Source organism: Brachyhypopomus gauderio, chromosome 5, assembly GCF_052324685.1.
Source record: "Brachyhypopomus gauderio isolate BG-103 chromosome 5, BGAUD_0.2, whole genome shotgun sequence".
NCBI classification, from domain to species: domain Eukaryota; kingdom Metazoa; phylum Chordata; class Actinopteri; order Gymnotiformes; family Hypopomidae; genus Brachyhypopomus; species Brachyhypopomus gauderio.
The window spans coordinates 27467111-27539199 of record NC_135215.1 but is presented as its reverse complement, the minus strand read 5'-3'; the positions used below and the strand labels follow the sequence as shown (position 1 = coordinate 27539199).

The window sequence follows — 72089 nt, the reverse complement described above, 5'->3', positions numbered from 1 at the left end:
CTATATGCACCTATGACACAGGTCCTTGACCTGCACCATCATATGTCCAATATGGCCGCCGCTATCGACCAATAAGCTTTCAGTACACCTTTCACAAGCTTTTCATATGCCAATTTTTTTTCTGCCTTAAAACTCGTTGTGCAGCCTAAACCGTAAGACCTACAGACTTCTCCTTTGGCCAACTTGTAGTACTCCTCTCCGCTACTCAGGCGCAACACGCCAGCCCGATCCGACCATAGGTGGCGCTATAGCGCACAAAAACGCATGAAAAAGTTTAAACTGGTGTTTCTCCTAAACCGTATGTCCTAGAGACAAAATGTAAACTTCACCTGATCAGGCATGTGCTCATCTAAAAAAAGTTCCATTGAAGCCATATGCTCCGCCCCTTACATGTCGAGCTAATTTGCATAATATGCAAATTTGCACACATATTTGAGCGCGTACTAGTCCCTGGATTTTTCACATACATGCACATATGTGGTATCCAGGCGCTCACAAGAGTCTGAACTTTAATTGTTATGGAGCCAAAGTGCACATTTCTGCACATGGGCGTGGCCACATGCATCACAAGTCAAGCGTAGAAAATTTCTTCGCCAAAAATCCACATATTCTGCTGTATCTCAGGCATACTTTCATGTATTCACTCCAAATTTCACACACATGTACCTATTGGGTGTCTAGACCGGTACATACATTTTGGCAGACATGCACACCTAGGTGGCGCTATAACGGCCAAAAAACTCTCCTGCCCACACCGATTGGCCAAATAACTCCAAACTTGGTACGCATCATCTATATGCACCTATGACACAGGTCCTTGACCTGCACCATCATATGTCCAATATGGCCGCCGCTATCGACCAATCAGCTTTCAGTTCACATTTCACAAGCTTATCATATGCCAATCAACATGAAACTCACATATTATGTTCATCTACACACTCTCTAAGACATGCTCAAGTATGACGGGAATTGCACCACTAGGTGGCGCTATACTAGAATTTCCTGAATTACTCCTACATCTTTCTTACACATGCACACACATGCAATGGCCTACCTATAGGTTTCATATACACATTGCTTCACCCATACCTACCCAGTGATTACACACACATGCTTACGCATCTCAGGCGTGCCAGATGGTGCCCATACCCTGCGCTTGGACCCCGTAATTGCCGCTTGCGGCTATATTTAGGGGTCCAAGCACCACCGGTGCTGGAACCCTATTGTAATTGTTCCGATTTTTAGGGGTCCAAGCACCAGTGGTGCTGGAACCCTATTGTATTTGTTCCGATTATTATTATTATTATTATTATTATTATTATTATTAGGGGTCCAAGCACCAGTGGTGCTGGAACCCTATTGTATTTGTTCCGATTATTATTATTATTATTATTATTATTATTATTATTATTCTTTTTCTCCGCTAAAACGCGTTGTACAGCCTAAACCGTAAGACCTACAGACTTCTCCTTTGGCCAACTTGTAGTACTCCTCTCCGCTACTCAGGCGCAACACGCCAGCCCGATCCGACCATAGGTGGCGCTATAGCGCACACAAACGCATGAAAAAGTTTAAACAGGTGTTTCTCCTAAACCGTATGTCCTAGAGACAAAATGTAAACTTCATCTGATCAGGCATGTGCTCATCTAAAAAAAGTTTCATTGAAGCCATATGCTCCGCCCCTTACATGTCGAGCTAATTTGCATAACATGCAAATACGCACACATTTTTGAGCGCGAACTAGTCCCTGGATTTTTCACATACATGCACATATGTGGTATCCAGGCGCTCACAAGACTCTGAACTTTGATTCTAGCAGAGCAAAAGTGCACATTTCTGCACATGGGCGTGGCCACATACCTCAAAAGTCAAAGGTCAAAAAATCCTTCGCCAAAAATACACATATTCTGTTATATCTCAGGCATGCTTTCACGTATTCACACCAAATTTCACATACATGCACCTATTGGGTGTCTAGACCTGCACATACATTTTGGCAGACATGCACACCTAGGTGGCGCTATAACGGCCAAAAAACTCTCCTGCCCACACCGATTGGCCAAATAACTCCAAACTTGGTACACATCATCTATATGCACCTACAGCACAGGTCCTTGACCTGCACCATCATATGTCCAATATGGCCGCCGCTATCGACCAATCAGCTTTCAGTCCGCTAAAATGCATCGTGCAGCCTAATCCGTAACACCTACAGACTTCTCCTTTGGCCAACTTGTAGTACTCCTCTCTGCTACTCAGGCGCAACACGCCAGCTCGATCCGCCCATAGGTGGCGCTATAGAGCGCAAAAAATTGTCACGCCTACACCGTATGTCATAAACAAAAAATTCCAATTGCATCTGATCAGTCATCTTCCATTCTACAAAAAATAAATTTGAAGCTATTAGCTCCGCCCCTTACATTTCGAGCTAATTTGCATAATATGCAAATACACACACATTTTTGAGCGCGAACTAGTCCCTGGATTTTTCACATACATGCACATATGTGGTGTCAAAATGTTCAGAAGAGTCTGAACTTTGATTCTAGCAGAGCAAAAGTGCACATTTCCACACATGGGCGTGGCCACATGCCTTACAAGTCAAAGGTAAAAAATTCTTCGCCACAAATCCACATATTCTGCTGTATCTCAGGCATGCTTTCACGTATTCACTCCAAATTTCACACACATGTACCTATTGGGTGTCTAGACCGGTACATACATTTTGGCAGACATGCACACCTAGGTGGCGCTATAACGGCCAAAAAACTCTCCTGCCCACACCGATTGCCCAAATAACTCCAAACTTGGTACAAACCACCACAAATGGTTGTACTGTGAATATTTTCATTTTCCATGATGAACATGCATGTTGATCAAAGGTCATTCTTTTCCTCAAAAGAGCTAGAGTTGAGCCTGTAATCTGGTCAGGGCCATTAGCTCAATGGGTAGAGCAAGGTGCTCCCAGCTACAATGCATGTGGACAATGGCGGTTCGAATCCCATGTCGGGCAGCACACCACCATAAGTTTAAAAAGCTGCAATTTAGATTCTGTTTTTTTAGCAGGCACTTCATTCACGAACATGCTTCATATACTTTCATATACATTTCATATACCTTTACATGATGTACCAGTGGGTGCGCAAATCTTGCCAAACCTCAGCTTGGACCCCGTAATTGCCGCTTGCGGCTATATTTATTATTATTCTTTTTCTCCGCTAAAACGCGTTGTGCAGCCTAAACCGTAAGACCTACAGACTTCTCCTTTGGCCAACTTGTAGTACTCCTCTCCGCTACTCAGGCGCAACACGCCAGCCCGATCCGACCATAGGTGGCGCTATAGCGCACACAAACGCATGAAAAAGTTTAAACAGGTGTTTCTCCTAAACCGTATGTCCTAGAGACAAAATGTAAACTTCATCTGATCAGGCATGTGCTCATCTAAAAAAAGTTCCATTGAAGCCATATGCTCCGCCCCTTACATGTCGAGCTAATTTGCATAACATGCAAATACGCACACATTTTTGAGCGCGAACTAGTCCCTGGATTTTTCACATACATGCACATATGTGGTATCCAGGCGCTCACAAGAGTCTGAACTTTGATTCTAGCAGAGCAAAAGTGCACATTTCTGCACATGGGCGTGGCCACATACCTCACAAGTCAAAGGTCAAAAAATCCTTCGCCAAAAATACACATATTCTGCTATATCTCAGGCATGCTTTCACGTATTCACACCAAATTTCACATACATGCACCTATTGGGTGTCTAGACCTGCACATACATTTTGGCAGACATGCACACCTAGGTGGCGCTATAACGGCCAAAAAACTCTCCTGCCCACACCGATTGGCCAAATAACTCCAAACTTGGTACGCATCATCTATATGCACCTACGGCACAGGTCCTTGACCTGCACCATCATATGTCCAATATGGCCGCCGCTATCGACCAATCAGCTTTCAGTCCGCTAAAATGCATCGTGCAGCCTAATCCGTAACACCTACAGACTTCTCCTTTGGCCAACTTGTAGTACTCCTCTCTGCTACTCAGGCGCAACACGCCAGCTCGATCCGCCCATAGGTGGCGCTATAGAGCGCAAAAAATTGTCACGCCTACACCGTATGTCATAAACAAAAAATTCCAATTGCATCTGATCAGTCATCTTCCATTCTACAAAAAATAAATTTGAAGCCATTAGCTCCGCCCCTTCCATTTCGAGCTAATTTGCATAATATGCAAATACACACACATTTTTGAGCGCAAACTAGTCCCTGGATTTTTCACATACATGCACATATGTGGTATCAAAATGTTCAGAAGAGTCTGAACTTTGATTCTAGCAGAGCAAAAGTGCACATTTCCACACATGGGCGTGGCTACATGCCTCACAAGTCAAAGGTAAAAAAATTCTTCGCCAAAAATCCACATATTCTGCTGTATCTCAGGCATGCTTTCACGTATTCACTCCAAATTTCACACACATGTACCTATTGGGTGTCTAGACCTGCACATACATTTTGGCAGACATGCACACCTAGGTGGCGCTATAACGGCCAAAAAACTCTCCTGCCCACACCGATTGCCCAAATAACTCCAAACTTGGTACAAACCACCACAAATGGTTGTACTGTGAATATTTTCATTTTCCATGCTGAACATGCATGCTGATGCAAAGGTCATTCTTTTCCTCAAAAGAGCTAGAGTTGAGCCTGTAATCGGGTCAGGCCCATTAGCTCAATGGGTAGAGCAAGGTGCTCCCAGCCACAATGCATGTGGACAATGGCGGTTCGAATCCCGCGTCGGGCAGCACACCACCATAAGTTTAAAAAGCTGCAATTTAGATTCTGTTTTTTTAGCAGGCACTTCATTCACGAACATGCTTCATATACTTTCATATACATTTCAAATACCTTTACATAATGTACCAGTGGGTGCGCAAATCTTGCCAAACCTCAGCTTGGACCCCGTAATTGCCGCTTGCGGCTATATTTAGGGGTCCAAGCACTGAAGGTGCTGGAACCCTATTGTAATTGTTCCGATTATTATTAGGGTTCACACACGTAGTGTGGGAAACCTATTGTTATTGTTAGGTTTTTTCTTCTTTCTTATTATTATTATTATTATTATTATTTTTCTCCGCATAAAACGCATACTGCAGCCTAAACCGTAAGGCCCAGGGAGACCAAACTTGGCAGACTGGTGTAGTCTGTTTGCGGGACCGTGCTAAAGTACAGAGACCCACATTGGCCTGATGGTGGCGCTATAGCGCAGCATTTTGCGTTTTGGTCCATATCTCCCACCCCGTAGGTCCTAGAAACAAAATTCCACTTCAGGTGCATTCCTTGGCTCTAGACAAACAAAAAAGCCTCAAGAACCATTAAGCTCCGCCTACTTAGATTTTTTGCTAATTTGCATAATATGCAAAACCTACTTTTTTATACTAGTCCCTGGTTTTTCATCGGATTTCTTCAATCTTGGTGTCAAAATATTCAGAAGAATCTCATTATCAATAAATTTGAACAAAATTGTTACATTTGCATACATTGTCGTTGTGACATGTCAATCAATAGCTCTGAGGCGTGGCCAAATTTACTTCAGCAGCTATATCTCAACAATGCTTTGACCTATCTTTATGAAAATTTATCAGTTGTTAGGGCACATGACTCAGAGGTCACAGGTCAAAGCTGGCCACGATTGTCCAATAGGGGGCGCTATAACATGGGGAAATTTGTTTCTCAGAAACCATTAGTCACATCAAGCCCAAACTTTACAGGCATCATCAGGGGCCCAAGTGGTATCAAGGCACACAATGATGACCTCATCACTCAAAAAACATGGCCGCCATGAGCCAATTAATTTTTATTTGAATTAATTGGCCATTTGACAGACTTACCATTGGCCAATCAACATGAAACCTCATCACTGTACATATCCCAGGACTATGTGTCATACTGTGCAGTGTTGAAACATTTGGCCACTAGGTGGCGCTATTTGTGAAAATCATACATAACTCCTCCAAATTTTCACTTAGGAACATGCAACTTGTTTCATTTAATACCTTGCAGTAGACCTGACAACTTTGCAATTACAAGTCCTATTAAAAAATGCATACTTTTGTCACATTCATCAATTGTTTGAAAATAGCTCTTTAAGAACTAGTCCTAGGAATTTGATCCAATGATGGCAAAAATGGCATAGGCATAATCTGTAGACACTGTAGTTAACTAAATAAGGAAAAAATGTTGCATTTTTATTTGTCTGATTGGTCAATTTTTCCATTATATCCTTCTGGCCATGCCATAAATGACCTTTATTGCTATCACTCATAAACCATGTAAGTGATCAACTCCCAATTTGAAAGGCTTTTATAGACTGAGGTCCTTGTGAGGTAGGCCAAGTTTGGTTCAAATTGGCCTGTCGGAGGCGCTACAGTACCCAAAAACCTGAGAAATCATAAAAACTCACGCAGCAATCTTGTTATGCAGAATACAGACAAGTAATGGGGCTTGTATGATTCAGATCAATGAGGTCTATAACATTGCAATTACATCTCATAACAAAAAGTGCACTGCCTGACCAGAAATGAACCTTTTAATTCACCAAAATGTCATTGCATTACTGAGATTAATGAGATATCAGTATGATAGTACTTGGGCTCCATCTAGTGGCCAAACACCGAAACTGACTGAAAACAATTGCTCACATGAAACACCACAAAAACGCACACAAAGCTGATCTCAGCATGTGATTTAGTTCTGTGATCTGAATAATTTTGCCAATACACATTATTTTGATCCTTTTGGGCCTTTAGTGCCTCAGTTGAATTGAATGTTTTGTCACATTGATTTACTTATGCATTTTTTCCACTCAAACAGCTTCTATTCACTTTTGGGTCTAAAGGACCTATTGGGCTTCTTTTTGCCTATTGAGGCCAAGAGGCCAATTTGTTGGTCTAAAAGACCCTTTGGGCTTTTTTGCCTTTTTGTGTGTGAACCCGCCAATCGCCGCTTGCGGCTATATTTATTATTCTTCTTTTTCTGCCCTAAAACGCGTTGTGCAGACCAAACCGTAACACCTACAGACTTCTCCTTTGGCCAACTTGTAGTACTCCTCTCCGCTACTCAGGCGCAACACGCCAGCCCGATCCGACCATAGGTGGCGCTATAGAGCGCAAAAAATTGTCACGCCTACACCGTATGTCATAAACAAAAAATTCCAATTGCATCTGATCAGTCATCTTCCATTCTACAAAAAATACATTTGAACCCATAAGCTCCGCCCCTTACATGTCGAGCTAATTTGCATAATATGCAAATTTGCACACATTTTTGAGCGCGTACTAGTCCCTGGATTTTTCACATACATGCACATATGTGGTATCAAAACGTTCAGAAGAGTCTGAACTTTAATTATTATGGAGCCAAAGTGCACATTTCTGCACATGGGCGTGGCCACATGCATCACAAGTCAAGCGTAGAAAATTCCTTCGCCAAAAATGCACATATTCTGCTATATCTCAGGCATTCTTTCACGTATTCATACCAAATTTCACATACATGTACCTATTGGGTGTCTAGACCTGCACATGCATTTTGGCAGACATGCACACCTAGGTGGCGCTATAACGGCCAAAAAACTCTCCTGCCCACACCGATTGGCCAAATAACTCCAAACTTGGTACGCATCATCTATATGCACCTATGACACAGGTCCTTGATCTGCACCATCATATGTCCAATATGGCCACCGCTATCGACCAATCAGCTTTCAGTACACCTTTCACAAGCTTTGCATATGCCAATTTTTTTTCAGCCTTAAAACGCGTTGTGCAGCCTAAACCGTAAGACCTACAGACTTCTCCTTTGGCCAACTTGTAGTACTCCTCTCCGCTACTCAGGCGCAACACGCCAGCCCGATCCGACCATAGGTGGCGCTATAGCGCACACAAACGCATGAAAAAGTTTAAACTGGTGTTTCTCCTAAACCGTATGTCCTAGAGACAAAATGTAAACTTCACCTGATCAGGCATGTGCTCATCTAAAAAAAGTTCCATTGAAGCCATATGCTCCGCCCCTTACATGTCGAGCTAATTTGCATAATATGCAAATTTGCACAAATTTTTGAGCACGTACTAGTCCCTGGATTTTTCACATACATGCACATATGTGGTATCCAGGTGCTCACAAGAGTCTGAACTTTAATTGTTATGGAGCCAAAGTGCACATTTCTGCACATGGGTGTGGCCACATGCATCACAAGTCAAGCGTAGAAAATTCCTTCGCCAAAAATCCACATATTCTGCTGTATCTCAGGCATACTTTCATGTATTCACTCCAAATTTCACACACATGTACCTATTGGGTGTCTAGACCGGTACATACATTTTGGCAGACATGCACACCTAGGTGGCGCTATAACGGCCAAAAAACTCTCCTGCCCACACCGATTGGCCAAATAACTCCAAACTTGGTACGCATCATCTATATGCACCTATGACACAGGTCCTTGACCTGCACCATCATATGTCCAATATGGCCGCCGCTATCGACCAATCAGCTTTCAGTTCACATTTCACAAGCTTATCATAAGCCAATCAACATGAAACTCACATATTATGTTCATCTACACACCCTCTAAGACATACTCAAGTATGACGGGAATTGCACCACTAGGTGGCGCTATACTAGAATTTCCTGAATTACCCCTACATCTTTCTTACACATGCACACACATGCAATGGCCTACCTATAGGTTTCATATACACATTGCTTCACCCATACCTACCCAGTGATTACACACACATGCTTACGCATCTCAGGCGTGCCAGATGGTGCCCATACCCTGCGCTTGGACCCCGTAATTGCCGCTTGCGGCTATATTTAGGGTTCACACACACAGTGTGGGAAACCTATTGTTATTGTCGGGTTTTTTCTTTCTTTCTTTCTTATTATTATTATTTTTCTACTGATAAAACGCATACTGCAGCCTAGACCGTAAGGCCCAGGGAGACCAAACTTGGCAGGATGGTGTAGTCTCTTTGCGAGACCGTGCTAAAGCACAGAGACCCACATTGGCCTGATGGTGGCGCTATAGCGCACCATTTTGCGTTTTGGTCCATATCTCCCAAACCGTAGGGCCTAGAAACAAAATTCCACTTCTGATGGATTCCTTGGCTCAATCCAAACAAAAAAGCCTCAAGAACCATTAAGCTCCGCCTACTTAGATTTTTTGCTAATTTGCATAATATGCAAAACCTACTTTTTTATACTAGTCCCTGGTTTTTCATCGGATCACCACAACCTTGGTGTCAAAATATTCAGGAGAATCTCATTATCAACGTTGCTTAAAAACATTTTGAGATTTGCATACAGTCTGGCTGTCACATGTCAATCAATAGCTCCGAGGCGTGGCCAAATTTACTTAAACAGCCATATCTCAGGAACGCTTTGACCGATCTTCATAAAATTTTAACAGTTGTTAGGGCACATGACTCCGAGGTCACAGGTCAAAGCTGGCCACGATTGTCCAATAGGGGGCGCTATAACATGGGAAAAACTGTTTCTCAGAAACCATTAGTCACATCAAGCCAAAACTTTACAGGCATCATCAGGGCCCCAAGTGATATCAAGACACACAATGATGACATCATCACTCAAAAAACATGGCCGCCATGAGCCAATTAATTTTTATTTGAAATAATTGGCCATTTGACAAACTTACCATTGGCCAAACAACATCAAACCTCACCACTGTGCATATCTCAGGACTATGTGTCATGCTGTGCAGTTTTGAAACATTTGGCCACTAGTTGGCGCTATTTGTGAAAATCATGCATAACTCCTCCAAATTTTCACTTAGGAACATGCAGCTTGTTTCATTTTATTCCTTGCAGTAGACCTGACAACTTTGCAATTACAAGTCCTATTAAAAAATGCATACTTTTGTCACATTCATCTATTGTTTGAAAATAGCTATTTACAAACTAGTCATAGGAATTTGATCCAATTATGGAAAAATTGCTATAAGCATAATCAGTAGACTCTGTAGGTAAAAACTGAGTAAAAAAATGTTGGATTTTTATTTTTCTGATTGGTCCATTTTCCCATTATATCATTGTGGCCATGCCATATATGACCTATATTGCTATAACTCATAAACCATGTATGCAATCAATTCCCAATTTGAAAGGCTTTTATATCCTGAAGTCCTTGTGAGGTACGCCAAGTTTGGTTCAAATTGGCCTGTCGGGGGCGCTACAGTACCCAAAAACCTAAGAAAACATAAAAACTCATGCTGCAATCTTGTTATGCAGAATACAGACAAGTAATTGGTCTTGTATGATCCAGATCAATAAGTTCTATAACATTGCAATTGCATCTTATAACAAAAAGTGCACTGCCTGACCAGAAATGAACCTTTAATTCACCAAAATGTCATATTGCATTACTGAGATTAATGAGATATCAGTATGGTAGTACTTGGGCTCCATCTAGTGGCCATACATTGAAACGAACTGAAAACTATTGCTCACATGAAACACCACACAAAAACACACACAAAGCTGATCTCAGCATGTGATTTAGTTCTGTGATTTGAATCATTTTGCCAATACACATTATTTTGATCCTTTTGGGCCTTTAGTGCCCCAATTGAACATTTTTTTGCACATTGATTTATTTGTGCATTTTTTCCACTCAAACAGCTTCTTTTGGGTCTAAAGGACCTATTGGGTCTATTGCCTATTGAAGCCAAGTGGCCTATTCGTGTGTGAACCCGCCAATTGCCGCTTGCGGCTATATTTTTAGGGTTCACACACGTAGTGTGGGAAACCTATTGTAATTGTCGGGTTTTTTCTTTCTTATTATTATTATTATTATTATTTTTCTCCGCATAAAACGCATACTGCAGCCTAGACCGTAAGGCCCAGAGACACCAAACTTGGCAGAATGGTGTAGTCTCTTTGCGAGACCGTGCCAAAGCACAGAGACCCACATTGGCCTGATGGTGGCGCTATAGCGCACCATTTTGCGTTTTGGTCCATATCTCCCAAACCGTAGGGCCTAGACACAAAATTCCACTTCAGGTGCATTCCTTGGCTCAAATCTTCTTATTATTATTATTTTTCTCCGCATAAAACGCATACTGCAGCCTAGACCGTAAGGCCCAGAGACACCAAACTTGGCAGAATGGTGTAGTCTCTTTGCGAGACCGTGCTAAAGTACAGAGACCCACATTGGCCTGATGGTGGCGCTATAGCGCACCATTTTGCGTTTTGGTCCATATCTCCCACCCCGTAGGTCTTAGAAACAAAATTCCACTTCAGGTGCATTCCTTGGCTCCAGGCAAACAAAAAAGCCTCAAGAACCATTAAGCTCCGCCTACTTAGATTTTTTGCTAATTTGCATAATATGCAAAACCTACTTTTTTATACTAGTCCCTGGTTTTTCATCGGATCACCACAACCTTGGTGTCAAAATATTCAGGAGAATCTCATTATCAAAGTTGCTTAAAAACATTTTGAGATTTGCATACAGTCTGGTTGTCACATGTCAATCAATAGCTCCGAGGCGTGGCCAAATTTACTTAAACAGCCATATCTCAGCAACGCTTTGACGGATCTTCATAAAATTTTAACAGTTGTTAGGGCACATGACTCCGAGGTCATAGGTCAAAGCTGGCCTCGATTGTCCAATAGGGGGCGCTATAACATGGGAAAAACTGTATCTCAGAAACCATTAGTCACATCAAGCCAAAACTTTACAGGCATCATCAGGGGCCCAAGTGATATCAAGACACACAATGATGACATCATCACTCAAAAAACATGGCCGCCATGAGCCAATTAATTTTTATTTGAAATAATTGGCCATTTGACAGACTTACCATTGGCCAAACAACATGAAACCTCACCACTGTGCATATCTCAGGACTATCTGTCATGCTGTGCAGTTTTAAAACTTATGGCCACTAGGTGGCGCTATTTGTGAAAATCATGCATAACTCCTCCAAATTTTCACTTACGAACATGCAGCTTGTTTCATTTTATTCCTTGCAGTAGACCTGACAACTTTGCAATTACAAGTCCTTTAAAAAAATGCATACTTTTGTCACATTCATCTATTGTTTGAAAATAGCTATTTACAAACTAGTCATAGGAATTTGATCCAATTATGGAAAAATTGCTATGAGCATAATCAGTAGACTCTGTAGGTAAAAACTGAGTAAAAAAATGTTGGATTTTTATTTTTCTGATTGGTCCATTTTCCCATTATATCATTGTGGCCATGCCATATATGACCTATATTGCTATAACTCATAAACCATGTATGCAATCAATTCCCAATTTGAAAGCCTTTTATATCCTGAAGTCCTTGTGAGGTACGCCAAGTTTGGTTCAAATTGGCCTGTCGGGGGCGCTACAGTACCCAAAAACCTAAGAAAACATAAAAACTCATGCTGCAATCTTGTTATGCAGAATACAGACAAGTAATTGGTCTTGTATTGTCCAGATCAATAAGTTCTATAACATTGCAATTGCATCTTATAACAAAAAGTGCACTGCCTGACCAGAAATGAACCTTTTAATTCACCAAAATGTCATATTGCATTACTGAGATTAATGAGATATCAGTATGGTAGTACTTGGGCTCCATCTAGTGGCCAAACATCGGAACAGACTGAAAACTATTTCTCACATGAAATACCACACAAACACACACACAAAGCTGATCTCAGCATGTGATTTAGTTCTGTGATTTGAATCATTTTGCCAATACACATTATTTTGATCCTTTTGGGCCTTTAGTGCCCCAATTGAACATTTTTTTGCACATTGATTTATTTGTGCATTTTTTCCACTCAAACAGCTTCTTTTGGGTCTAAAGGACCTATTGGGTCTATTGCCTATTGAAGCCAAGTGGCCTATTCGTGTGTGAACCCGCCAATTGCCGCTTGCGGCTATATTTAGGGTTCACACACATAGTGTGGGAACCCTATTGTAATTGTTAGGATTTTTCTTTCTTCTTATTATTATTATTCTTTTGCCCATTTTTTGACCTAAAACGCATTGTGCAGCCTAGACCGTAAGGCCTAGAAACACCAAACTTGGCAAATTGATAATGTATGGTCCAAGGACCAGACTCAAGTACAGAGACCCACATTGGCCTGATGGTGGCGCTATAGCACACCATTTTGTCTTTTGGTCCATATCTCCCAATCCGTAAGTCATAGAAACAAAATTCCACTTTTTATGGATTCCTTGGCAAAATTCAATAGGACTATTCATATACAACCATTAAGCTCCGCCTACTTAGATTTTTTGCTAATTTGCATAATATGCAAAACCTATTTTTTTATACTAGTCCCTGGTTTTTTATCTGATCACCACAATCTTGGTGTCAAAATATTCACAAGAATCTCATTGTCAATGAATATCAACAAAACTGTGACATTGGTATACAGTCTGACTGTCACATGTCAATCAATAGCTCTGAGGCGTGGCTAAATTTACTTCAGCAGCTATATCTCAGCAATGCTTTGACCAATCTTCATGAAAATTTATCAGTTGTTAGGGCACATGACTCAGAGGTCACAGGTCAAAGCTGGCCACGATTGTCCAATAGGGGGCGCTATAACATGGGGAAATTTGTTTCTCAGAAACCATTAGTCACATCAAGCCCAAACTTTACAGACGTCATCAGGGGCCCAAGTGGTATCAAGGCACACAATGATGACCTCATCACTCAAAAAACATGGCCGCCATAAGCCAATTAATTTAAATTTTAATTAATTGGCCATTTGACAGACTTACCATAGGTACATACACATGAAACTGACATGGTATGTTCATGTACACACCCTCTAAGACATACTCATGTTAGAAGGGAATTGCACCACTAGGTGGCGCTATACTAGAAAATCCAGAATTTCTCCTACATATTTTCACTTATCAAGAAATGCTTGCACTCATATGATTGTATGCAGAATTCCTAGCAACTTTCTAATTACATGTGCTTTGCAAAAATGTACCACTTTTTCACTATTATCAAATATATATAACTTGTCATTTTCATACTAGTCCTAGCATTTTAACTCCATCACCTTTAAATCACACCTTGTAATACTCAGCAGACTCTGAAATGCTAAGATTAGCAAGAAAATCCTAAGGTTTTCACAAATTAATATTTTTCATATACATCACAATGCTACCATCGTAACACATCAAATTCACAGTTCAATAACTACGCCATAGTATGTCTGATTGTTATGAAAACTGACATCCACATTCACATGACCATTGTGGTGAAGTGTGCCAAGTTTGAGCCAAATCCGCCTGCAAACGGCTCTACAGTGAATATTTTCATTTTCCATACTGACCAGTGCAGGGAGGCATAGACAGCTGCTAAGACACGCACGTTCTCACACACGCTGCCCCCCTCCTCCACTCCCCCATCCTTCTAACACTACAACCCTTGGGCTCTCCCTCCCCCTCTCTCTCTTTCACATGCACTCACACAAACAAAGGCCTCTCTGGCCTATAGGTTTTACATACACACTAATTCTAGCCATTACTACCAATTACCCAGTGACTAATATACAGATATTTAGCTTCTTTTTTTCCACACACCCTCACACAGGACTTCCTATATGCTTCATATATACATCTCTCTAGCCATTTCCAACACACTAACTGATATTTAGCTTCATTTTTCCATCCACACTCTCAACTCATGCCCTCTATACATCCTGAAATGACATAAGAGAGGACAGAGATATGTAATTCACATTTCACACACAACCTCTATATAACTGCATGCTTTACTTATCATCAAAGTCTTGTTAGATACACATTCCTAGTGGCCTCCCTACTATGGGCACAACAGTGAGAACATGTCAGAGTAGGGATGAGAACATCATGAACAGGCAAAGATAAGAATATTTGTGTTATTTTATTGTATAGTAACCCATCACTCTGGTTTGTTTGAGAATCACATGTGACATATTTTGTCAGCTAAATGAAAAGGGTTAAAGAGTGGTGTTTACATGTGGGGCATTAACCAGAGCTCTCCTGCTGCTATGTTCACAACATCAGTCAAATTCAGCCAAAGGTATATTTATTTGACTAGGCCCCTGGGTCAGTGTGTCAGTACTTTTAACCTAATCTCAGCATTTGATTTAGTTGTATTGTCTGAATCATTTTGCTAATATCTTCCACACTGTATGGCCTAGAAACAAAATTGTACTTCAGCTGTATTCCTTTGCTCAAGCCAACCAAAAAAGCCTCAAGAAGCCCTTACTGCATACATGAAAAAACACACACACACATACAAAGCTAATCACAGCATTTGATTAACTTCTATGATCTGAATCATTTTGCCAATACATTTTGTTTTGATCTTTTGGGCCTTTATTGCCTCAGTTGAATAAGACACGCACGTTTGCCATTCTCACACACGCTGCCCCCCTCCTCCACTCCCCCATGCTTCTAACACTTTACAACCCTTGGGCTCTCCCTCCCCCTCTCTCTCTTTCACATGCACTCACAAAAACAAAGGCCTCTCTGGCCTATAGGTTTCACATACACACTAATTCTAGCCATTACTATCAATTACCCAGTGACTAATATACAGATATTTAGTTTCTTTTTTCCACACACCCTCACACAGGACTTCCTATATGCTTCATATATACATTTCTCTAGCCATTTCCAACACACTAACTGATATTTAGCTTCATTTTTCCATCCACACTCTCAACTCGTGCCCTCTATACATCCTGAAATGACATGAGAGGACAGAGATATGTAATTCACATTTCACACACAACCTCTATATAACTGCATGCTTTACTTATCATCAAAGTCTTGTTAGATACACATTCCTAGTGGCCTCCCTACTATGGGCACAACAGTGAGAACATGTCAGAGTAGGGATGAGAACATCATGAACAGGCAAAGATAAGAATATTTGTGTTATTTTATTGTATAGTAAGCCATCACTCTTTGGTTTGTTTGAGATTCACATGTGACAGATTTTGTCAGCTAAATGAAAAGGGTTAAATAGTGGGGTTTACATGTGGGGCATTAACAAGAGCTCTCCTGCTGCTATGTTCACAACTTCTGACAAATTCAGCCAAAGGTATATTTATTTGACTAGGCCCCTGGGTCAGTGTGTCAGTGCTTTTAACCTAATCTCAGCATTTGATTTAGTTGTATGGTCTGAATCATTTTGCTAATATCTTCCACACTGTATGGCCTAGAAACAAAATTCTACTTCAGCTGTATTCCTTTGCTCAAGCCAACCAAAAAAGCCTCAAGAAGCCCTTACTGCATACATGAAAAAACACACAAACACACACATACAAAGCTAATCACAGCACTGATTAACTTCTATGATCTGAATCATTTTGCCATTACATTTTGTTTTGATCTTTTGGGCCTTTATTGCCCCAGTTGAATATTTTTTTGCAAATTAATTTATCTGTCCATTTTTTGGACTGAAGTAGCTTCATATCACTTGTTGGTCTAAAAGACCCTTTGGGCTTTTGTGCCTTTTTTTGTGTGAACCCGCCAATCGCCGCTTGCGGCTATATTTAGAGTTCACACACATAGTGTGGGAACCCTATTGTAATTGTTAGGATTTTTCTTTCTTCTTATTATTATTATTCTTTTGCCCATTTTTTGACCTAAAACGCATTGTGCAGCCTAGACCGTAAGGCCTAGAAACACCAAACTTGGCAAATTGATAATGTATGGTCCAAGGACCAGACTCAAGTACAGAGACCCACATTGGCCTGATGGTGGCGCTATAGCACACCATTTTGTCGTTTGGTCCATATCTCCCAATCCGTAAGTCATAGAAACAAAATTCCACTTTTTATGGATTCCTTGGCAAAATTCAATAGGACTATTCATATACAACCATTAAGCTCCGCCTACTTAGATTTTTTGCTAATTTGCATAATATGCAAAACCTATTTTTTTATACTAGTCCCTGGTTTTTTATCTGATCACCACAATCTTGGTGTCAAAATATTCACAAGAATCTCATTGTCAATGAATATCAACAAAACTGTGACATTGGTATACAGTCTGACTGTCACATGTCAATCAATAGCTCTGAGGCGTGGCTAAATTGACTTCAGCAGCTATATCTCAGCAATGCTTTGACCAATCTTCATGAAAATTTATCAGTTGTTAGGGCACATGACTCAGAGGTCACAGGTCAAAGCTGGCCATGATTGTTCAATAGGGGGCGCTATAACATGGGAAAAACGGTTTCTCAGAAACCATTAGTCACATCAAGCCAAAACTTTACAGCCATCATCAGGGGCCCAAGTGGTATCAAGGCACACAATGATGACATCATCACTCAAAAAACATGGCCGCCATATGCCAATTAATTTTAATTTGAATTAATTGGCCATTTGACAGACTTACCATAGGTACATACACATGAAACTGACATGGTATGTTCATGTACACACCCTCTAAGACATACTCATGTTAGAAGGGAATTGCACCACTAGGTGGCGCTATACTAGAAAATCCAGAATTTCTCCTACATATTTTCACTTATCAAGAAATGCTTGCACTCATATGATTGTATGCAGAATTCCTAGCAACTTTGTAATTACATGTGCTTTGCAAAAATGTACCACTTTTTCACTATTATCAAATATATATAACTTGTCATTTTCATACTAGTCCTAGCATTTTAACTCCATCACCTTTAAATCACACCTTGTAATACTCAGCAGACTCTGAAATGCTAAGATTAGGGAGAAAATCCTAAGGTTTTCACAAATTAATATTTTTCATATGCATCACAATGCTACCATCGTAACACATCAAATTCACAGTTCAATAACTACGCCATAGTATGTCTGATTGTTATGAAAATTGACATCCACATTCACATGACCATTGTGGTGTGATGTGCCAATTTTGAGCCAAATCCGTCCACAAACAGCTCTACAGTGAATATTTTCATTTTCCATACTGAGCTGTGCAGGGAGAAGACGAGAGCTGCTCAGCCCACACGCAGGTGCCATTCTCGCACACGCTGCCCCCCCCTCCTCCACTCCCCCACCCTTCTAACACTTTACAACCCTTGGGCTCTCCCTCCTCCCTCTCTTTCACATGCACTCACAAAAACAAAGGCCTCTCTGGCCTATAGGTTTTACATACACACTAATTCTAGCCATTACTACCAATTACCCAGTGACTAATATACAGATATTTAGCTTCTTTTTTTCCACACACCCTCACACAGGACTTCCTATATGCTTCATATATACATTTCTCTAGCCATTTCCAACACACTAACTGATATTTAGCTTCACTTTTCCATCCACACTCTCAACTCATGCCATCTATACATCCTGAAATGACATAAGAGAGGACAGAGATATGTAATTCACATTTCACACACAACCTCTATATAACTGCATGCTTTACTTATCATCAAAGTCTTGTTATATACACATTCCTAGTGGCCTCCCTACTATGGGCACAACAGTGAGAACATGTCAGAGTAGGGATGAGAACATCATGAACAGGCAAAGATAAGAATATTTGTGTTATTTTATTGTATAGTAAGCCATCACTCTTTGGTTTGTTTGAGGTTCACATGTGACAGATTTTGTCAGCTAAATGAAAAGGGTTAAAGAGTGGGGTTTACATGTGGGGCATTAACAAGAGCTCTCCTGCTGCTATGTTCACAACTTCTGACAAATTCAGCCAAAGGTATATTTATTTGAGTAGGCCCCTGGGTCAGTGTGTCAGTGCTTTTAACCTAATCTCAGCATTTGATTTAGTTGTATGGTCTGAATCATTTTGCTAATATCTTCCACACTGTATGGCCTAGAAACAAAATTCTACTTCAGCTGTATTCCTTTGCTCAAGCTAACCAAAAAAGCCTCAAGAAGCCCTTACTGCATACATGAAAAAACACACAAACACACACATACAAAGCTAATCACAGCATTTGATTAACTTCTATGATCTGAATCATTTTGCCAATACATTTTATTTTGATCTTTTGGGCCTTTATTGCCTCAGTTGAATAAGACACGCACGTTTGCCATTCTCACACACGCTGCCCCCCTCCTCCACTCCCCCATGCTTCTAACATTTTAAAACCCTTGGGCTCTCCCTCCTCCCTCTCTCTCTTTCACATGCACTCACAAAAACAAAGGCCTCTCTGGCCTATAGGTTTCACATACACACTAATTCTAGCCATTACTACCAATTACCCAGTGACTAATATACAGATATTTAACTTCTTTTTTTCCACACACCCTCACACAGGACTTCCTATATGCTACATATATACATTTCTCTAGCCATTTCCAACACACTATCTGATATTTAGCTTCATTTTTCCATCCACACTCTCAACACATGCCCTCTATACATCCTGAAATGACATAAGAGAGGACAGAGACATGTAATTCACATTTCACACACAACCTCTAAATAACTGCATGCTTTACTTATCATCAAAGTCTTGTTAGATACACATTCCTAGTGGCCTCCCTACTAAGGGCACAACAGTGAGAACATGTCAGAGTAGGGATGAGAACATCATGAACAGGCAAAGATAAGAATATTTGTGTTATTTTATTGTATACTAAGCCATCACTCTTTGGTTTGTTTGAGATTCACATGTGACAGATTTTGTCAGCTAAATGAAAAGGGTTAAAGAGTGGGGTTTACATGTGGGGCATTAAGAAGAGCTCTCCTGCTGCTATGATCACAACTTCAGTCAAATTCAGCCAAAGGTATATTTATTTGACTAGGCCCCTGGGTCAGTGCTTTTAACCTAATCTCAGCATTTGATTTAGTTGTATGGTCTGAATTATTTTGCATATATCTTCCACACTGTATGGCCTAGAAACAAAATTCTACTTCAGCTGTATTCATTGGCTCAAGCCAACCAACAAAGCCCTTAATGCATACATGAAAAAACACACAAACACACACATACAAAGCTAATCACAGCATTTGATTAACTTCTATGATCTGAATCATTTTGCCAATACATTTTGTTTTGATCTTTTGGGCCTTTATTGCCCCAGTTGAATAATTTTTTGCAAATTACATTATCTGTCCATTTTTTGGACTGAAGTAGCTTCATATCACTTGTTGGTCTAAAAGACCCTTTGGGCTTTTTTGCCTTTTTTTGTGTGAACCCGCCAATCGCCGCTTGCGGCTATATTTAGGGTTCATTATTATTATTTTTCTCCGCATAAAACGCATACTGCAGCCTAGACCGTAAGGCCCAGGGAGACCAAACTTGGCAGAATGGTGTAGTCTGTTTGCGGGACCGAGCACAAGTACAGAGACCCATATTGGCCTGATGGTGGCGCTATAGCGCACCATTTTACGTTTTGATCCATATCTCCCACACCGTAGGTCCTAGAAACAAAATTCCACTTCAGTTGCATTCCTTGGCTCAAGCCAAACAAAAAAGCCTCAAGAACCATTAAGCTCCGCCTACTTAGATTTTTTGCTATTTTGCATAATATGCAAAACCTACTTTTTCATACTAGTCCCTGGTTTTTCATCTGATCCACACAATCTTGGTGGCAAAAGATTCAGAAGAATCTCCTTATCAATAGTTATTGTGAAAAAATTGTCATTTGCATACAGTGTCGTTGTGACATGTCAATCAATAGCTCTGAGGCGTGGCCAAATTTACTTAAACAGCCATATCTCAGCAACGCTTTGACGGATCTTCATAAAATTTTAACAGTTGTTAGGGCACATGACTCCGAGGTCATAGGTCAAAGCTGGCCTCGATTGTCCAATAGGGGGCGCTATAACATGGGAAAAACTGTATCTCAGAAACCATTAGTCACATCAAGCCAAAACTTTACAGGCATCATCAGGGCCCCAAGTGATATCAAGACACACAATGATGACATCATCAGTCAAAAAACATGGCCGCCATGAGCCAATTAATTTTTATTTGACTTAATTGGCCATTTGACAGACTTACCATTGGCCAAACAACATGAAACCTCACCACTGTGCATATCTCAGGACTATGTGTCATGCTGTGCAGTTTTAAAACATATGGCCACTAGGTGGCGCTATTTGTGAAAATCATGCATAACTCCTCCAAATTTTCACTTAGGAACATGCAACTTGTTTCTTTTTATTCCTTGCAGTAGACCTGACAACTTTGCAATTACAAGTCCTATTAAAAAATGCATACTTTTGTCACATTCATCTATTGTTTGAAAATAGCTATTTACAAACTAGTCATAGGAATTTGATCCAATTATGGAAAAATTGCTATGAGCATAATCAGTAGACTCTGTAGGTAAAAACTGAGTAAAAAAATGTTGGATTTTTATTTTTCTGATTGGTCCATTTTCCCATTATATCATTGTGGCCATGCCATATATGACCTATATTGCTATAACTCATAAACCATGTATGCAATCAATTCCCAATTTGAAAGGCTTTTATATCCTGAAGTCCTTGTGAGGTACGCCAAGTTTGTTTCAAATTGGCCTGTCGGGGGCGCTACAGTACCCAAAAACCTAAGAAAACATAAAAACTCATGCTGCAATCTTGTTATGCAGAATACAGACAAGTAATTGGTCTTGTATGATCCACATCAATTACTTCTATAACATTGCAATTGCATCTTATAACAAAAAGTGCACTGCCTGACCAGAAATGAACCTTTTAATTCACCAAAATGTCATATTGCATTACTGAGATTAATGAGATATCAGTATGGTAGTACTTGGGCTCCATCTAGTGGCCATACATTGAAACGAACTGAAAACTATTTCTCACATGAAATACCACACAAAAACACACACAAAGCTGATCTCAGCATGTGATTATTTCTGTGATTTAAATCATTTTGCCAATACACATTATTTTGATCCTTTTGGGCCTTTAGTGCCCCAATTGAACATTTTTTTGCACATTGATTTATTTGTGCATTTTTTCCACTCAAACAGCTTCTTTTGGGTCTAAAGGACCTATTGGGTCTATTGCCTATTGAAGCCAAGTGGCCTATTCGTGTGTGAACCCGCCAATTGCCGCTTGCGGCTATATTTATTATTAAACCTTTATTTTACCAGGCAAGACATTAAGAACAAATTCTTATTTACAATGGCGGCCTGGCATAATAATATATATATAATATAACAAGAGAGACCCTGGACTGTTGAGCTACTGAAGTTGCATATCAAGCAATAATGGGAAAGAATTCCACCTACAAAGCTTCAACAATTAGTCCTCAGTTCCCAAACGCTTATGGAGTGTTGTTAACAGGGAAGGGGATGTATCAGTGGAAAGTGTGCCAGTTTTGTCCCAGTTGGAATGTGTTGCAGGCATCAAATTCAAAATGAGTGAATATTTGCTAAAACAAAAATAAAGTTTATCCATTTGAACAGTGTAGTGTATTCAGTTGAATATAGGTTGAGAAGGATTTGCAAATCATCATATTTGTTTTTATTTCTGTTTTTATTTCTAATTTAGACAATGTCCCAACTTCACTGGAATTGGGATTGTACAATTATCAAGAAGGCCTGTCTTCATTAGGCCTGCAGAACCGATTCTGACCCATGTGTCTAACTTCCTGTCGCTGTGGGCTCAGTTCAGAAAACAACTTTTTGAAAAATATGTGTTCTGAAAACACCCTCTCCCTGCAGAGTGGAGCAGCACCTGTGTACACGGACTGTGACATTTTGATTCAGGACCAAAAACAGTGCAACTCCAGGGATCTTCTACCACAGCCTGCTGGAGGCCAGCAGGCCCCTCTCATTTGTTGTCTGGAGAACATGAGAATCAAAAGGTTGAGTGCAGATTTGGAACAGTGTGGGGAAGTGGCCAAAGAACATTTGGGGATGCTGTTACACACAGATGACACACAGAAAAACACAGATGCTATGTATCCCCTAGAGGCCTACTGCACTCACTCTGGAGTTTATTTGTGTATCTTTTTATCTACAGTGAGGCAGTTGAATCACGACTCCTCAAGTCAAAGTTCTGCCTAAACATCCTTGTTAAACATTTGTGTGTGTGTGTGTGAATAGTTTCCCACAGAATCACTTGTTGTTTTCTATCATGTTTTGCAGCATGCATAGCACAACAGCACCAACAGCCTTGGAACACATTTATAAATAGTTTAAAATAGCAATAGGCCTTAACTTCAAAATTTTATATTTCATACCTGCTTTAATTGATTGCAGGATGTCCCAATCATCTGCAAAATCTCAGTCAATGCAACCTCACCAAAAGCATGGGCAGTGACATTACGCCATATAAAGATTTCCTGACCACCCACTCTGGTCTTGAAGACCTACCGTCCTACAGAATCTAGTTACAAATGAATAAAATGATCACGTGTGTTATATTATGTTTGGAACCATACTTTTCAGGGGCAGAGTTTAGCAACCTTGATTGAAATGATCGCACCGCTGAACTGTTTAAGCCCACTGAAATATTGCAAAGGTGCCGTACATTTTGCAGCAATAAAGCTGTCAGCAACACTGCACTATGAATGACTATAAATAATAATATAGTGGCTGGAAAATACAGAACCTGTCCCTTAAGGCTGCTATGTTTCATGGAGGAATACTGTTCACCTACCAGCATTAACAGTCCATCATACCAGTCCAGTTGTCAATTAATCATGCGGAATCTTCACTCACTTATTGTATGATTCAGTCAACATTGATGTTCAATGTGTTGACAGCTCTAAAGATAACAGACTGGCTGGCAGCAGTGGGCCCTGTGTCGCAGACCTAACCTATTCGAGATGTGATATGGTGGCAAAATTCAGAGGGCAGTTCCTATAGCCAATCTGTTTGGTGGGGCGTCCATGTGCTTTCTCCAGGGCTACATGGAAAAGTACAGGGAACACACTCTGTGTACACTCAGAGAGAAAGAGAGAGAGAGAGTGAGACAGAGAGAGAGAGATAGACAGAGAGAGCCAGATCAACTTGCTGTTGTGAAGATTTGATTCTGGAAAATGACTGGCATGTGACAGCCAGAGATAAAGTCCCAGTGTCTAGGAGACCTTACAAGGGAGGGAGGCTGTGGTGTACCAAGAGCACTTATACAGCATTGGTAAAAACACAGAAATCCTGTTAGTCTGGAAAGTCACTGCTGTCCTTAGAACGAAGAGCACTATCGCTGACTGTGTAACATTCCAAACACAACACTAAAATGAATGAAATCCAGAACCATAAGCCATTCACTAATGCTGGGAAGAATATTTTATATATTCTGTTACAGATGGACTATTATTATGATTGTCGTTACTTTCTATGAGGTGACTGACTAGCAATTTAAAAGCCCCATATGGAAGCTTAATATGAACTGTTGGCTGCATTTCAGGCTTGCCTGACAAAAATGTGTAATGTAAAAAAGAAAACAGGGTGTTTTAGAAAGAGGTCCTGAAATGCTATCTGTCCCTATCCGTACTATTTCCTAGGATGAATTCTGTGATTGGATGCAAAGCACTTTGTAAAAGCTCTGGATAAGAGCTTCTGCTAAATGCCATAATTTTCTCTCTCTCTCTCTCTCTCTCTCTCTCTCTCTCTCGTAAACATGTAAATCTAGTGTCAAATAATATAATCACAAAGACTTTTGATTATACATCATTTATTTTTAGTAATCAAACTCAGATTTCTTCAAGCTAATGAAACAGTCCGACAATGCTTTTCTCTTGGGAGCTGTGCCTATTTGTAACACAAGGAGAACTGAGCATTTGTAAGTGTTGTTTATGTCTGAGAGAGAGAACACAGCTATGAGGAACTTGGAGTCCTCTCAAGCTACTCATGAGCCCCTGTGTATCCCACTAGATTATACTGTACACCACTGTCATCATCATGATGAATTGCAATATCCTTCCGTCTTGCTGTGTGTGAAATCACATAAGACCTACTGTGCTCCATTTGATATAATGTGGGCACAGACACATTTTTTGATTTTTGTTTGAATGAAATTTATGCATACATTGTTGCTTGCTTGCTTGTTACCACCAAAGGTCCTACCACGTCCTTTCCACAGTGCATGAGACCACTACAGTGCACTAGCTTTCCAAAAACAATGGTCGTTGGACTGTAGTAGTATGTGGATTACAGGTTAGATTGCCAGTTGCTCTGTGTTCATTCACCAGAATGTAAGCACAGGTTGGAAATGTAAAGCATCAGTACTTTGTGTAACGCAACACAAGAGTGTTAGAAGAGTGTGGCGATGTGATGTGTCATGTCAAATGTTGGTTTGACCTCTACCATTCATGACTAGAACTAGAATCCATATTTTTGGATCAGGAATAGAAAGTGTTCCAGTTGTGTTGCTTTCCAACACAGATCACACTGTTGCTGGATGGTTTGTAGTTTGGATATAGTAAAGGGCTTGACATGATTGTGTGTGTGTGTGTGTGTGTGTGTGTGTGTGTGTGTGTGTGTGTGTGTGTGTGTGTGTGTGTGTGTGTGTGTGTGTGTGTGTGTGTGTGTGTGTGTGTGTGTGTGTGTGTGTTCATTTATATGTGTGTAGGCACACATGCTTGTATATTGTTTGGCATTAGCTGGAGCAGATGTGTGCGTTTGAGGAACAGTATGTGATCCAAGTAATGTACCTGCTGTGCACAAATGGACAGAATGTTTGTCGTGTCTGCATTCATATACTGGACATCCAGCTTTTTGTCACAGCAACAGGATTACAGTTAAGAATACAGTTAAGAATATTCCACTATCAAAACAGCATCAGGTTGAGCCTGGTACACAAGTATAAACGTGTGCTATCTAGTAGACCTTCCTTTTCCTGATAAAAAATAAACCTGCTTTGTAGATTACACTTGTTTAGATTTTGATAAAATCATAATCTTATCCAAAGTTCATTTAATGTTAACATTTACTTTAAAGTGAATTGCTATGAAATTATCTGGCTTTGAAAAACTTTTACAGCATTGTCTAGTGTCACCTTAGGACCGAATGTGATAGCTTCATATTCATATTTATTTCACTAAATGAATAGACAGCATAAATGAATGTGACTGCTCTTCACGTTTAAAAATCACCTATAAAATGTACCTTTCAGTTTTACAGCTCAAAATGTTTCTATTGTGCTGTGTCCATTTCAGTTTCTAGTTCTTCTTGTTTCTACTCTACAACTTGTTCTCTCAACATGTAATGAACTTATTTTCACTCTGTTGAACATGTTATCCATTAAACCTTTTTCAGTGCTTTAGAGAGCTGTGACTTGAGTCTTGTAGTAATAAAAATTCTTTTCAATGTACTTAAATTATATGTTTACGTAATTAATTAATGCAATATATAATGATCCGTTGTCATAGTGAATTACTATAAGGGCTATCACTCTGCATCTCTTATTTTCCAGCTGTGTCAACAAGGTCGGTTCACACACCCTTCTCTCACAGCCTATACTCGGAGAGACATGTCTAAGGAAACAGGACAGTCGTGACAAGTAACAGATAACACAATGTTCAAATCAAGGACTTCCTGTCATTCCATCGCTGTATTTTGTCAATTTTTTTTTTGTGCCACTTGTATCTCAGTGAAGCCGCACCTTCTTTTCGTTTACACATGTGCTGCCACAGTGAATGACAATAAAACATTGAATTGAGTTGAATAGAATATTGGGAACTCTTTGTGACCCAGGTGTAGCTGTGAGACTGCATTTCCTTACAATGCTGCTCCTGCACTACTTAACTGCCTCACCTAACAAGTGCATACATGCACCAATGTCACTGAAATGAGAGGTATTTAGGATCTAGAGCATATCTTACAAGAAATGATCCAGGACTATAGCCTCACACCCGTTCCCCTGTCAGTCTCCGCGTCTCTAGGGATCAAAGTCTATTTTTTGTGAACTGGGACAGCATCAATCTACCATATTAAACCTCTTCCAAAAAACACCATTACAAATGCCATTACTTGCTACATTCTGTTATATCATGCTAAATGTCACTAGAGGGGATATATTCTAATTCAACAAAATGCCATTTTCCCCAGCCTTTTGTGTCATTAAACAGTTAAATTACTTTATAGAATATGATACATTTACAAAGCAAGATGTCTCCAAGAAGAGTTTCCAATAAATCTGAATTAAATATTGAACATTTTAAGGAAAAATGTGGAAAGTCAACAGTTTCATTTGAGCTGCCACAGAAGAAGGCACACATACGTGGAACTCTTGTACTTTACTTTGAAGGCCAGTTTTTAGATCTAACCACATTAAACTATCCAGATTGTGATGCCTGATTGTAACTTCTCTGCCTTACCACCATGGAAACAACTTTTTTCTTTGCTCCCAACAGAAAACTGGCATTCTTAAAAGCCTAGCTGGAAATCACGCTTGTGTGTGGTTAGATTGTGACTGACTGGATCAGTTGAATTGTCTCCCTTATTTTGTAATTGGAGATGATGATGAAATTTTGCTCAATCAGCCTGTCTGGTACTATCCACACCAGATTTAATGTGAATGCCCAACAGCTTGAGTTTTTGTCAGTAGTACGTTTGAAAATGAGTCCAGGCTACAGTGGATTTGTTACGCTTCCAGAGCCTTATGCATAGACGGGAACTCCATGCATGATAACAATGGCACTGTAAAATAAATAAAAAGCTGTGTTACAACAGGCAACTTTTGACCAAACGGTTGCGTCCCTGGAGGCCATCAGTTACCAATCAACATTGATAACCAATATGACATATCAACACATTTGAACGTTTAGCAGCAAGAAGCTAACGAAGGGGTCCATAGTCTCCTCTCTAATTATATTTCCTCCGTCGTGATGGACAAGCTCCCACAGACGACCACCATGCAAATGGACTCCCTGTCTTGATGGTGTAATTTGATGCTCGAGGAGGGTTACCATCACATGGTGGAAATTTCCATGGTCGCTTCTCTGTTAAATGGGTATGGTCTAGAGGACCAAGTATCAGACGTCCGCCTCTTCCTATCGCTTCTGAGAGATTTGGAGTAATTTACCGACGAATCAGGTGGGTAGTCACAAACAACAGTTTATTTGAATGCAACGAGACGTAGTTATTCTAGCTATTTGTGCTACCTGAGCACATGCATGCAAAAAACGTGATTCAATTTACTGCAGCCCAGCATTACCTAAACAGGTCAAAATAATATATAACCTGAAATATGTATGTTGTCCGGCGTGTAACAACAGTTGGATTTTAACGAAGTAAACGAATTTAATGTACTTGTTACCAGCAAATTATCTATAAAATCAGCCACTGAAGTAAATAAGCTTATCTGCCTAAATGACTAAGGGGTGTAACCTCGCAGGAGGTAAAGTACGTTCCATAAAAGTAAACAAATCTCAGAGCACATGTAAATAGATCATGCATACGACTACAGTACTTGGGCTCAAAGGAGGTTGCTTGCTGTCGTTGGTTTAATTTTAATTGTATAATATTTGACAATTTGTCTTCGTGTATGTAAGGCACAAAGCATTGTATATTGCAGCGCGCGTGGCAGCGCTGACATTTAGCCCCCCACATCTGTGGAGTCTTTATGCACTATTTAGCCAAACAAAGCTGCGCTATATTTTATCGCCTGTGTGCATATCAAAGATGGATTTGTAAAAAGTAGCTAAGGGTAAAAAAATAATATTAAACACGCAAATGTAGACTACGTAGGACTAGAGACATTTTAGGGAAACATGTTTGCTTTACTTCTGTGGAGAAATATTGATCGTCTCTAGAACGCCGTACCTTGCAGGCGTCAATTGTGTTTTAATCAACTTGATCTTTTATGTTTATGTGTGTGGAAGCGTCGGGAAGGTGGGGGCGAGGCTAGTGTTTTAGATTGCCCGCGAGAATCCTACTGTTCTCCTCCATGCATTAGACCTCGAGTCTGATTAAAGAGTCGGAATTAGCGTTTAGTCATAGTGGATAGTGTTGTGCAGGTGTACTCTAAAACGATTTTGTTGTGAGAAAAACTGAACTTTCTGGCGAAGATTGTACCATTTAAATTTGTCTTCTCGCCATTTACGTGATAGTTTATCCACAATAATTGAGCCTAATTGCCACCACACAGTTAAAGTCATTTCAATGAAAAACTCTTGGCTGGTTTCTCAGAAACAAAATTATTTGACGCAAAATATATTTGGTAGCCAATACTGTGGTAACGTTGGACATTCTCGAAGATTCGGGGATTAACAGTGAGGTGTAAGCCCCGCCCATTGGTTAGCGTTATGGATTCTCACTGTAGCTGACGTCACGTTCGTAACATTTATTAATATTCAATGAGTTGTCGGTACATTTTGATTCAATTAATTTGAATTTGTTCGCCACCCTACGCATAAATTAACTGTGGTTTTGTTTGATAAGTTCGTCATCCTTTATTGTTTCATGGTGTTTTAAAATGAACTGTTCAAAGGTTACCACTTCTGAAGGGTTTCTTGGAACTTTTGTCTTCTATTGTATTTTGGAAATGTTAACACTGATAAAACTACAATAGTAGGCTATCATGTTTTTTTTTCACAAATTGTACAACTACGTCTTCACAGAGCCTTATATGGTACAACAAAACAGATTAAATCTAACATAGCTGAATGAGGTTTGCAATTCCATGGTATCTAACCTTGCATCCGTGAATAAACATGCCACCCAAACTATTCCTATTTCCTTTAAGGAAACCTCAAAGAAAGCTTTATACTAGCCACAAAAGATGAAAAACCTATCTTCTGAAAAAGTTGAAGAATATCTGAGATGAGAATAATCTTTTGGGGGAATTTCTTAGTCTGTATTGCTTTTGTTCTATATTGACATATTGGTTGAAAACTGAAAGTATTTTCATATTATATGCCTATTATTTCTTTTATGTTAATCTATAACCTTCCATTGGTTTCTAGTGTAGAATCTAGCAGCAGTTCTGTTTGCGATTGATTACTGAGAACAAACTCAGCATGTGAACTTTATACAGATGCCTTTTGGTACAAACTGACCTGAGCTCACGTCACAGTGTCTGAACAGAGATTCACTCAGTCACCAATGCAAAAAGCTTGAAGAACTGCCCATATAACCTAACTCAAATTCCTTTGTGTTTGTCTCCTCCAAAAGATTCACAAAACAAAAAGATACATTTGTTTAAAATTCCATTAAATTGAGACCTCTCTAGCAATGTTAGAGTCCCTACACGTTTTTAAACAACCAGGAATGATGAAGGCAAATACCAATTGCATTGAGATTGATGCAGTTATTATAGAAAACAAGGATATCATACCCTTCACCTGACATCCATCTGCCATTTGACTTAAAGTTGTGATGTTATGGAGTTGAAGCAGTCTGTTGTGGTTTACTGGCTCTTCATAAGTTTCAAATGTGTGCTGATGTTTATTTCCTCATTGTCATATTGACCTCCACAGTTTAATAAGCATAATAAGCACGTCCTTCTAAGTACAGTCTTGCCTTTGAAAACACCCTGATTGCAAGGAAACAGCAGGTCCTGAATTTGGCTGAGACATCATACCTGGACAGGGCAGTCTGTGGGTTTCCTGAAAGTACCTGAAAAAACACAACAACCACACATGAAGATCACATATCATCCACTTCACTCAGATACTAAGATGAGTTCTGAGCTGAGCCAACTAGCGATGGCCTGTATATGTACGTTGGATAACCCACTGAAGGACTCCATGGACGTTTTTCACACAATACCCTTTAGTATTCAAAGCCACTCATATTAGATCAGTTACAGCAAGCTGCTAGAAGATACCAGTCGTTGCTCATGTACACTGCTTTGCAAGATGTTCATGTCTGTATTTTCACCCAGGGCTCACATTAATTGCATCGTACATTAACTGGCCTAAGAGGTAACTGATTGACCCCTGCAGATGTGGGCCAAACCTTTCAGAGACAGGTTGCCTTCAGTCAGTATCAGTTTACCCAAGCTCATCCAAACCCACAGACCATCATGGAACGTTTAGGTGTAGGGTTATAGAGTGTCAAGCTATATATACAGTAGGTAGTCATTTAAATCTAATGGCTTTCATGTATCCAATGTGTATTTTTATCTTTTTCCTAAAATATAAAGTGAAAATAACATTCACTAAGTTTTTTTTCTGTTTCAGCCAACCATGAATAATTTTAAAATTATTTAAGAATACTATAAAAAAATTATATAAATCATTACAGCTCGCTGTGTACATGTATCCTCAGAGCAGAAGTGGTTTTGTTGTAGATATTCAGCATTACTGTCAGTATACCCCAGACTTCAGGCCTCCCTCTAGGGTAGTAGGAGGAGGTAGGAGGAGGTTTTACCACCATGGAGTGCTGCCCTTAGTTGCAACACAGACCGCACCAGCTGGGGGAACAGATAGAGTCATTCGACTGGGGATGCATTCACGTGCAAAGGTCTGATCTTCAGCTGGCTCAGAAATGAGCTACACTTGTGTCTGATCTTCTTCAAGAAATATGCTAACATTCAAACTGGCAGTCTGGTTTTAGCTGGAGACGAGATTCCTCTACTGAAGGAATTGTACTGTACTGTACTGAATTTTTCCTCTTTCATTTCTACAGTTATGCTTGCAAAGCACCACTTTCTTACCTTAACAGGCTCTTCAGGTTCTCAGGTCATTCATCTCACTGAACTTCAGTGTAGGCCCAATGCTAGATGCAACTAATGTGTCAGGAGTGAGAGGTTAAGAGGACTGATATACTTAAAACCATGACGGTATTCCTCACAGCTTTGTCAGTGTTTTAATAAGTTATATTTAACGTAATTTATTTATACCAGTTAAGCCCTGGTTAATCATGAAGTTGTCTGCAATTCTCAGTCCTGTGTCTCATCTAGTTAATATACATTTAAAGGATGTGAGCAAGTGTCATGTTTTGACTCATTTCTGCCATGTGACACTGCTGACTGTACTGCAGGTTTTGGACAGTGCAGACTTGCCCTGTGGTTGTTTTGGGATGCATTTCAAGGTTTTATTAGTAACAGAGAGCAAACATGGCTCAAAGCTAGGTGGGTGTAGCAAGTAAGGTCATCCCACTTTATTGATATGGATTTATTAGTTTTTTTGTTTTTTCATAGGGTATCAGTATTATAACTAAAAATGTATTAATTCACAAAGCAAAACAAATGTCAAGCCAACTGAAATGTGTTGGAATTCTTGGTTTGTCCCCAATGTTTGTACCCATGTTGATCAGAAAACAACGACACTCAAGATGCTATGTGACGTCGTGTGAAATTTCTAATAATTTAAAACTGAGATGTATGTCGCAATGTACAAACACGCCTCTAAATTATGATATATTGGACTTATTTACTTTTGGTTTGGTAGTTGCGCAGTGCAGGTCAGCTCTCAGTGATATGGTGACATCTTTCTCATGGCATGGTCAGAGAAACATATTTTTATATGGACGCTTATTTGTTCTGAACGGCAGGCCTAAGTTTAATATGGCTAAGGTTAAAAAATTAATAGAGAGTTGCATAGCTGCAGTGAATGAAATGCAGTTTTTTGAACATTGAATTGATAAGCATTTTCACCAAAGGATTGTATGAGATATCATTCATGCTTCCATTACATACCCATTATGGTATTTTACAGAAGAGCCATCTGTGAGTTTAACCTTTCACATTTTGTTGTGTCACTGATCTTCCAAAAGACGAGTGAATCAATAAAGTCCAATAAGGTCATGGGTGGAGGCCGTGCGCTCCTCTGCATGCCAACACAGAGGGAAAAAGCAGTTCTTCTTAAAACTACAATTTAGTGTTAATATTTTTCATTGTTTTCCTGTACTTCTGTGTTCTTTTACTGCATTTCATGAATCAGAATTTGTTATTAACAACTTGTCTGATTAAATATCTGTAGCTGGACTTTTCTGGACCCAGTATCCCACAGTCATTAGATCAACAATGTCACCTGTAGAGCAGTTTAACCCTCTCCCAGCCCTTCAGACCATTGCTCTCCACTGTTTGACTGTTCGAAATAACACTGATCCTACCAACATAAAAACTATGCTTACTGCTTCTCTTGAAATTAATGTATTAATGTTAAATTAAGATCATAAGTTTGGTGATGAAGGTTGCACACCAAATTATGCATTTCTTTATTTATTTCCTACGAAAAGCATTTGGTCCTTTTACTTTTCTAACCCTTCACCAGACCAGTATTACTGTCTTTCATATGTTACCGTTTATTGTTTCCTTAGAAAACATACATAAAGCAAGAATGTAAACTCCTACTGGACCATTAAACTCATCCTTGCAGCCTGGGAAGGAGACTGCATGAAAGGCTTTTAACTAAGTGCAGTGTGATTTGTGGACAGCTGTGTCGGGAGATGTTTGCTTGAAGGCTTCAGAGAGATGCCAACTCACACACATGTACCCGTGGATATGCTCTGATTGCACGCTTGTTACATCAGCTATGTCAAATATCTGCAGATAATGGTTTTAATAGATTTTTTAAGGAGTGCGTGGGATTTGGGATTCAACCCTATAAAGATTTTATGGTTAAGAATTTCTGAAAGGCTTAGCTTAAATGACAGTGGTGATGTGTCTTGGTATTAGTGTTTAGAGAATGTCTTGGTTCAGACACCCCCCCCCCCTCCTCCTCCCCAGTTTGTTGTGCCTGGTGAACGTGACTGATGACTGGCACTTGAGTTGTACTTGACTCCCAATGTGTTCCTGTGTAGCCCGTTTGGTCCAAAAAGATGAGGTTCCTCTGCCCTCTCCCATCTTCACAGGCCTCACGGGGACTTGGGTTTAATTGACTTGGGTAACATTTTCCATGCCGTCAATTAAAATTCTATACACTTTGTTCCTTTCTGTGGTCCGAAGAAAGATCCAGACGTTCTTAGACTGATACTGGGAAAGGCTGATTTTCTGTGTTTAAATACTGACCTAAGCTTGACTTCTGGTTGGCATGTACTGTCACACTGCAGGTGTGGACTGGAAGGGTGAACTCGGGCAGATGTGGAATGTTACATTACAGTGACATGAGCAGGAGGCCTGCGGCAGAATGGAGATGAGTTAAACCCCCTTTATGCCTTAATGTACTCTAAAAACTGCTCAGTAGAGCCCAGCTGGGTGTATTATTTTCAGTAAGACAAAAAGGATGTTGTTATTTCCATTTGGCCTGTTTCTTATGAGGGGAGAATTGTATGCTTCTCCTAATGGAAACTTTTTGTTTTCATTTCTTAATTTATAGCATGTCCAATAGGTAACACTGTCATACCAATAACACCTGGCTGTTATAACGTAAGAGATGGAACCAGGGCCAAATTTACCAGAAGCTTCATAACCCGAAAACGAATGCTAAAAAGTACATTGAGCATAATACTGAACACGCTGTCATTTAAGATGGTCTTAACACTGCAATGCTTGTAGTTGCTTGTGAGGTGCACTATGATGTGGAATTGAGATGTTTCTTCTATGTAAACAGACGTGTACTATACCTACTGTGTTGTATAGTTGGAAATCAGACAAAAAAGGCCATCCAACTCACCCTCATTGACTCTGACAATCAGTTGTAAATTTAGTATGTTAGAATGTTTTATTTTCTCTGTTAAAACATATTAAATGGATTCTGCATGGGACTCTATCTACACAATATGTTTCTTAGGTTGTTTCTTCTAGGAAATCAGTGAGCGTAGAGCGTGTGATATAATGCGGGTATGATCTGAGGAATCTGTACAAGTTTCCTCGTGCGAGTGCGTGTAGGTGTGTAATGCGTGTAGGTGTGTAATGCGTGTAGGTGCTTGTACGTGTAGGTGTGTGTGCGTGTTGGTGCGGTGCGTGTTGGTGCGATACGTGTAGGTGTGTGTGCGTGTTGGTGCGATACGTGTAGGTGTGTGTGTGTGTGTGTTGGTGCAGTACATGAAGGTGTGTGTGCGTGTTGGTTGTTCTGAGTGAGATAGCGTGGCCCCTCTGTTCTGAATGAGGTGTCACGTGTGACATGAACGTGAGTTTGCACCTAGTGTGGCACCATGCATGTGTTTTGGCATGATGCCAGGGTGAAGTGTAAATCCATTGCTTTGTTTTGACCTGACCCTTGAGCCAAAGCTAGTGATTGGCTCTGTGTGTTGTCCCCTGTGCTTTGGAGAGGGCTTACTCCATATAAGGAATGACCATCACCAAGAAAGCTCTTGAGATGAGAAATGCATCTGCATCCAGACAGTAAGAGGGGATTTATTTGACCAGATACGAGACACTTTACTGTTCAGGTTTGAAATTGCATACACTGGATTATTTGTTGGATAATATAGAGTGAATTGGTTAGTCACTAGTTACGTATGTGACTAGACTGCTTTGTGTTTGTAAGAATATGTATAACATTGTAATGTTTAGAATGTCTGAAACTTCCAAGTGAAAGTTATTTCTAGCATCCACAGAATGCAAATACAAATATGTAATCTTGTCTTTTAGTTTGTTTTAGTGACATTAACACATTGATTTTTAGTAGTAACAAAATTGTTACTTGAACTGTCACATTTACTCAACCCTAAACAATACTTTTAAGAGATTACTGATGTCATTTTTAAAGATGGTGGGTTGGTATGGCATTACACGAGAGCTATTCTGTTCATATATATGCTGGTGTACAGTAGCTTACTGTTTGTTTGTTTGTTTGTGTGTCTGTGTGTGAGAGAGAGAGAGAGAGAAAGAGAGAGAGAGAATATGCATAATGGGAATTAGTATATCAAAAGCTCATCCTCCTCATCCCAAATCATCAGAGTAAACAGTGACTGATGCAATGCATGTTATCTTGTCCACATTGTGCGGATCCTGTGTGCCCTCTGTCTGATGACGCAGGATGGGGAGGGGGGGGGGAGGAGGGGGGGGGGGGGGGGGGGGGGGGAGCACTAGGGCAATGACTCGCACTGTATTAGACCTGATTGGCTGAGGTGGGCCCTCCCTCTACTCTTTATAGTGGCCACTTACCTGAGGCAGTATAAGCAAACTTTCCTCCTCTCAGCACGGAACACTATTCTAACTGTGAGTACTTTACCTGCAGTAGTCTAACTGTGAGTACTTTATATGCGACTGTGAGTATTTTATATTTTTAACAGCTTATCATTCACACAGGAGCCAACCGTGCACACCTGATACTGAGTTTAAAGTCATTAGAAATTCAGCAGATACACATTGTTTTCATGTTCAAACATTAGTGTGTGCAGCTGTTTGCTAATGCTGACTTCTGTTAGAATGTGTGGCTGTCATCTTGCCTCAAGGGCTTTGTGGCTTTGTGGTTGGTGTCCAAACTCTGTGTGTGTGTGTGTGGTGGATATTAGTCCTAGCATGAGGTGAGTTTGAAGAGAGAAACTTTTTTCTTATTGTAAAACACAGTAGCGTCATACAGCTGCCCTTCGGAACTGCTCCAAGAGTCTTCTGATGGAGAGCTTGACTTCTCAGTATGCATGTGCTATTTCATTTTGCATTTTGTACTGAAGTGAGTTAATGTCAGGAAAATGTGTTGGTTTGTGTTGGAATGTGTGGTATGGTTGGAAATACAGATGAAATTAAATGGTCTGTTACAATGATAAATTGATTAAGCTGCAAGATAGTTATGACTTTATTGACTTTGCTGAAATATCTATATTTCTGAAAAATACAACGGTCCACATAGTAACAGACATAATTACAAGCATATCCTGTAGCTACATGTCACAAATCCAAATACTTTATTAGATAATCTGCTACAATGATAAACAATGATAAACAACCTTAAAAGGCCATAAAAGAATGTTAGAAACCATGTTATAAATCTTTGTGCAGTTAATGAATGAGGTAGTGCAATTAAAATCGAATCTCTTGCAGCTTGATTTTAATTGCACTGAAATTATCAAATTTTCATTCTGACATGAAAACAAATTAATCACTACGCTTTGACCTTATTTGTGCAGTAGTGGTGGTTCTCACAGGACTATGTTTGTCACTACTACTACTACTACTACTACTAGGAATGACACATAGATAATTGCAAAGATTTGTTTGATCATTTAATTGCATCAAGTAATGGTGGTGAAGAACCTTTGTGCAGAGCGCTGTCGGTCATGTCGCAGAGGCACTGCGGGCGGTGGAGTATGTCTACTTCCACTATATCATCCATACAGGCAGGACAGGTGGAACAGGTCCCGCATTACTATTACTGTCAAATATTAGCCATGCATCGTTAAAGGTTCATTTAAAAACTACGCCTGACTTTCAGATTGGCTGGGAGAGAAAACCCAACACTGCATACACTTGCCAGTGGGTCCACAGTCTAACGCGTCATACAGTACGTACAGAACCTTTTGGTATAGGTTTTGGTGTAGTTTTAAAAACTTATTTTTGGTAATGATTTGGATTTGTTACTGTGTAGCTCGTTTGTTAGAAAGGAAACAAATTATGAAAGAAGAGGTATGCACTGCAACCATTTGGTATAAAATTCACCCAGAAATGAAGGAAAACCTGGAAAGTGCTATGATTGACAGTGTGTCACAATGCCCAGGTATGTTCATATGCAAATCAACCACACCTAGCTTGCTGTTCCCATGAATCAGAGTTTTCTTTATCCAGTGACGTTCAGCGCAGTGTTGGCTCTCTTAAGGGCCAGGAGTGCCTCAGTGGAAAGTTTTCAGCTCTTGGGCCAGAACAATCCTGGCTGCACACGTTAGTCCTATCAAAGAGAGCTTTGTGTGAGGAATAGGAGAATTGTGGGTAATTGATGTACGAATGGTTTGGCAGTGTGGTCTCATTTGCTGTCTCATAAAGTATTACATAATGCTTTCCTTCTCGCTGGCACTGAGGGGGGAGAATTTTCTGTGGTTTACCAACACTACCATTTTGGCTCTAAATTACTATTGCAGGGCTTGAGTTATGCTAGGTTTCAAACAGCTGTCAGCAGGAATGATCTTCAAAGACCAAGTGAGCTGGGGTGGGGGGATCAAACTGGTGAATTTATGAGTTATGTTATAAACTGCAGAAGGTGCTGCATAATATCTTATGTCAAGGTGGGTTTTTTTCTCAAGAATTGCTAACAAGGATTTTCAGGTCAGAATTCACTTTTTCGAAGTTCTTCATTCACCTTGGTACACCACTTCCTTTTATGCCCAAAATGCACTAAACCTACCAGGTTGGACCTCACCTGTCTCCTCTGAAGGGAAGCACCAAAGTAGTATCCAGCTCTGGGAATAGTCAAACTGGAATAAATGCTTTAAACTAAAAATCAGTCGGCTGTGAATCCAGTGTGTTCTGTGTTCTGTGCAGTGAACAACGTCATCAGTAGTTCTAGATGAGATTTCATCAGGACTCCTGTGGGTGTGATGCTTACTCTCCAAACTCTTTCAATCCTGACAGTGTTTTATTTGCACTCATCATGTGGAATATTACAGCATTGTCATAGATGACGCTGTCCACAGTTAGCACTGACAATTCCAATTGTGGCATGTAGCTAATGAGCTCTGTGCTGTTGTTGGCAAAAAACAAGTTGACAAGCCTCTTAGACAGACCTCCCTCGGTGACTTTTGGCACAGTCTGAGACAATAGTGTCTTCCTCCATTTTGAATGAAACCAGAATTTCCTTTCTTCTAGATGGTTATGAAATGCTGATTGGTCTATAGGGGAGAAGAATTGGCTGTGATTGGTGTGTTTATGTAACAATCAGTGGTTTATTTATAACCATTAGATAGTTTGAAGGTTTGAATGTTTCAGTATAGCATTTGTGACTTGGCAAACTGCTGTCTGCTTGAGCACATACCCAAAAGGATGCAAATACACTGCTCAAAAAAGTAAAGGGAACACTTAAACAATACAATGTAACTCCAAGTGAAACCAACCTGTTGTGCAAATGGAATAGACAACAGGTAGAAATGAGAGGCAATAAGCAATAATGTGGTGACCACAGACCTTTTCTCTGTTCTCATGCTTTCTGGCTGATGTTTTGGTCACTTTGGCATTTTGTCAGTTCTCTCACCATAGAGGTAGCATGATGCAGTGTCTACAACACACAGATGTTGCTCGGGTAATGCAGCTCATCCAGGATGGCACAGCAATGCGAGCTGTGCCATCCACAAGTGGGGCTTGTGCTTACAGCCCAACACCATGCAGAGCGATTGGCATTTTCCGAAGAACACCAAGATTGGCAGATTCACCATTGGTGCTCTGTGTTCTTCACGGATGAGAGCAGGTTCACACTGAGCACATGACAGAGTCTGGAGATGCTGTGGAGAAGGTTCTGCTGCCTGCAACATCCTCCAGCTTGACTGGTTTAGCAGTGGGTCACTAAAGGTGTGGGGAGGCATATCTTTGGAAGGCCGCACAGACCTCCATGTGCTAGCTAGAGGTACCCTGACTGCCATTAGGTACCAGGATGAGATCCTCAGACTCATTGTAAGACCATGTGGTGGTGCAGTGGGCCCTGGGTTCCTTCACGTGGCTGAAGTGTGTCAGCAGTTCCTGCATGATGAAGGCATTGACTGGCCAGCCCGTTCCCCAGACCTGAATCCAATCGAGCACATTTGGGACATCATCCAGCAACTGCACGTTGCACCACAGACTGTCCAGGAGTTGACTGACGCTTTAATCCAGGTCTGAGAGGAGATTCCTCAGGAGAACATCTGCCGCCTCATCAGGAGCATGCCCAGGAGCATACATGCACATTAATGCCACAAACATTACCGAGCCTCATTTTAACTTATCTTGAGGAATTTCCACTGAAGTTGGATCAGCCTGTCATTTAATTTTCCACTTTGATTTCCACATTTTGATCCACATTTTGATTCCATATCCAGAACTCAATTTTATCATTTTAATGTTATTTTGTTCTCAATGCATTCCACTATGTAATAAATAAAGATTTTCAACTGGAATATTTTATTAATTGAGATCTAGGATGTGTTATTTTAGTGTTCCCTTTATTTTTTGAGCAGTATATTTGCAAACTGGACTGTGAAAATAGTACACACAAAAGAGGAGCCCCTCCTCAATGCTTTCTGATTGTTTTTCAGGTGTTGGATTAGCCTCTAACACTGAAAACACCTGCTGTAAAACTGGGTGAACAACAAACCGTTGGTGTTTTTAATTGAAATTCAGTGCATAAACATCTAAGGGGCTGTTCAGCAAATGCTGTGTAACATCCCGACGGCTTCTGTGTTTCCACAGTATGGGAAGACTTGCCAGTACAATTAAATAATTGCTGTACACTGTGAGTTTCCCATAGCAACAACAAAGTGTCACAGCTTGTCAAAGGCTTCACACCATGGTGAGCCTCTGTTTGGATATGTAAATAGTGTCTCATTCGTGCAGTTCACAAATGCCACTGAGACGTTCCTTACCTACACATAGAGAACATGCTTTAGGGAATGTCACACCTTGCCCTGCCCTGCCCACCCCGCCCCTGTGTTAAATGAGCAGTAAGATACAGATTATAGACATTATATGTCATCCACATATATATGTGTGTGTGTGTGTGTGTGTGTGTGTGTGTGTGTGTGTGTGTGTGTGTGTGTGTGTGTGTGTGTGTGTGTGTGTGTGTGTGTGTGTGTGTGTATGTATGTATGTATGTATGTATAGTTTGTGTCCACACTCTAAAGAATAATCGTCTAGAGCAAAACCGCATAGGCTGCATCCTCTCTCTCTCTCTCTCTCTCTCTCTCTCTCTCTCTCTCTCTCTCTCTCTCTCTCTCTCTCTCTCTCTCTCTCTCTCTCTCTATATATATATATATATATATATATATATATATATATATATATATATATGTGTGTGTGTGTGTGTGTGTGTGTGTGTGTGTGTTGACACTGTCTGCTATTCGCCCATAGACATGTCATATCAAGTCTGTCAGGTTCCCATGTGTTAACCCTTGCTGTTTTCAGTTCCAGTGCCATTTTCATGACACTGCCTGAGTACATGTGCGCAGGGTTTCTCATGACATCGTGCTGCCGTGGCCTGCGTTCCCTGACCAGCAGCCCTGTCTCTTCTTCCCCAGAAAGAGGTTCTCCGCGCTGCCGTGACTACGAGAAGAGACCCACCCCCTGCACTTTCCCAACTTTCCCTCTGTTTGCGCGCCATGGACCGTATGGAGCTGAAGCAAGTGAGCACGGAGGCGGACGACGACAGCAACGACAGCCTGGACGAGCGCTTCGCTGGACCAATGGAATCTGAAAAGACCGCGATGAGCAGGTCAGTAGCCACACCCACCCTCCACACCCACCTTTGTCTTATACGCAATGCCTTCTCCAAAGATCTAGTGCTTTTCAGAGAGCGTGAGTGCTCACACAGAGCTATAATCAGAGCATACACAAACTCTTTCCTTTACATCTGAATCATTGGACAGATGCAAGTTGTGTAAATGTCGTGTCCATATTACATTTGCAGTGTTCATCCTCTCCTCGCTCCTACAATAACCAGCTTTACCAACCTCCTTCCTTCACAATAAACAACTTCTTTCTTGCAGTCAATATATGGACGAGGACGACGCAGAAAGTCAGAAGTTCCTCACAAATGGAATGATGAAAAAGAAGAAGTTTGAGGAGTATCATGAAGAATATGTAAGAACATTCTTCAGTGACAACAAACGAGTTGAACAGGCTGAGCGTCCTACTCAGATGAATCAGTACACAGAGCTCGCTGGTTTTGCGGTAGTGTAACAGCATAGCCACTGCATGATTTTTGATATGGCTGCAGGCAACATATATTTCAAACACAATTTTGAAGTTTGCTGTACTGAAGAAATAAGAAACCTGATGAGACCGGAGTTTCTGCAAGAGCACATCCAGACTGTATTTTTTATGCGGTGAATACTGCCAGTCCTATTCAGGCCGCTCTCTACCACTGTGAAATAGGAGCACAACCGAATACTTCAATAATCATACTTGCAGAACTTAAAGCAGCTGTAATCAACACTTTGCTTATGAGGACTGACAGTCTATTTATGTCTCAACTCCCAACCACCCCCATGCCTCTCTCTCCCTCTCTCCCTCTCCCTCTCTCTCTCTCTCTCTCTCCCTCTCTCCCTCTCTCTCTCTCTCTCTCTCTCTCTCTCTCTCTCTCTCTCTCTCTCACTCTCTCTGTCTCCCTCTCTCTCTCTCTCTCTCTCTCCTGCAGCACCCGGGCCATGCTTCTGTTGGGATGTCTGTTTTTAACCTCAGTAATGCCATCATGGGGAGTGGGATCTTGGGCCTGTCTTTTGCAATGGCCAACACAGGCATCGTCCTGTTTCTGTAAGTGTGCACCGTACTTACTGTATGTTCTGGATGGAGTTTCGAGGCTGCGCCGTGCGGGGTGGCGGGAGTGGGGGTGGGGGTGGGGGTGGGGTTAGGGGGTGGAGTTTTGGGTAGGGTGAGGTGGGGGGAGGGGCCTCCTTCTCTGCCCTGCAGACTGGAGGGGTTCTACTGTGAAATCTGTCATGTAAGTAAGGCAGACGCCGGTGCTATTTTTGCTGATGGAACTCCCATTCATTGGCCTCTTCCTTTAAAACCAGATCTCGGGTCACTGAGTGAAACATACATGTGTGTGAGACACTGCGAGAGAGAAGGAGACATAGAAGAGAGGAAGGACACTGCAGTGAAATGACTGCGTTAAGAGAAGTAGAGAACCACTGGGGGGCGGAGCTGGCCATCGTTCTCTGTTTGTTTGGAGACGGAGTCCCCTGTTCTGAGTGACAGCGGACAGCTGAATGGCTCAGTCACTCTGACCTCAAATTCTGCCCGTAGCATGAGGACGAAGAGTGGGTCTGGCTCAGCTCTCACGTGACCGTGGGCGGCTCAGTGTCAAGTCCCATCTGGGCCTCTCAGCTCTCGCTTCTATTTCTGTGCCGCTGGAGCGATGGGTGGCCAGCGTCCCACTACCCTGTCAGCTCTTACAGCTGTGATGGAAAGATTCAGAGGTTTCCCCTTTATCACACCTGCATCTCTTTATTTCTCTCTCACGCTCCCTCTGTCGGTTCTTGGTCCTGCACTCTGTCTCTCGTACCGTGACACGGTGGTGGGCCATGAAAGATGACTGGGTTCAAAATGGAGACCCTCACGCAGGGCTATGGGCGAGACTGAAGGCCTCTTCTGAATGCTTAAAAAAAAAAAAACCTTTGTGCCATGGTTCACTTACATTCACCTGCCAGGATTGTTTTAGTAGACCTCGACACGGACTCAGAGTGTAGTGTTATGTTCTGCGCAAAAAAAGGATTGAAAAAATTTCTCTAGTTTTGCAGTAATTCTTCAGAAAGAACGCGAGGGCTCCCTAGCCACTTTGCAGCATAAAAAAATTATGTGTACATGTTCACGTCCAGAGTGAATGTTGAGATTATTCTGGTTTTGCTTTGCAGTGTTCTCCTCTTGGCCGTGGCTATTCTGTCACTCTATTCCATTCATCTGCTGCTGGTGACGGCGAAAGAAGGAGGTTAGTGCGTCAGTAGTCTCCTTGGGGGGGGTGCATACATGCATGTGTGCAATGCAAAGGGTTATAAATAGTACTGTAGCCTGTACTCTGTTGTGTGTGTGTGTGTGTGTATGTGTATATATTATATATCTGTTGTACACATATATATCCTCTCGTTGTCAGGTTCCCTAATCTACGAGAAGCTGGGTGAAAGGGCATTTGGCTGGCCTGGGAAAATGACTGCGTTTGGGTCCATCATCTTGCAGAATATAGGAGGTGAGGAGAGCTGTCTGCACATGTGCTTAACTCTTATTCAGGGTGTGTGTGTGTGTGTGTGTGTGTGTGTGTGTGTGTGTGTGTGTGTGTGTGTGTGTGTGTGTGTGTGTGTGTGTGTGTGTGTGTGTGTGTGTGTGTGTGTGTGTGTGTGTGGTGTTTTTGCTCTGTTTGTGATGAATTGCATCTGTGTGTGTACTGTGCTCACCCTGTGACCCCATGTGTCAGCCTGTAGTACTGATTAGTAGCTTTGAGTTGACCTCCTGCGGTAGTGATGGATGCAGAAGGTGGAGCTGTGGTGGAGTTGGTCAAACTGTCCCATGGGAGCAGGTTGTGACTGATTGAATTGTTTCTGTTCAGCCATGTCCAGCTACCTGTTCATAGTGAAATACGAGCTTCCCGAGGTCATCCGAGCCTTTCTAGGACTAGAGGAGATCTCTGGGTACGTGCAACCTTCTGAGTGTGAGGGCCTGCATTTGTTTGCTATTCTGTAATGATGTTTAATGGGTCCGGGAGTGTGCACGGGAGAGTGTGCACGGGAGAGTGTGCACGGGAGAGTGTGCACGGGAGAGTGTGCACGGGAGAGTGTGCACGGGAGAGTGTGCACGGGAGAGAGTGTACGGGAGAGAGTGTACAGGAGGGTGTATACGGGAGAGGGTGCACGAGAGGGTGTGTACATGAGAGTGTGTATGGGAGGGTGTGTCATCTCTACTCTCTGGTTCCCCTGCAGTGAGTGGTACCTGAATGGAAACTACCTGGTAGTGTTTGTGTCTGTTGGAATTATTCTACCACTATCCCTGCTCAAAAACCTCGGTAAGACGTGTGTTTGCTTGTCTTCATGTGTGATTGGTTTTTCTATCGTATTGTGTGTATTTGTATGTGTGTAACATTTCTGCTCCTCTTGTGCAGGCTACCTGGGCTACACTAGTGGGTTTTCTCTCTCATGTATGGTCTTCTTTGTGTGTGTGGTAAGTGTACTTTTGTTTTTTTTTTTGTCTTTTTTTTTTCAAAAACACCGCTAAGTAAGAATAGAACATTGGGGATGAGATGAGAAGCCTGTAACAGTCTCAGCCTGTTACTGAGATGTAATACAGGAAAGGCTGGAGTCAAACGTTAACACCACTGAGTTAGCTAGCGCAATGGGGCCTGGTTTTTGCAAATTCATTGATGCAAACACGAAGTTCCCAAACCTGCCTCACTCTCTCTCTCTCTCTCTCTCTCTCTCTCTCTCTCTCTCTCTCTCTCTCTCTCTCTCTCTCTCTCTCTCTCTCTCTCTCTCTCTCTCCTATCACTCTATCTACCGCTCTGGGCACGTGTGATCCACAGCCACCTAGTAATCACTAGTGTGTGTGTGTGTGTTCTGACTGCACAGATGGGTTAAAAGCGGAGGACAAATTTCGATTGGGGTGTAAAAATCACAATTGACAAAATATGGCACATTTCATTTCATTTCACTCTCTCTCACTCTTTCTCACTCCATGTCTTTCAGTTAATTTATAAGAAAACACAGCTCCCCTGCCCTCTGCCATTCTTTTTCCACCACACGTCTAACGTGAGCTTAAATGGCTCGGAGCTGCTGGGGCCGCACGCGCTCCACAACAGCTCCGCTCTGACAGCCTTCACGCACCTGAGCGACACTCACCTGGACCCCCACGCTCCTGCGGCCGCCGCCCACATCTCCGAGGTCCCCTACGAGGACTACGAGGACATGTGCACGCCCAAGTACTTTGTGTTCAACTCCCAGGTGAGAGCGGCGGGTTTGTGCGTCAGACATGTTGTAACACGTCAAGATGCTATTTGACTTGAACATGTATGTGCGTGTCAATGTTTACATTTATTTTATTTGAATAAAGACGTGTGGCTGGGTTTTGTTGAAATGGCTTAGGCGTAGCAGCAAACCGTCCCTATCATATGGAACTCCTTTAAGTTGAATGGATCGATCTGTATATCTTTTCCTCTAGACTGCATACACTATTCCCATTCTGGCTTTTGCCTTTGTGTGTCACCCAGAAGTCCTTCCCATATACAGTGAACTGAAGGAGTGAGTAGAATATATGTTCCTATCTTGCCAGCAAAAATATACAGTAAAACAATACATTTATTTGTCAATTTTGAGTTTGATCTGTTACATGTGATTCTGTGTTGCACATTACAGTCGCAGTCGGAAGAAGATGCAAAATGTTTCTAACTTGTCGATCCTGGCCATGCTTATAATGTACATGCTGTCTGCGCTGTTTGGCTACCTCACGTTCTATGGTACGCTCCTTTACCTATACACAAAAGGCTTTTACACCACCTTAACAGAAGATGCAGGAGGTGCATGCTGTTTCTGAGCATCTTCTCCCCCTCCTCTAACACCTCCCCTACACCTCCTCTGACACCTCGCCTCCACCTCCTCTGACACCTCCCCTCCCCCTCCTCTGACACCTCCTCTAACACCTTAACACCTCCCCTCCCCCTCTTCTGACACCTTTTCTGTGGCCCTCAGATAACGTGGAGGCCGAGTTGCTTCACACCTTCACTAAGGTGTACAAGTTTGACACCCTGCTGCTGATGGTGCGTCTGGCTGTGCTGACCGCAGTGACGCTCACTGTTCCCATCGTCCTGTTCCCCGTGAGTACCACGCATGTGCTCGCACTCATACACACACACCCATACAAACACACACACACAACGCCCCACCCCCCCAAACACACACACACATGTTCACATTCACATACCTGCACAAACACATACACACAGACAGGTATGAAAGTTCATAGCAGCATAATGTACATTGTATATTCCCAGCTCAAAGTTTTATGTTGCAAGAACATTCCCCTAATCTTTCTTGTAGGTTATGGAAATGTCATTTTCAGTGTTGTGTAAACATTCATTGTATCATTGTGTGAAAGCGATATTCTAATAACATCACAGATATTATTTCACCATAATGAGCTCTTCTTTTATTAATAAATCTAAAACTACAAGGATTTTTCTTTAAAAGCATAATTTCTTTTTAAATTATGTTCAGTTTTCCCCCTACATTTTTAAGAACCTTCTTATAATGCTCCCTGCTAACGATTTCTTGGTCTGCTTTGTTAAATGACACTTATCAGTTACACTGAGAACAGAAAATCTGATCTCCGTTGATGTTTATGATAATAGTGAGATAAAATTGATGCTATAACAGGCAAAATACTGTTTATCATCTCTCACTGCTTACACACACCCACATGTAAACGCTTAGACACCGGGACATGTTTGGCGCTGTACTGTCAGTGTTGTGCACATTGAAATAGGCTCTAAGTCAAGCAGCCTAATTATGTGGTTGTTGGTTGTGAATGTGCTGTTCAGTGGTGTCTCCGACTGCCTGGGCAGTTCTCTGACTGTTCTGCTGTTTTCTCCAGTCTCGAGGCCAGCCTGGTGCCGAGCAAAAGCACACACTGTTCCCTCATGAGGTCACTAAATGTTAGCAGCCTGAAAATGCCTCGGTGACATTAACCTTCTCTCCTAAGCAGTCTCTCACAACTCCACCCTTCACAGCTTCACCTTTCACAGCTCCACCCACACTTCTCCACCCTCACTGTTCCAGCTCGGGTCCAACTTCGGGTCCCAGAGTTCCCTGTGGTGCACTTTGCCAGAGAAACACTCACAGATATGATTTACCACAGCACATCCAAAAGCTTTGGCACAAAGCCCACGATTTGTGTGGCTACCCACATGGCGCCCTACATCTGAGTGGTGAGGTTTTAGCCTCACCTTCCCTAGCTGGGGTGAGCAAGAGTGTCAAGTGTGAGATCTGTCACTGGAGCAGGGCCCTAAATGGATGCAGCTATATTAGGGTCCTCCATGGACACCTCTCCATGAGAACATCAGGCCCTTCTAGGATACAGTACACTAACACTTAGACATTTGGAAACATGCTTGACATTTTCCTATTTTCAATCTCACCCCTGAATGGCTGTGATGTTCAACTTGCATAGCGGGGCTAAATCAGATTAAGTTTAAAGCTTATTCCTGGTGTAGCAGGGAGTTTCAAATCATTTAGAGTATGTTGAGTAAAATGTGTGTCTGATTTTCTTGAAGTCGTGTTTTTGCTCATTTACCCAGAGTTCTCTTCTCGGGCAGACCTGTGATCTGTCCACTTGGTGGCGCTGTTGTGTAAGAATACCCTTACAACTGAAGTAGAGAAGAAGAATTTTGTCAAGTTTCAATTAAGCTTTGGGATCGAATGGCCATTGAACATCATATCTATCACGAGGCGATCTCACATACGCAAAATTGCACTTGTGTTCTGTAATTAGATCAACAAAGCAAAGGGAGCGCTCATTCATGATTACACATACATGGAGATCCTTGAAATGAGGGAAGTAGGAGAGGAAGCTTAAAAGGGTGGGGGTGAGGGTGAGGGTGGGGGTGAGGGTGGATGGAATATTCCACTGTACTGAACTGGAGCTGCGCACTGAGCCTGACCTTGGGGAGACTCAGACAGTGCAGTTACACTGATCTACCACTGGAAGCGCTCCAAGTATGGCATCAAATGACTCCAACTAACACTGGAGATTCCTTCTGTTCCCTGGTGTGTGTGTGTGTGTGTGTGTGTGTGTGTGTGTGTGTGTGTGTGTGTGTGTGTGTGTGTGTGTGTGTGTGTGTGTGTGTGTGTGTGTGTGTGCGCGCGCGTGTGTCTTTTTTTTTTACTTCAATTCTTGTTGCATAATTTAGTTCCAAAAGTTACCACTGCGTTTCTAGTGTAGCATGTCAGAGAGATAGTACAAAGTGATAATACAGAGATATAGTACAGAGTGATAGTACAGAGTGATGGTTCAAAGAGATAATTCAGAGATATAGTAGAGAGATAGTACAGAGTGATAGTTCAAAGAGATAGTTCAGAAATATAGTAGAGAGATAGTACAGAGTGATAGTTCAAAGAGTTCAGAGAGACCATTCGGACGCTAGCAGCAGAAGGATATACGAGGCATTTTGTGTTCCTGGCATTCCTTGTCCTTAACATTTCTAAAAGGTCACACCTCTTCCAAGAGAGAGAGAGAGATTACATTTGCTTTGTCTTTGGCCTGCAGAGACCTTGGCTTAGTAACAGTGTAAGTGTGATAAACCTTTTCTGTTACAATTTGCTGGAATGGATTAATCTGCTGGGCTTTCTTAATGGTGAAATGCACACAGCTTGACTCTTATGATGACATAAGGAATACGTTTAGTTGATCACACAGCTTGACACAGCTCCTATGATGACTTGATTACAGCTTGAGTGTGTCAGTGTTTTTTTTTAAGTTCAGAGATCACATGGTGGCATATGTGTTGTAGTCATGTAGCTAATTATATGTACTGCAGTATATTTTAATTAACTCTTCTCCCATTTGTCATTTTTATAACATAAATATTGTACTAAATATGGATTTGTGCATTTATACATAGATTTGCAATGAATATTGTTTAAGGCCCATTACTGTTGCAAAATAAAGATTGACTTGCACCGTTTGTAGCCGCTTTGCTGTCTATGGTGTCAGTGAGAGGTTACAAGTGTAGGGGAGGTTTGAGTTATGACTTTGAGGTCTCTGTGGGCCTTTTTCCAGGACTATGCTAACTCTGTGTCATCAGAGCATGTATGTCTGTGTAATTACCATGACAGTAGATTGAGTTTGACGACCTGCAAAGCTAGCAATGAAAAGTCAAGCTGACCGACAGTGGTCATCACCTTTTACAGAAAGCAGTTTCCTCGTGGTGTTGAAGCCCAGTTCTGGTGGGAAGAGCAATCACTCTGACTCCAAAGCTTATGGCCCCAGTGCTTTGTTGAGTTCTCACCACCGGCCCGTGGTTCAGGGCAGTGGTCCGCTGCCGTGGTAACTGACAGAGCGGAGAAGGCCACTGCATGAATGTCGCACGCTCACTCCCTCACAGCTCACTGGAGAGCGCTGAAGTATTTCAGCCATTAGTGCTGCAGAACCGAAATGTCACACCCAGGTGGCAAAAAGCCCTTTATGTAAGAGACTCTTCAAAGAGTAGCGGCTGGTACCACCCTACCGTATATCCAGCACTAGCACCTGGCAGGAGGAGAGAGTCGTGCACTGGTTCTGAACATTTTCATTAGATAAGTGCACTTAATGTGAATCTTAGAATTTGTTTCTTATTTCTTTTCATCTTTGTTGTATATTGGATTATCACTATGTCATTTGTTCTTGTTTAATTAAGCAAATTTTTACTCTAGCCATTCATATAGCAAAGTTGCAAAATGTCATGGGACTTTAACTTTCATAAAAAAATTAAAAAAAAACTTTATAAAATATTTTCCTGTATGTTTTATGGCTTCTCTGATCCTTTAAACCAGTCATTAAGGTAACTGTTGATTAGAGAAGCCAACATGGATGTCTTGTTAGTGGAATTAGAAAATGCCTATTGCGTTAAAAAAATATATATTTTTAAGTAACCTGGTAAGTTTAATACTTTCTACCTCACTTATATCACATTTCGTGACAGTTACTTTACTTTTAAGATGAGTCAGTTTTTGCCCTGAAGAGGCCCACACTCTGTACTAAAGTTCAGAATAGAGTTCAGTCAACCTCGTCGCTCTGGAGAGAAGAGACGTAACTCACGCGAGGTGGTGTGGGTGAGACTCTACTGCTCCTGCTGTGAGCTGGCTGATGCAACCCTCTCATGCCGTTTCACAAGCTGTACGCACAGCAGGTTAATCCGGGGCCCCCGGGCCCCGCCCTGTGTCCTGTTCCTCTTCGCCCTTCCATCGTTGAACTTTCCCCCAGTGCACTGCCTTTCCCAGGCCTGAGGTCTGAGCCCATAAAGCCTCGGTCCTGTGACTCAGATTCTGCTAATAACCTGCAGTCTCTCATCCACCTGTTCTTGTATTTACATGTTTATATTGAAGTATTTACACCGTGTGTGCTCGTGTGCTCGTGTGCACGTGTGTGTGTGTGTGTGTGTGTGTGTGTGTGTGTGTGTGTGTGTGTGTGTGTGCGCGTGTGCGCGTGTGTGAAGTGAACTCAGTTCTCATATGGCTCTTATGAACTTATGCCTCATTAAGTTATGGTTTTCTGCTGGCCTACTGCAGGTTGAAGAACATTGTAGAAGGTTGTCTTCATATTAAAAATAAAGAAGAACCAATTACCCTGCTTAATATAAAAAAGAATCTGGCCATATTGCTTTCATAACTTGTTTTATCCAGCTACAGTCCTTTATTAGATATAATATCCATGCTCAGTTTTAATTAATGAAATGGCCATTTTTCATTTGTTTTTAGTTAAACACAAAACTACAATATCCGGTTCCTACACAGAGAGATATATTCAACCCGTTATACATACAAATAAGTTGGCAGTGGGGTGAGAGGTGTGTGTGAGAGGTGTGTGAGAGGTGTGTGTGTGTGTGTGTGTGTGTGTGTGTGTGTGTGTGTGTGTGTGTGTGTGTGTGTGTGTGTGTGTGTGTGTGTGTGTGCGCTATTAATAGTATGTGGGTCCTATGTCTGTGTGGTGTATTAAATGTTTGTTTTTTGTTAGACTAAGAGAGTAATCTAAATCTTTATTTAACCTATTGTTATCCTGGTATGTGCACTCAGATCCGATCTTCCATCACTACGTTGCTGTTTGCTGGGCGAGAGTTCAGCTGGATCAGACACATCCTCATTGCCGCAGCCATTTTAGTCTTCAACAATCTTCTCGTCATCTTTGTCCCAACGATCAGAGACATTTTCGGCTTTATAGGTGAGCTATGACATCCTCCTGCCGAATGCTTCCACACTATAAAGATTACAGAAACATATGTACAGTTTACATAGTGTCACATAGTGTCTTCAGAGCTATTGTCAATGGTTCCTTACAACACACAAGCAAAACATCTCCACTAAAACTCATAGTTTGGTTCTGATGTGTGTTCTATTTAAAAATCTCAAGAATTTTGAGATGTATCTAAAATTGATCTGAAATCTAACCATGATCAAACATTGATCTGATTCTGATGTCTTTGATGTTTTATTTCTGTAGGCTCCTCCGCTGCCACCCTGTTAATCTTCATTCTCCCCGCGGCCTTCTACCTGCGTCTGGTGAAGAGCGTACCACTCAGATCCCCCCAGAAGATATCAGTAAGTGCTCACCACCGCACTTTGACCTGCACGACCTCAGTTGACTATGCTTCCCAGCTGCCGTTCACATTATCGTCACTGTAGCAAAAGTGGCGTCGTCGCTCACACTCTCTCTACGTTCTCGCATGGTCCTTGCTGATCCACCAATCACATCACATCTTCCCTTCCATCTGCAGGCAGCCATCTTCCTGGTGGTGGGAGTCATCTTCATGTTCGGCAGCCTGTCCCTCATCATCCTCGACTGGATCCACAATCCCCCTGGCTCCACTGATGGTCACTAAGCAACCTGGAGCCTGCCACGTCCCACCCTGACCTCCCTAAAGACACAGACCCAGTATTATTCTGAGCCATATGTCAGTCATATCACAGACTTCCCACACAGTATTAGACGCAGGCGTTCAGCCAGACGCAGACGTGATCTGCCTGTCCCACTCCGCCCTCTCTGTGTCGCCACACCATCGTCCTTGGGTGTCATTTTGCCTTTTTGTGGTTGTTGCTGGTTGTTGTTGTTTTGATTTGGTTGCACATGGGAAATCGAGATTTCAATCTCCAACCGCAACACAGAGAAGAGCTGGAGTAATTACACTTGTGTTTGATCTGTCTTGAGCATGAGAGCTCTCTATCTGGATGGGTGTGTGTGGGGGGAGGATAGAGAGAGTGACAGAGAGAGAAAGAGAGAGGGGGAGGGAGGAAGAGGGAGAGAGAGAAGGAGACAGAGAGATGCTGAGTGTGACCTGGCTGCCTTCACTGCAGGAAAGATGTCCTCCATGTTTGGGGAGGCCATTTTCTCCATGTACAAACAGCACTTGTAGATTGTGTCTCAACATTGTTTATATATGTTAAGTATGTTTAAAACTCAGTGTGCGCACAGGAGAGTTCACTTGTACGCTAACAAACACTCAGTTTTTGTTTTTCCCCCAGTTTTTTGTTGTTGTTGTTGTTCTTGTTTTTACTTTTTTAGTAATTGAACAACAGTATTTCATTTTAGATGTAACTAGACTGGTAGTTACCTGTTGATGATCAAGTTCTAGTGTCTCTAAGCTTTGTGAGGGAATTGGTCCAATCTTTTTTTTCCACTAGCTGCATGCGCGGCTTCGCTGTGACGTTGTGCTGTGCGGCGGAAGCTGTCGTAATGGGCTGCTGGAATGTACTGCTGAGCCAGGACTCACGTCAAGTGGATTGTCATTTTCTTTCATGTTGTTTTTACTCTGTAACTCGTATACCAAGCTACGCAGATGAGTTCTGCGCAAGCACACGTGAACATCCTTAACTGACTCGACTAAAACGGGAGGCTTTAGTATCGTCGGCCGTAAAAGCTGAGGGTGAATCCTCTGTGTCCAGCGTCATTCCAACTTCGGTGCTGTCGCTGTCAGTCTGACTCTGAGACGGATAAAACGAGACGACCGCCGGTAACCTGAAACCTGAGCGTCCATCACTCACCGCAGCTCGGGATACCGGTGGATACGATGTGTGTCTCAACCCCCTGTCTTCATTGTGGTCGGTATTATTTTGTTGAGTAAAAGCCAGGGTAGGAAACCAAGAGCTCTCGGAACAGAGGTCAGAACATGACTCAGCACTTTTTTAAACCGTACTGTAAAGCTCGCGGGGCGGCAGGCAATTGCTGGAGGTTTTCCAGTAGCCTGCTGGTTTAAGACTGCTGGCAGGACTGTTCAGTGGATCAGGGCAGGTTCTCACTCTTGGCCCTGGGTTCCACCTCACAAATCAATTTGGCTGAAATATCTTCTTTAATTATTTGTAATCTATTTTAGTTTTCCCAGGAAATGAAAAGTGCAGTTTGTCTCTTATTGCATGGCATTATAAATCAGTCAGAAGTTTGGATCTCTTATTTCTTGTTCGTGCCATGCTTTGCTGTATCAATCTGCCATATGTCTACAAGTTTGGGTACACAGACTATCATGACACCAGACATAAGTGTCAAAGCAAACACCACAGATTTCATTCTGAGCGTGTTTCTTTTTGATCCAGCCAAAGTGGACAATATTTATAGATCCTTTGTTGATCTACTTGGATATAAACAAATGGATATTTCAGATGAAATGGTATATTTTGTGCATGTTTAGGATCATGGTCTTTTTTGACACTTGTATATTCTTTGTAAATAATCTGCTGTAAGCTACACATAGATATTGTAGGGTTGGGAAGGGATAGCATCTCAAGTGTTTACGAACACAATTTTAGTATTATGTATTTTAGATCTTGGTCTTATTCTTTCTTTGTTTGTTTTTATTTTTGTCTTTCTCATTTGAGCTTGCTTTGTAAATTTGTTGAAAAGTTGTATTTCTATCGATCTGTCATCCACAGCCGTTTTTATGAATGAAATGTTTTTGTTTGTTACTTGATTGTTTGTCAGCTGATGACCGATCTTGCCAGTCAAACAAGCATGGGCATCTGCATGGCACGTTGCTTTCAACATGACGAACCTTGCTGCTTCCCAGGTGTTGTCCTGGCGAACACATACCTGCAAGGCCTGGCCTTGCCGTGAGGCTGGAGACCTCACACAGCTGCACACACCGTGGCCAATCAGAGCTCTCCGCTCACTGTCAGACAGGCAGCAGTCATTCTCAAGTCCGTATCAGCTTCGCCGTCTGACAGCCTCACGCTGTTCAGGCTGCAGCTCTGTGCCTTGACTCTCCCTCAGGTGTTTATCCAGGGGAGTCCAGCTGAATCTGTGGAGGGTTCCTGTGTTGATGGTTTCTTCCTTTCCCCATACCTCAGTAGTTTTTTCAAAATTTATTTTATATTTATTACTGTACGTTTACTCTCACTTCTGCTTGACCTTTCATATTGCCTGTGATGATGCAAAAGTCTTAAAACTAAAAGACCCTCCACAGATAAAGCTCAGCTTGCTCCTCTGAGCCTTCTACCTGAGTGCCATTGAACCGCTGTTGAACCCATGTGAAGCACTGGCATAATGTTGGCCAACCAGGCTCTGCCTCCTTTGGATCAACTCTCGTGATTTTTGTATATTTGCCACATCCCAGGGTTTTTTTGTGTCAGTGAAGCTGTTTCAGTATAATGAAATAAAATTATTAAGAAACAAACATTCTCTTTGTGCAGTCCTGGTGTTAGACTGATTTTTTTTTTGTACAATTAGGAATCTCAGAATTGACCTGAGAGAATAATAATGTGTGAGTTGAATAGCAGTGAGCTTCTGAGAGGGCGGACAGCACATTAGGAAAAGGATGTAGACAGATATCTACGCCAGAATATGACAAATGTTAAATGTGTGAATTTTAATCTTTAATATATGATTTTGTAATGATATAAATAAGGTACAAAACCACACTTCAAAAAACTGGAAAAATTGGAACTGGCAGTTAGTAAGTATATGACACATTGCTCTGGCCCCACATCATGTGCGACACACACACACACACACTTTATTCCCATGACCTGTTGCTGCTCATGTATCTTTTGTTTGCAGTCACAGTTTAAATCCATAGGTTCCTGGTGTCAGTGTTGCGCATGCCAGCTGTCCATGCTGTCCATGCCAGCTCTGTGCGTGTAACCCTGCTGGGCTCCAGCCCTTCGGGTAGTTGCCAGTGCTGCTAGCTGTTGCTATTTCCCAGCACTTTGAGCTTCTTCTGATACTGCTGATCATTTTGTGAGCTCAAATCATGTCATAGACAATAATCTCTTGACCTGACATCCCCTCTCTCCCCCTCTGTGCCACCCATGTCACAGTATGATTAAAGAGGTCAGGCTGACATTACAGTCCACCTAATTATAGAATTCTATTCATAAGTTCCTGTTAAAATACACACTGCATACAGCATTTTAGAAATGAGAGATGGCAGAGGAACAGTGGCCAATGAAGTTTCTTAACTACAGAAGAGGTGTAGGCAGCAGTGAAAGCTACTTACGTTCTCTCTCTCTCACACAAACACACACACACACACATTCATCAACAGAATATGCAGTATATCGCCTCACACTGGTAATGTGCTTTCCTCCTGCACACATGCACAGACAACACCCTCTCCAGCCTCATAGCAAGCAGAGGTGTCAACTCCAGGTTCAGAAAGTAAAAGTCCTCACCAGGATTTTGCTCAAGCTTGCTAGATTTTCTAATTAGTGCAATCCAGGTAAAATTAGTGGAATCAACACAATCCAGCCTGAGCAAAATCCTAATGAGGACTTTTACTTTCTGAACCTGGAATTGACACCTCTGATAGCAAGTAACAGTGTTGTTAGACATTATTTACATTGGGAACAGAACAGAGCTGTATAACAGTCTAATAGATTCTAATAGAAGTTTTAGCATCGCATTTATCAAACACTGGTCTGAAACACTGAAACTTAAGCTTAATTCTACAGGTGCATTTGCATCTTCAAAGGAGTGGTGCACCATTCTTAATGTTACACAAGTTGTGGTGTCTTGGTATCAATTGCTGCAGTATTTCAGGTTTCAGGTAAACTTTGCCCACAATTGGAGCTGTTGATGTTGGTTCCAGATAAAATGTTCTCATTAGCAGTGTCTTACACATTATACATATAATTTATGCTCATTTTCAATTCAGCCTTTCAATGCATGTAGCATATTAGGGCAAAAAATTCTGGTCATGTTAACTGAAAAAAATTTATTGGTTTTATGCAACTGAATTGTGGCCATTGGTTGCACATGGCTAATTTGTTTGAACAGTTTGTATACATTTGCAGTTTTACATCTGCTGGTTTGTCTGAACTCACCGGAGATTCTAAGAGATTCAGTAAAACTGAAGAAAATTCAACAGTGTTGGGGGCTGTACAGGTGAGTTCACCCCTGGTTTCACCTAAACCATTGTGAATCTTACCTGGTCCTCCATCACTGGTTCTCTGTAACGATAGTAGGTTAGACCATCTTCTTTAAAACAGGAATGGTCATCTTCCTCTTTTGAAACAGTATCGTCACTTTCTGGATTCCTGCAACTTCTCAAAGTTCTTTCAGAAGAATCAAAGTCTGGACCTTGAGCTCTATAAAGCCTTCCAGGTGTACCTGTCACGGTAGGCCGGGGCCTGGGCTCAAGGGAGACACCCACTCCCAGACACACCTCGGCTACACCACTCCCTCAGTCACAGTCACCGGAATACTAACATGCCACACCTGCGCACATTCCTGACATTGCACACATTCCTCACTCCTGCTATTTTTAATCTAAAAATCTAGATTAATCTAATGCATATTCACAGAGCATGACCTGCGAGTGCTGCCGGCCGTGAGCCTGTCACCTCGAGTTCTTCTTTGTGTTCATCTGATCTTAGTTGTTCTGCACTTCTGCACCTGCATTTTGCTGAGTGTTTGCATTTCTTGCCTGTTATAGACAATAAAGCTCTACTAACACCTTTAACGCCTCCTGCTGCTTTTGCCCCATCACAGAATATGCAGCCTGTTTGAATGCCACAGATGTGTTAAAGTGTTCTAGCGGTGCAGCACGCAGCCCTAGGACAACAGCAGCATGAGCTTGCTGAGCTCTGCGCTCTGATGACCAACCTGGCGAGTTGCGTGCAGAGCCTAACTGGATCAGCAAGGACAAGTCAGACCACAAACTCGGTGCTCGGAGCCAGTCATATTGCTAAACTCGAACCTTATGCAGGTGACCCAGAGCAATGTGAAGGGTTTGTGGTTCAATGCAAATTATGCTTCGCTCACCAACCCCAGTTGTCCGATGCTGTGGTTCCAGCCACCCCTGTAACACCTGTAACCCCCGTTAGAACTCCTATTCTCTTGGAGCAGTCGGGTAAGTCACCTCACCACTAAGGAGCTTGTCATTGTCCCTGTTGTCTTAAACTATGAGGGCTGTTCCCTGTGTGTCTCTACCCTAGTGGACTCAGGGGCTGCAGGCAACATGATGTGCCAACGAACGGCACAGAAGCTCGGACTGACTTTGATCCCTCTCACACCTCCTCGACGCGTGCTGGCACTGGATGACAGGCCTATAGGAACTTGTTTTATCACACACTGCACACCACGCATACACCTCTCTGTGCACCAACATTCAGAATACATCACCTACTCAACCTCTGTTATGCCATCACCTTTGGTTTGCCTTGGTTACAGTCACACAATCCACACAGATATCCTGGAACACACACACTCTAGTGGGTTGGTGCCATAAGGTGCACATGACCCGACCGTGCTCCTCCAGTCCACATCAGTGGAGAGTCCAGATGTGGGGAAGCAGTGTAATGTACCCCAGGAGTATCAAGACCTGAGTGAGGTGTTTAGTCCAGTCAAAGCTACTCACCGTACGCATGCAACCAGGTAAGGTGGAGGCAGTGGTCGGATGGAAATGACCCCAGACGTGCCGTGAGCTCCAGCGGTACCTGGGGTTCACCAACTTCTATTGACAGTTCGTCCGATCACTGAGCACCCTGGCTAAGCCTCTTACTGACCTGCTCCCCAGGGGCGCAAGATGCCTGTCATGGGGGAGGAGGCTGAGAGCTCGTTCGAGGCACTTAAGAGGGCCTTCGTTACTGCCCGTGTTGCAACAGCCAGATCCTAACTACCTTTTCTTTGTAGAGGTTGATGCCTCCGACGTGGGAGTTGGAGCAGTGCTATCAAGAAGACGACAGAAAAGAGGGGGTCTCTGTCCTATAGCATACTACTCCAAGAAACTGTCGCCTGCAGAGAGAAACTACGGGGTGGGCGACCAAGAGCTGTTAGCCATCAAGCTAGTGCTGGAAGAGTGGAGGCATTGGCTTGAGGGAGCGCGGCACCCCTTTGTGGTGATCAACGACCACAAAAACCTTGAGTAGCTCAAAACCACCAAGAGGCTAAACTCGAGGCAGGCTCGGTGGTCACTCTTCTCCGGGTTTGAGTTTAAGGTAACATATCGACTGGGAGAGAAGAAAACGAGGGCGGACGTGAACTCCCAGCAACATGACCGACTTGCTAAATCTACCTGTGATGAGCTAGTGCTTCCCCCTCACTGATTCCTGGGGGTGCTCGAATGGAGTCTCCACCGCACGATCCAACGCGCTAACCTGCATCCTCAATGTCCTGCACACCGTCTGTATGTACTGCCAAGAATGCGGACCGAGTTGATAAGCTGGGCGCACACTACCTTGGGCACGGGTCGTCCTGGAGTTACAAAGACCAGCCAGCTGTGTGGTGCTCACTTCTGGTGGCCGGCGATGCACCGGGACATTCATTGGCATGTTACACCATGCGCAGAGTGCGCTCACAGCAAAGTGCCGCGCACCCTGCCCACCGGAAAGCTGCTCCCCCTTCCTACACCACGGCGTCCCTGGTCCCACCTAGCTATTGACTTCTTGACGGATCTCCCTTCTTTTGAAGGTAAAATTACCAAAAAAAATTACTTGTAGTGGACCAGTTCTCTAAAATGGTGTGTTTTATTCCTCTCCTGCCAACAGCCTTCGAAACAACTGATCTCCTCTTCCGGCACATCTTCAGACAATTCGGCCTGCCGGAGGACATCGTCTCAAACCGGGTTGTCCAGTTCACATTCAGAGTCTGCGGAAATTCCTGAGTAAGTTTAACATCACAGTGAGCTTGTCTTCTGACTATCATCCACAGGCTAATGGCCAAGCCAAAAGAGTAAACCAAGAGCTGGGGCGCTTCCTACGCGCATACTGCCACGAACATCCAAACACCGGGACATCCTAACTGACATGGGCCAAGTACGTGCAGAATTTCCTCTGACACAAAGGCACCAGGCATACGCCTTTTGAGTATGTGCTGGGGTTCCAGCCCACCCTCTATCCCTGGAATCCCCCAGAGTCGGAGTGGTGCCAGAGGAGTGAGAGTGTGTGAGAAACCCACAAGCATCTCCGCACTGTTATCACATGCTACAAGAGGAAAGCTGACCGTCGACACAAAGAGACCCCCCACATACTGTCCTGGAGATAGAGTATGGGTGGCTACATGAGATGGCAGGGTGGGGAAACACACTGCAGTATCTGGTGTACTGGGAGGGGTATGGCCCAGAAGAACAGAGCTGGGTCCTGGCCTCTCAGATTGAGGACCCCACACTGATCACCTCATTCCACAGGGCTCACCCGGATAGACCAGCTCCCCGGCGCAGGGGTCACCAGTGCTCCAGGAGACGGGTGGGATCCTTGGGGGGGGGGGGGGGGGGGGATTGGGGGGCTCTGTCACGGTAGGCCAGGAGACGCCCACTCACAGACACACCCCTGCTACACCACTCACTCAGTCACAGTCACCGGAATACTAATATTATTATAATATTATAATAATAATAAAGCTCTACAAACGCCTTTAACACCTCCTGCTGCTTGTGCCCCGTCACAGAACCATAATGAATTACTAAATTGTTTCAAAGACATTTTGCAATTCTACAGATTTTTAAATTAGGTTAAGGGATTGCTCCTGCATATATTGTAAAGTGATCTGGGGTGGGTTTCCCGAAATGTTCGTAGCGCTAAGTACTTCGTAACCTCGTATGAAACGTATGAGGTTAAGAAGTACTTACCGCTACGAACGGTTCGGGAAACTCACCCCAGCACTGTAAAACCCAACAAGTTCACTAAACTCAAAAGTTTTGTTGTAACTGATTACCTAAGAAATTTTAAGTTCATGTAATATAATTTTTAAGTACAGTTAACTTAAAAAAATAAAACTTTAAATAAAATATATAAGTATATATATATATAAAATATATAAGTATATATAAATCTTAATTTTTAAAAAATATATATATATATATTTTAAGTACTACATACTACAATACTTAATTATATAATTTATATAACAATACTTAAGTAATAATTATATAATTTATATAACTTCCCCCAACTTAACTATTTTTTTTTACATTTTTATGGCATTAGGCAGACGCTTTTATCCAGAGCGACTTACATTTTATCTTGTTTTTTTTTATACAGGTGAGCAATTGAGGGTTAAGGGCCTTGCTCAGGGGCACCTCAGTCATGGCCTCAGGTCTGGGAATCGAACCCACGACCCTCTGGTCACAAGATCAGTTCTCTATTGTGGCCATTGTGACCACTGTAAAAAGTAAATCCGGGACACCGGGCATGTTGGTGACATCAGACGCTGCGGGACTTTGGATGCTCATAAATTATAATGTTAGTGACAGTCATTGCTCAAAAATATGTACTCATTTAAACTTCAAACATAACAAAAAGTTAAGACAGTGCAAAACCTTAATGGTGGGTTAACTAAATAATAAGATTTGAGTGTTATACCAATAAAGAGTATAAGTTAACAATACTGTTCGGGTTTACAGTGTGTAATTACCAAGACATCCTTGTGTATTACTTTGGTCCAGTTCCACAATAAGGAAATCCATGCATACTAGTTCTAAAGGTCAGGTGGTTTTGAGACTTACCAATGGCACAGCTTTTTCAGATAGAGATTTCCATTGCACAGAACATTTGAAGGTTCAAAACTTCTCTTCCACATCAACAAGCATTTTTTGGGCAGAAACCGAAAGTTCTCACTATGTCTATAGTGTGATCCAGTCCCACAGGGCCCGTATCACTGTGCAAGCTGTTTAAGACCACAAGTCTCAGCTCAGTGGGCTGTACTAACTGAAAGGTACTTTTCTCTCTCAGTTGTTTCCTATGTATGATGCAATTAACCAATCCCAGGCATTTTACTTTCTCTAGTAACAACAGGAGTTCAGGGAGCACTTGTCTCAGAGTAGATGGGGATCTATTGTTCTATCTGTCCAATGACTTCTCTAATGTTAGGATCTGCTCGCTGCTTTTCCCACAAATCAATAACACTAAGATGGAAGATCACTGGCAATTCTCCCACTTGCTCATCTTTTTTCAAAGCTCTCTGGTATAGAATCAGGATGATGAGCTTTGTTGATGTCTCGCACAAATAGCTTGAATTGCCAACCTTGTGCCAATGGATTGAAGTTGTCTGACTACTAACTGATGAAGGTTAAAGCAATACATTGTTTCTCTCTCTGCATGTCCTGATAGATTATCAATGTATTTATTTTGCTTTCCTGTCCAATATTACAGCTTGAATGAAAAAGTAGATAGGGCGGCTAGCCATCTGTAATTGACAGCATCCCACTTAGAGAGTTAGTATGAGTGATAACAAGAAGTTAATGTCCATAGTTAATGTCCACACTTAGATACAACAAATCTGGTTTATGTCCTAGCAAATGAAAGTTTGGTCTTGCAAATCTTTGAGGAGTTCTGAATAAACCTCTGATAGTAACCAGAAAATTTGAGAAATTACCTTACTTCTTTTGAATGAATGGCTCAGGTTTGTAGAGCCATTACCTTCTCTGGATCAGTCTCAACACAATTTGTCTCCCAAGCAGAGAACATATATCTGAAAAATTTTGCATTAATCAGGGGATGGCTGCAACCCATATTTTTTTGAGCTGGTTGAGAATTCAGAAAAGCCTCTCCTGGTGTTATTCATATATTTCAGAAAAATATCTAGGTATCAGATCATCTAGGAAGAATAACATCTCTTTCAAGTTTAGGTCCCCTACACACTTTTCTATGAATCTTTGGAAGGCATCCTTTTGACTCTCAAAAACCTCTTGTGCTTATCTGACTCCTCCGTCTGAATTTGGTAGTAGCCGGATTTAAGGTGTAGAACTGAGGACCATCTGGACAAAGTGCAAAACAACTCCTTTGGTAATGCAGAGGAATCTTTCAGTTAAGTTTCCTCTAGTAGATGCACTGTCATCATTCTTCCTTCTCACCACCACAAAAGGTGATGAAAAGGGAGACTGACTCTCTAAAGACTCCACTATTATGGAGCTCCCAAAATTCTTTCCAAATGTCCTGAGGATATGTGCATATCTTGAGGACGCTTCAAGGTCCTGAGAAAGACTTGGTCCAGCTCTGTGTTCAAATGAATTCAAATTAAGGTACATTCAATTATGTGATTGAAGGGTTATGTGATGTTTCATCCTCACTATGTGGTCAAAATCAAGGATATGTTGATGGAGTTGACCTTTTACATAACGTGTTACTTACATTCAGGAGGTGACAGAGAATTTCCAAAATTGAAACTAGCTCTGGATCACGGAGCTACCTTTTAGGTCTCTAAGGTTAGGCTGGTAAGGTTATTGTGAAATTATTCCATAAATTGCCTTTATTTCAGCAATTATGCACTAACTGTGGGTTAGGTATAGAAATTCTAGTTATAGAACCAGAAAATTTCAAGTAGTCAAATATTTCTGCACCTGTGTCATCCCAGTTAAACCAATGAATATAATTGAGTTTGGATTTTTTATGCTTTTGCTCTGAACTGCTTTGATTCTGAGATTTTAAACTTTAGGATTTAGCCTTTGGTGCACCTTTTAACTTTTAATAATTTGTATATAAACTGTTCAAATTAATGTCATTAATATGTAAATATGTATCAATATGTATTTGTATTTGCTTGTGTTTTAATGTCCATGTAACGAGGAGCCATAAGGAGTAGAGGAGCCACAGTAACATGCTGGGAGGGGAAGACGAATGAGACAAGTCATGCACTCCAGCGGTGTGAACAGAAGTCTCGTACCCTCTTTCTCTCTCGGGCTTCAAAAATATGCAGCACTGACAGACAGGACCTGTGGGCCTAAATAGTGCAGGGATGACAAGACACAGGTGCATGATATGATGACGTCAGTACTGATGTGGCTGTAGGTGTGTGTGTGTGGGGGGGGGCATTTTCCCTGGGTATGGGGGGGGGGGGGCATCTCCCCTGGGTATAGTGAGACTGGCTCACGGTCACAGTCCACTAACACCAAACTCTCCCCCAGACTAGGGATAACATCCACTATGTTCTCTGCGTGTGTCACTGCGTACAAAATTTCTGAGCAAAAACATAGTTTGTGAATTCATAAATACAACAAGCATTTAATCTAGACATTCACTGCTCACAAAACAAAACATTTTCAGCATCTCTATAATGCACATTCCTGAATGTGCACTTACGCAGAAAGTCAGCACATCCGACCTGACCTGAAAGGAAAAATGTTCATGACATTACATGACTTTACATTTATAATTAATTTTTATCCAAATATGGTGACATTACTTTACAGCTTGACCACAAATGCTTTAACTAAATGGAGTGATGTCATGTGCCCCATAATCATTGCCAAACTCTGTTGCTATTGTTGTAACCATAAGTACGTTGAAATAATGTCCACAGGTGTTGCAATTAGCTTCTTAAAACATGAACAAGAGTTGAGAGAACATGTGTAAATAACAACCAGTCGGTATAAATATAATGGCAAAGTAGGTCTAATAGACCACGGTATCATTAACGAGAGCAATCGGGTAATGATGCTACAGTACAGGCCTGTCATCACACGGACCTACATAAGATAAGTACTGTTTTCCATTCATTCATTTTATTAGTTTTCTCATTGGTGCTGTCTTTTCTAGTCATATCTATGAATTAATTGAAAACTAAAATACATAAAATAGTATGTGTATAAATAGTATGTAGAATAGTAAAATAGTCTTTTAGAATACTGCCAAATATCTGATGTCAAAATGAAAGAGAAGAAGAGAGGAAACTTTCTTAATGTTTTGGTTTGAGTAACAATGAGTGAAAGAACAATGTGTGCATGTGAAGGGGAAGAGAGCCCATTTCATTCTCAAAAGGGTTTTGTACATTCTAAGTAGAGAAAAGCATTTCATAATTGTCTGTGCTAAGAACTACAATTAAGTTGACATAAATAGAGACTAAACTGAAAAAGCTGAACTATATTTTTAAATTAAAAGTATTAATAACATATGTTCCACATGAACTATGGTTATATCAAGGCAATCAATTCTGGAATAGCTGATTGGTTGAACAACAAGTCTACCAACATGAAATGGACCGTGAAAGATCTAAGTCACGGCTTAAACTGTAAACTGACTGTTGGTTCAAGCTGTAGACTGTAGGATAATACTTTAGTGTCAGACTGTAGGATAAGACTATAGGATCAGACTGTAGAATCAGGCTTTAGAATCAGACTGCAGACCGTAGTTTCAGGCTATAGGATCAAACTTTAGTGTCAGACTGAGTTTCAGGCTATAGGATCAGGCTGTAGGGTCAGACAGTACGATTAGACTGTGGGATTCAGTTGTAGGATTAGGCTGTAATATCAGGCTGTAGGATCAGACTGCAGGGACAGTCTATAGGATCAGGCTGTGGGATCCAGTCGTAGGATCAGGCTGTAATATCAGGCTGTAGGATCAGACTGCAGGGTCAGTCTATAGGATCAGACTGTAGGATCAGCCTGTAAGATCAGGTTTGTAGGGATCAGACTGCAGGGTCAGACTCTAGGATCCAGTTGTAGGATCAGGCTGTAATATCAGGCTGTAGGATCAGACTGCAGGGTCAGTCTATACTAGGATCAGACTGTAGGATCAGGCTGTAAGATCAGGTTTGTAGGGATCAGACTGCAGGGTCAAATTGACTCTAGGATCAAAAGACTCTAGGATCCAGTTATAGGATCAAGCGGTAATATCAGGCTGTAGAATCAGACGTAGGATCCAGTTGTAGGATCAGGCTGTATTATAAGGCTGTAGGATCAGACTGCAGGGTCAGGCTGTAAGATCAGGTTGTAGGATCAGACTGCAGGGTCAAATTGTAGGATCAGACTATAGGGTCAGGCTGTAAGATCAGGTTGTAGGATCAGACTGCAGGGTCAGACTGTAGGATCAGACTGTAGGATCAGGGTGTAAGATAAGGTTGTAGGATCAGACTGCAAGGTCAGACTATAGGATCCAGTTGTAGGATCAAGCTGTAATATCAGGCTGTAGGATCAGACTGTTGGATCCAGTTGTAGGATCAGGCTGTAATATCAGGCTGTAGGATCAGACTGTAGTATCCAGTTGTAGGATCAGGCTGTAATATCAGGCTGTAGGATCAGATGGTAGGATCTGGTGTCCAAGTCTTTTGAAGTCCTGTGCTCCTGAGCTTGGGCCCCCCCTACAGCACATCTTCAACCTGAGTCTGTGCTTGGGGAGGGTCCCCACACTGTGGAAGACATCTTGTTTGGTTCCAGTACCTAAGAAACTGCACCCCAGTGAGCTCAATGACTTAAGGCCAGTCGCTCTTACATCACACGTCATGAAGACCCTGGAACGTCTGCTTCTACACCAGCTCAGACCCAAGGTTCAACATGCAATGGACCCCCTGCGGTTTGCCTACAGAGAAAGTGCAGGGAAGTGCAGTGAGGGTCATGTTCAACACCATTCAGCCCATCCTACTGAGAGACAAGCTGGTGAGGATGAAGGTGGATCTGCACCTAGTTTCCTGGATCTCCGACTACCTCACTGGCAGACATCAGTACGTCAGGCTGAAGGACTGTACATCAGAGACTGTGGTCAGCAGCACAGGAGCTCCACAGGGGACTGTACTCTCTCTATTCCTCTTCACACTCTACACCTCAGACTTCCAGTACAACTCTGAGACGTACCACATGCAGAAGTTTTCGGACGACACTGCCATTGTGGCCTGTGTACAAGGAGGGCAGGAGGAGGAGTACAGACATCTTGTGGGTGACTTTGCGGCATGGTGCAACAGGAACAACCTGCTGCTAAACACCTCCAAGACCAAGGTGATGGTGGTGGACTTCTGCAGGACCAGACCACCCACACAGCCTGTCTCTATTGAGGGGGTTGATGTGGAGATGGTTAAGACCTACAGGTATCTCGGACTACACCTGGATGATAGGTTGGACTGGTCAACCAACACGGACTTCCTGTACAGAAAGGGGCAGAGCCGGCTCTACTTTCTGAGGAGGCTGGGGTCCTTCAACATCTGTAGGAAGCTCTGCAGATGTTCTATCAGACTGTAGTGTCCAGCTGTCTCTTCTACGCTGTGGTGTGGGAGGAGTATCAAAAAGAGGTACGAGATGTGACTGGACAAGCTGGTCAGCCGTGCAGGGTCTGTAGTTGGTGTGGAGCTGGACTCTCAGGTTACGGTGGCGGAGAGGAGAACACTGCGCAAACTGCTCTCCATCATGGAGGATGATGGTCACCCACTACACACCATCATTATGGACCAAAGGAGCAAGTTCAGTGGCAGGTTCCTGTCACAGAGCAGCTCTACAGACAGACTCAGGAAATCGTTTGTCCCGAGAGCCATTAGACTCAACATTAGACTCAACTTCAACTCCTCCCAGTGGAGTCGGAAGAGGGAGGGGGACAGATGAGGAATGAGTCTCTTCTGTCACACAACAGTTTATACTACTACAGTACATCTGCCCTTCTGGACTCTGGTCATTTGACTGTTTGTCCTGAACATTTATGTTTATGTCCATACATTCCGTACATTGTCAGTATATCCACACTCCTGGTCACTTTGATACTTTTGACACTGACACTTTTAAAGCACATCCCATACATTTGCACTACTGGACATTGCACATTAGTTCCAGTTTTACCAATCTTGGCCGGGATACTTGCACACTTGTATTGTATAGTCTTTGTATTGTACTGTAGGTAGTTTACACTCTTAAGCTGACGGTGAATTTACAGTATGCGCTAACACCCTGCAGAAGACATGCAGGCCCTGACAGAGCTTGAGAGCAGCTGCAATCTCACGTGCATCCTCTGCCACTTCTGCCTCCTGCTTCTCTCTAATAGACACTCTCTATTGTGCTCACACCAACATGCTAACAGCGTGCTAGGAACAGCAGCTCAGCATTAGATGGGGCCCTCCGCCTGTTCGGTGACCCCATCGCTCACTGGCCTGCCGAGACCTGCCCGGGGACTTCAACAACGTTGTTTCAAGCACAGAATTGAAATCTGATCCCACAGAATAAACCACCTGCTCTGAGTGAGTGACAACCCTGACCCGAGATAGCTGTGGCCTGGTTTGAGCCGGAGACATTTTCTAAACATCAACCTCCCAAGTCAGCATGCTAATATTAAAATACATTTGCTATGCTTTTCGAAGCACTGAACACCCCTAGTTTACACTCTGTCATGGTGAGGCGGCCCCCTACCGGCCGCCTCTGTCCACAGCGGCTGTTGTTGTCGTTGTTTGGTGACGTCATGTGCGTCCTTCAGGTGGGCAGAGCCCGTGATCCGTCTCTCCTGAGGGTCGTTTGTTTGCCTATATATGTCTTGTCTTTGTACCAGTTGACCGCTGGTCATTATATCCTTAATTTGGATCTATTGCACGGGTTTTAGGTTTGCACACTTTATATTAAACCATCCTTTTTCCCTGAGACTTGGCGTGATCGCTTCCTTTTTGTTGCTCACCCCCGCCCATCACAGAATGACCAGCCACCCTTCGGAAGCCGCCGAGTCTCTTTTACTTTCTCCTTCGTTCGTGGTCATGTCTCGTGGTAAGTGTTTGTCTGCGTGGTGTTTTGTTTGAAGAGCTCCGCCGTGCTTTGGTGTTTTGTGTGTGTGTGTGTGTGTGTGTGTGTGTGTGTGTAGCACGGCGAGGACCAGGGCAGTCTGCCCTGAGACAGCTCTTCGTGTCCGTTGTATGTTGCGGGAGTTCCGCCGTGCGCTTGTGTATATGTGGCACGGCGATGACCAGGGTGTCTGCCTGGTAGACTCTCGTGTGTGTTTTGAATGTGTGTACGTGTCGACGGACGTGTGGACCAGTGTGCGTGCTCGTTATGTTTAATGTTGCGTGTTTTGTGTGTGACGCGGTCGCCGCTAGTCACCGTCGCCTCGCTCCCCGTGTGTCTTGTGTTAAATGTGGGGAGCGACTGCGACTCTGACCGGCGCGCGTCACTGTGTGTTTATGTCGAGCGCGCATGTGTAGGTTCCGTCTGTCTGTCTGTGCACCGTTTTTGTTTGTTTGTCTAGTCTTTGCGTGTGTGTTGTGTCCCAACGTGTTGTCAACTGTTTGCGTGTAATTCCACGCATGCTCCTCCCCCTGAATGTGTGTTTGGGGGGGTACCGGCTGTGGTCCCGTGCCATGGGGTGTGGCACGGAGGGCGTCGCTCCCGAGGGAGGCCCTGAATAGGGTAAGGCGCGTTTGTGTTTCGTGTTTGTGTATATATGTGTATGTGTGTGTGTGTGAGGTTGTGTTCTTTGTGCAGGTGCTTCTCCTTGGCAGTGTTCCTGGACCTTGTGGGGGTCTCCACCTGGCAGGAGCCCCCTTGTGTTGTGGGGTGACCGGAGCCCAGTCGTGAAGAGCCCCTCCCTAGAGGGCTGGGGCCCCCGGATGTTTGGGGACCATGGGGCTCCGGTCTGAAAAGCTCCTGCTGGGGATGGAGATCCTCCCTCCTGCCCGGGGTGACCAGGAGGCCCTTGGGGCTGCTCCCTAGCTCGCGTCGGGGGTGCTCTGGGCCTCGGTCTCTGGCGCTCCTGGGTTGGGTGGAGGAGTCCACCTTGAGATGAGAGGCCCCGGGAGGGGTTGGCTCCCCAGGAGGCTGGGGTGACCCCTAGCAGAAGGCAGGGGTCAGCTCTGGGAGGAGGTAGGTCCAGGAGGTGAAGTAGCTACGCCTTGGAGAGGTAGCCTGCACACCCACACACACACGAGGGACGAGAGAGGAGCCGTAGCCCCTCGTCCTCACACCCGTGGGGCTTACCGGCTGAAGGCCGGTTAGGGCGTGAGGGCCCTGTGACCGACTGGGGCGTGGTTTTGTGTTGTTAACGGCCCGATCGGTCCAGGGTCCGGCCCGGTCGGTCCAGGGTCCCGCCTGGGGAGGTGAGCTGTTTAATGTTGTGTGTTTTGTTCCAGCTCCCGGACGGCAGGAGGTGTGTTCCTGCCTGTCTCTGCCTTCCTGCCCCTTCGTGTTTTGTGTGCAGCCGCTGTGTGCCACACACCCAGTGGAGGGGAGTGCGGCTTGGTGGGGGGGTCTGTCACGGTGAGGCGGCCCCCTACCGGCCGCCTCTGTCCACAGTGGCTGTTGTTGTCGTTGTTTGGTGACGTCATGTGCGTCCCTCAGGTGGGTGGAGCCCGTGATCCGTCTCACCTGAGGGTCGTTTGTTTGCCTATATATGTCTTGTCTTTGTACCAGTTGACCGCTGGTCATTATATCCTTAATTTGGATCTATTGCACGGGTTTTAGGTTTGCACACTTTATATTAAACCATCCTTTTTCCCTGAGACTTGGCGTGATCGCTTCCTTTTTGTTGCTCACCCCCGCCCGTCACACACTCACTAATAGCTTCATAAAGACCACCCTTGAATATTGCTGGGCAAAAAAATACTCCACTACATTCTTAACAAAACACATTACAATATTAGTTTCCCATTCCTTCAGAGAATACAGCGAATAGCATCACCTTCTACGCTTATTTTAAATGTTTTAGTGACTAGATCTTTTGTGACTGGTAAACACATGCTAGTAGTGTTAGGTTTAACCACTTTGTTCAAAGTCTCTGTTGACACTGATAAATGATCAGTGATCTCCCAGATTGCACCATCAAGGGTCAGTGCCCAGCACCATGCAGTTGTGTGTCTGTGTTTGTAAAAACAAGAGATTTTCTGGAATAGACTGGTGGGGTCACTGGCATGACGTTAACAATGTACTGCCAAATGAGCATTTACACTGCAGTGTGTCAGTGCCCAAATCTTGTAATCACCACCTTTCTGAACCCTATAATTGTGACAAAGATGAAAAACACAAACAACCTGAAACAATTTGATTTCATCGACCTGTTTCATCCACCACTATATTGGGCACTGTAGCAAACTTGGGTTAAAGAACTATGAACTATTCATAAAAAATAACATAAGATTTAGTAACTGTAAGTGCCAGTTCTTATATCTAATATCTGATATCTTCTTCATTTGAAAGCTGAGATTTTTATGTTGCTCTGCAGTGTGTTCAAGTAAAATTTCACCAAGGGTTTCTCTCCTTTGACTCAGGTAATAGATTTGTATGCCTAATCATTGCTTTTCATCATAGCATTTTTATTAGCCTGCATTACTGAAAGCTTCACAATATTCCCACCATATACAGGTCTGAATCTGCAGAGAAAACATACAGTCCTTAAACCTCCACAGATGCCCGTCACCACTAGCATAAACTATGCAATGTTACCAGCGTTCTTAAATAAGAAAATACTTCCACAAACATGTTTATGGGGTAAAATTATATAATACACTTTATTTATTATCATTGAAACAGTGGAGAGGAAGGTGAAGTGTGGTACCTCAGTGTTGTACCTCTGAGAACTCAAGAAGAGCTTGCAGAAGCAGCTTAGACGAAACACTTTTTCAAAGTGAATCTCTTTCTTTAAATGTGCAGGAACCATTTTGATTAATACACCAAATGTCATCTTTTTGGATGGGTCAGTAATATCGCACTTTGTCAAAGGTGCCATCGTTAAAGGTAACTGCTTCTAACTGTGAGTGCGACAAGCGTTGTGCGAAAATACAATGGTTTGTTTACTAAAGTAGTTGGCGCATGGTTGAAACCCGACTATCACCTCTCGTACTCACAGACATTATCACAAGATCACCTTTCAAAACAGTTACATGACCCCACATACACTTGCTGTGTCACAATGACTCAGCACTCATCAGCAGCTGTGCTTTCAAGAATGCTGACGCATTCTGAGTATCCATGCTACAAGGATCTCATATCATTGTCGTTGTGGAATCGTTGAGAATTCTACTGAGACATCCATCCTCAAGAGTATTCATTTTCTGTCCCGAAAAAATCATTTGTAGCTGGCGGATCCATACTTGAGCTCTTCTGCTGGATCTAGTAACACATGACTCTGAAAGGCATTATTCCAACACTTTATCCAGAGATTAGCACTACGTGTCTGTACAGTTAATGTGACCAGGTGTAGTGTAAGAGAAGGCATAGTTTAAGCATGCATTGAATTAATGCAATGCATTTCATCACTGGAAATACCACATTACTGTAATTCAAAGGCTATTATTACATTCACAATAAATAATACTCTATAGTATTACATAATACATTGTGTGTGACTTATTAGCACTATGAATGGCTGGAATCATTACCCAGTCAGGTTATTCAACATAATCACTTATGATTCATTTATATTTTTAGTCCCACGCTGTCCCAGCTAATCTCCCCATAGCACCACACCCCCTAACCCTGGAGGGTGTGACAAGCACGTGTTTCCTCCAGCACACACAATGTTGAACACCACATCTGTTCAAACCTGCCATCCAGAAGGAAGGAGAAGGAAGCCGAACGCACTCAGAAGATAACTAACTGCCCTTGCTCGACAGCACAAACCCTCAGTGATATGAGCAAAGGTCTTTCTGGAGCTCATTTCAAAGTTCCAACATCTACACCCAGTTTAAGCCTCACGGGGCAGTCATGATCTGGTGGTTAGTGAACTGGTCTTGTGACCAGAGGGTTGTGAGTTCGATTCCCAAGCCCTATGCCATGACTGAAGTGCTTATCACCAGTGTGTGTTTTCTCACTGCACAGATGAGAAAATGTGGTGGACAAATTTTGATTCACAGTTGACAAATATGGCACATATGGGAGGACCTCATTTTGGGCCCCAGAACAGCTCTTTCTCACCAGGATTGCCT

At 42.4% G+C, this 72089-nt stretch overlaps 1 protein-coding gene across 3 annotated transcripts; it reads left to right on the top strand.

Moving 5' to 3' along the window:
• The first annotated feature begins 27864 nt into the window (after positions 1-27864).
• On the top strand, positions 27865-54741 carry slc38a4 (solute carrier family 38 member 4). 3 transcript variants are annotated; one of them, XM_077006839.1, is made up of 17 exons: positions 27865-28006; positions 33911-33997; positions 40934-41127; positions 41402-41495; positions 42052-42167; positions 43268-43341; positions 43504-43596; positions 43954-44035; positions 44324-44406; positions 44503-44561; positions 45083-45337; positions 45555-45634; positions 45749-45849; positions 46082-46206; positions 51158-51302; positions 51582-51679; positions 51856-54741. In XM_077006839.1, the coding sequence occupies exons 3-17, from the start codon at positions 41015-41017 to the stop codon at positions 51958-51960; spliced, it is 1623 nt and encodes a 540-aa protein (XP_076862954.1). In that variant the 5' UTR covers positions 27865-28006; positions 33911-33997; positions 40934-41014; the 3' UTR covers positions 51961-54741. The 3 variants fall into 3 exon arrangements, with proteins under 3 accessions (XP_076862954.1, XP_076862951.1, XP_076862952.1); XM_077006836.1 differs by lacking the exon at positions 33911-33997 and having other exon boundaries at positions 27872-28006; XM_077006837.1 differs by lacking the exons at positions 27865-28006; positions 33911-33997 and adding an exon at positions 35841-35963.
• Positions 54742-72089: the final 17348 nt, after the last annotated feature.

Bases quoted from the DNA above. Each gene is read 5' to 3' on its own strand.
- slc38a4 (XM_077006839.1), top strand. From the start codon at position 41,015: ATGGACCGTATGGAGCTGAAGCAAGTGAGCACGGAGGCGGACGACGAC. The intron at 43,597-43,953 runs GTGAGGAGAGCT...GTTTCTGTTCAG, and splicing joins CATCTTGCAGAATATAGGAG to CCATGTCCAGCTACCTGTTC. The intron at 46,207-51,157 runs GTGAGTACCACG...ATGTGCACTCAG, and splicing joins TTCCCATCGTCCTGTTCCCC to ATCCGATCTTCCATCACTAC.